A 72089-nucleotide genomic window follows, 5' to 3' on the forward strand; every position below is an offset into this window, starting at 1 on the left:
AGATTTGGCTCAGATTCTAAGCCCTTTTTAATTCTCTTACTCTCATTTCCATTTGTTCAATATTTCATTCATTCATGAAATATTTGTTGGGCTACAACTCTGTGCCATGTTCTCTTTTAGGCATTGGGGATGCAACAAGAAATAAAACAAATCCCTACCCTTGTGAAGCTTACGTGCTAGTAGTGGGAAGAAGTAGACAGGAAATAAACAGATCATTAAAATATGTAGTATGTTACTGAATGAATCCATTTAATATGAAATACAAAAACAAGCAAAATTAATCTTTGCTGTTAGAAGTCAGGATATTGGTTACTTTGGAGCAGGAAGGGGATAATGGCTAGAAGAGAGCATGAGGGGATTCCAGAGGTGTTGGTAATATTCTGTGTGGGTTTTTTTTTGTTTGTTTGTTTTGCTTTGTTGTTGTTTTATCTGGGTGCCAGTTTCATGGCTGTGTTCAGTTTGTGAAAATTTTGAGCTGGACACTTACATGAACTTTTCTGTATATATATTATATTTTAATATAAAGTAAAACATTAATGTAGAATATCAGATGGTGAAGTTGTATAGAGAAAAATAAAGCATGGCAGGCAGATTGGAAAGAGGGAGTTGGGGGACGGAGGGTTATAATTTTAAATAGGCTGCAATTTCCAGAGAAAGCCTCACTGAGTGTTTAAATTTTAAGAAAGATTTGTAGGAAGTGAGGAAGCCAAGCCTTGAGGTGGGTTTGAGGAACATTAAGAAGACCAGTGGCTGGAATAAAGAGAATGTGTAGGAGAGTGTAAGAGACAATATAGAAAGATAACAGGAGGCTGGACTGAATGGCACTTACAGGCCATTATAAGGGTTTGGCTTTTGCTAATAGTATGGGAAGAGATGGAAAGCTATTAGAGGGTTTTTAACAGAGGAGTGAAATGATCTGACTTATATTTTAAAAATATCTTCCCAGCTACTTTTGAGAAAAGACCCAAGAAAGGCCAAGTGTGGGAACAGGTTTAGGAGATTGTTACAATAATCCAGGTAAGAGAGGATGGGGACTTGGTTCAAGGTGGTATTAGTGAAAGTAATGAGGAGAAATTGGATTATGTACATATACTAGTATTTTAAGATAGAGCAAATAGGATTTGCTGAGAGATTAGATGATAAAGTAAAAGAAGGAGAGGGTCAGTGATGACCAAGGCTTTGCTGGAGCAACTGGAAGAATAGAGTCAACATTTATTCTGATCAGAAAGACCTAGAGTTTGGTTTGGGATGTGTTAAGTTAGAGATGCCAATGTCAGATATGTGAGGGACAATGTACAGTAGATGGTTGGATATGAAATTAGAGTTTAGGAGAGAGGTCCAGGCTTGAAACATAAATATGGGTGTTGTCAACCTATAGATGGCATTTCAAATTATGAGACTAGATGTACTCACCAATGGAGTCGTTATAGATGGAGACGAGTAGAGGTTCAAACACTGAGTCCTGGGACCCTCCAACATTTGTAGGTCAGGAAGGTGAAGAGAAATCAGGAGAGGGGAAAGAGAAGGAGTAGACATTTAAATGGAAGGGAAACTAGGAAAGCACCATGACCTGGAAACCAAATGAAGAAAATGTTTCAGGGAGGAAGTTGTGTGGTGACCTGTGTCAAAAGCTGCTGATGGTTGAGAATAGATCATTTCAGGGGAGGAACATGGACTACTTGTGGAATCTGAGAATAGATTACTGGACAGTTAACACAGAGGACAGTTTCTTTTTCAAAGGGGAGCAGTAGAAAAATGTGTATTAACTGAGAAAGTTACAGGGTTTTATTTTTCTTTTTTCCTTTTATTTAGATGGGATAAATAATAGTGTTTGAATGTTGATAATGAACAAATGGAGAGTGTAAAGTTGATGTTGGGGAGAGGGCGAAAATTACTCAGTAATGTCTTTCACTAGGCAGAGGGAATGGGGTTGATGCACAGGCAGAAGGATTTACTGTAAATAAGATTATGTAAAAGGTGGTTACACAGAGTATATGGGCACAGATGCAGAAAGGTGAGTAGTGTGGTGCTTGTGGAAATTCTTTTCTGCTTGCTTCTAATTTTCTTAGTGAAACGGGAGGCAAATTATCAGCTGAGTGTAAGGCTGGGATGGTGATGTGGAAGATTTGAGGAGAAAGAATGAAATAGCCACCTTGGAGAGTAGGTGAGAATAATTAAAGAAACATAACAGGGCCCTGGTTGGTGGTTCAGTTAGTTGGAGTGTCATCCTGTACACCAAAACATGCAGGTTCGATTCCTGATCAGGGCACATACCTAGGTTGCAGGTTTGATCCTCGGTTGGGGTGCATATGGGAGGCAACCAATCTCTCTCTCTCTCTCTCTCTCTCTCTTTCTCTCTCTCCCCCCCTCCCCCTCTCCCTTTATCTTTCTCTCTCTCTCTCCATTCCTCTTTCTCTAAAATCAACAGACATATCCTCTGGTAAAAATTAAAAAAGAAAGAAAGAAACATAACAGGCTTCCTGGGCAGTACTAAAGGCACTTTTGAGGTTTATGGTCATGAATTTAAAATGAAACCCCTCAGCATGATTGTGTATTTTTCTCCAGCCACATTCAGCTGCTCGTGTGTGGATAGAGAATAGGAGGAGAGTCGGGTTAACCAGATGTGGAGGTTTTGCCATGCAGGTATGACAAAGGAAGACAAATGCATGCTAGACAGTGATGAGAATAATCAATCATGGGATCTAAGCTGGGTTAGAAAGGATGAAGGATGCCAAGGGAAGAAAGGACAGTGAAAAGGTGGTAGGATTATTTGTTTTTTTATCCTGATGGCTGCCAAAAAATTTTTGGAGTTGGGTACTAAAGATAGTAGATGGAGGATAGAAGGTAATGTTTGGAGAGTTTCAATGCCTGAAATTGAGAGAATTTATTTTTACTTCCTGAACACATACATACTGTAAGAGCATGGAGAAAGTTAGGAGAGGCCAACCAGTATTTAAAAGATAAATATCAGATGATCTCACTGACATGTGGGATATAATGATCAACATAAGCTGATGAACAAAAATGGATCCAGAGACAAGGTGGCACTGAGCAGACCATCCAACTTCGGGGAGAAGGCAGGGGAGGGGAGGATTAGAGATCAACCAAAGGACTTGTATGCATGCATATTAGCATGACCAATGGACACAGACACTGGGGCGGTGGGGGCTTGCCCTCAGGGGTGTTAATTGGGGTAAAAAGGAGACATTAACACTTTAAACAATAAAAATAAATAAATAAAAATTAAAAATAATGAATTGCACCACAGCCTGTTAAAAACCTGTTAATTGAAAAAAATAAAAGTGGTTGTGGACAAGATACTCTTCAAATTTGTTTTAAGATTTCCTTCTGTGAATGAAAATTCGAATAATCAAACTATGATTAATGAGATCAGTAATCTATAATAATAACGTAACTGAGTTAGCCTTTTAATATTTGATAAGCATTTGAGTAATACCCCAAATCCAATCAAGGTGTCCTGGCTATAATTTTAGAGAAGCAAGACTTCTACACATACGACTAAAATTGAGAAAGCATAAACCTCATCAACCATAATGAGCTCTTTTAGAAGATAGTATTATTGGGGTGGGGATTACATGTCTATAATAATCACTGGGACATGGAAGAGGAAAGCAAGTGTTGGTCATGTGTCTCCAAGACAGAGTAGAACAGAGGGTCTTAACCAGCCAACATCAATCCACTTGGGAATATTTGTTCTTACAGATAATGTGTGTATATCAGGTAAAAGCCATGAAGGTTTTCCGGGCAGACCCTGGCATACTCCCTGTGCCACCTGCCCAGGTTTATCTGGTTCTCATAGTTTCCCTGCAGCCAGCCTCACCTGATGCCATTCCAGTCTCATAAGACCTGAGGGCTTTAGGAGTCTAGATTAACCTCTTCTCAATACAGGAATGCTCCCTGACTTCTTATCATTTCCTATGCCAGACCACCATCCATCATTCTTTTAAATAAACTTGTTCTACCCCTGAGTAAATTTTCTCTCCCAGCTGCAGTTCCAAGATTTTATTAGGAGAAAACTTTTCAGGCCTCTTTTAAGGTTTCTGAAGCCCAGATCCACTTACATCAGGCAAATATGTTCTCCTAACTTTATTTAGGGCGGAGGGGGAAGAAAGGAGACCAATACGACAGTTATTTTAATTTCTTTATTTATCAAGAATATCCAAAGGGAAAAAAAAAAAAACTCAGGAGTTACAAAAACAAGTTAAATGCAATATGGAAGCATACTAAATACAAATACATTTCACAAACACATAGGCAACAGAAACCTGTTTAAATTGCTTTTTGAAATTTGACTATTTAAAAACATAAGTGTAAAGGAAAGACATTCAGTCTGGTTCACATGGACTTACTGGCAGGTGGAGGACCCCTGCTTTCCAAAATCAGTGATGGAGTCCAGAGTCATGGCCTGTGAGGTCTCCATGGACACCGGTGGGGAGTACATGTCTATAATAACAGATGCTGTAATTATTATGTTTATAGAACAGTATACACACAGAGAAAGCCCAAGGAAGCTTGCAAACTAAGCCTTGTGCTTTTAGAGAGCTGGAGGAACTGAACCCAATTTAATCCTGTTTATTTGCTCCATGTAAGACTCCCCAAATGAGGCTACTTAGCAGCTTTCCATGAATGGTCATCAGATCACACGATTCTGTGGTGCAGATAATAGCTTCCCTATTTATAGGAGGAATGCAGATTGCTCTGAGGAATTCAGTGTTGTAGGGTAGGTTAAGTCTTGGATGGCAACCATTGTCCTAAATGTAACAGGTGAGAAGACGCTCTGGTTTCTTGCTTTAAACAAACTGGTATTCCTGCTCTCATTCCCATAGTGTCCGAGTGTTGGCAAACTCGATCAGGCGGTGCTGCCGGGGTTCTCCAAAGCACTTGGGCCGGGAGGTGCCTTTCAGACTGCACAAGTGGGGTTCCAAGGGAGCTTTTAAGTGGGATGTAGATAAATGCTCAGAATTCTAAACAAAGTGGAATGTTCTCCTTTCCAAGGAGAATAAGGACATTGTTTAGAAGAAATTCCATTTTCAGTACAACTTCCTCAGAGTTGCCTGTGCAGTACTATCTACATAATTTCCCTCTAATTGTCTGAAAATGAGATCTTATGTCAAGTTTTAAATCTTTGTTATTCCAAATACTTGTTAAGTATGGTATTGAGTGGGGTTAATAAGGACACAGGCCAAAAGAGACAGGAAAGACTGACTACCCACCAATAACCATGTTAACATTAAATTTCCACTTTTCCTCTCTTGAAATGTGAAACTTCCTTTTGTCCTCATCTCTAAATGGAAAGCCACTTCTGTTTTCAAGAAGGCTTAAGAGGAAATGCAAAAGCGAGGACCAACTGCACTGGTTCTCTTCCCACTCTTTTCCAGGGCAGGGTTTACCCTGAGGGCTCTGTGTCACACACAGCACAGCCTGTGGGGCCATTCACTGAGGTCAGACTTGGTCAGCTTGTTGTTGGCTATCTGAATCTTCTCATAACAAGACGTTTTCATTGGTCCTAAGAAGAGGGAAAATCACAGGAACCTGTCTCCTCCAGGCCAATGATCAGAACCACAGACTTTACAACTTATGAAATCGAAAGGTTAATGCATTCCTACCTGCTCACTGAGGAAACGGAGGCCCAGAAATAGGAAGAGCCAGGGCCAACGTCACTCTCCTAGCTAGTGGTGGATCAACGAGCATATCGATAGGCTGGGATATCTAAGTCTTGCTTTGGCTGCACTTGTCTCCCCATCCTTTGAAATACTATTTGCATGAACTTAGAATAACTGAAACAAATGAGCTGTTGGATCTTGAAAGCGTGTATGGAGACCCTTCTCTTCCCCTGGCTTCTGGCTGAGGCGCCCACTGCCCCTGGGGCAGACTGCTGACCCACTGGGAGCCAGGGGGCGGTCTCTAGGCTACAGCTAGTATGGGGCAGGGTGGGAAGTCTGGGTTATAGCAGTCCCTGCACCAGAAAGAACCCAAACTCCCCCACCTCTGAAATGGTAGGACTACTGAAAAATAATTACAAAAGCTTAATTTCTAGTCAAGAAAACAAAATATAAAAGAACAACAATAATATAATGATAATAACTGAAAAATGAAGTCAACTTGCCAAAAAAGCTTTACAGAAAAATAGCACCTTTGGTAAAAAGTTTTTTTAAAATTTGGTTGGGTCTCTAAGGGGCTGAAAGTCCACAAGTATCTGCATCATTTGGGTGCACCCTCCCATAAACTCCATCAAGTCTGAGGGACACTGGGTAATTAGCCAAATGGCTGTGTATCTAGAGGCAGTGGTTGGGGCCATGAGAAGCAAAGACGCTGGAGTCTTATGCCGACTGGAAAGGGCTGGAAGCAGAACGCGTTCTTCTCCACTGAGCTTCCCAAGTCTCTCCTCTAGGGGTAGTCTGCTAGGTTCTCTCTGGCACTGCTTGCCTCCCTGCAGCATGTTTATAGCTGTGGTAGACTCAGAAGTGGTTCCGATCTGGGTCCGCTCCTCTCCCAACCCTGATGCAGTTTCCTTACTTGCCCCCAGCCCCAAGCCCCATTTATACAGTTTCTCTTAAATCACTCCTAGAAACGAAGGCTATGGCCCTTCCCCTCCTAGCCAGCCACCCCCGTTTCCTTTATTGCAAAACAAATAGACGAAATAAAACTTGTTGCTATACAAGCAAATACTGGTGATTTGGCGATTGTAGCAGACACTTGTGTATACTGAATTCAGCGCTGAAGTGGAGGAGAAGGTGCCGGGCTCTAGACACCCTTCCCAGGTGCCTCCTCACTAGATCTCTTTGGTGCGCACTCTCTTAGTCTTTTCAGCTGTTTCCTTTGAGAAGCAAGAGAAAAAATAAATGTCATTTAAAAAAAATCAGTGGCATTTATCTCGTCCTCAGTACTTTAGCATTGACAGTTACATGCTTATGCTGAATTTTAGTTCTGGTTATTTGTCTGTCTCCTGCATGGATGGCAAACAACTTGAGGACAAGGAGCATGTTTTATTCACAATATGGTCATGTAGGGGCTGTCACGGAATTAAGAGCTGACCCTATTTGAATTCCTATGAAACAATCGGGTCAGACATTATGATGCCTGTCTTAAAGATGAAGAGAAGGCTACAAAATGTAAGTGCTACAAGATGTCCTGAGAGGTGTGAAGAGCGACAGGCCCTGGAGGCACAATACTTGGGCTTCAATCGTGGCTGTGCTATTTTCTGGGAGATTTGGGGCATACTACGAAGCTTTCCATGCCTCAATGTCTTCAACTACAAAATGAGGGTAATAAAGTACCATCTCTTACAGCAAGGATACATTTCTTCAAAGGAGACATTTTTCTTACAGCCAATAAACGCATGAGGAGACATTCAATGTCAATCATTAGGGAAATGCAAATCAAAAAATTACAATGAGATGCCACTACCCAGGGATGGCTAAAATAAAAAATAACGGACAATGACATATGTTGGCAAATTTGTGAAGAAATTGAAACAGCCTGGCACTCCTTCAAAAGATTAACAGGATTACCATATGATCTAGCAATTCCATTTCTAACTATATACACAAGAGAACTAAAACACAAAACTTTTATAAGAATGTTCATAACAGCATTATTCATCATAGCCAAAAAGCAAAAACCTAAATATACACCAGCCTATGAATGGATACACAATATGTGGTATATTCATATCATGGAATGTTATCTATACATGTAAAAGACTAAGTGACCAGCTGACCTGCCAACAGCTATGACGCACAATGACCACCAGGGGGCAGACGCTTAACGCAGGAGCTGCTGAGCGATAGCAACTTTGCAGAGTGCTCTCTTGCACTCCGAGACCTCAGGGGATGTCAGACTGCTGGTTTCAGCCCAAATCCTGCAGGCCATGCCGAAGGACCCCACTTGCCAGAGGGACCCCGCTCACTCTGCAGACGCCCTTTGAGCCCCGTTGCTGTCCCAGGTGCGGCATGCCGGGGAGGGGCCCCAGGAGGTGGCTCCAGGGCACGTCCGGCCAGCTAGCCCAGTCCCGCCCCTCTGTCCACCTTCTAATTAATTTCCTTTCAATCTGTGCACCAGGGTTCTTAGACATAAAAAAAGAATAAAGCATATATTTCAACAGTAATTGAAAAATCTTTAATAAAAAGAAAGAATGAAGCACTGATTCATGCTATAAGGATAAACCTTGAAAACATTATGCTAAATGAAAAAAGACAAATAGAAAACACTATGTTTTGTATAATTCCATTTACATATGTCCAGAACAGGAAAATCTATAGTTATAAAATAGGTTAATGATTGCCAGGGAAGAGCGAATGTAGAGTGACTTCTAATGGGTATGAGGTTTCTTTTGGGGCTGATGAAAATGTTCTGGATAGATAGTGATGGTGGCTGACAATCTTGTAAATATACTAAAAACCATTGGATTGCACACTTTAAAGGTGTGAATTTTGTATGTGAATTATATCTCAACAAAAACTTTAATAGGAAATAAAAACAACAGTGACTGGTATCTAACAGACACACTGTTGGTGCCCCGTCCATAGCCCTGGTCTTTAGCCTCTCAGTTCACTGACATGGCTTCTGACTGCCAGTTCCTGCACCTCTTTCCCTGGTTGGCAGGCCAGAAATGCCAGGTAATTTATGTTTGCTGGAGGGAACCTTGCCAGTGGCTGACAGGAGTTCTGGTAAGAATACCCTCAGGCATGGAAACTCTGCTCCCAGACTTCCTCACGAGGATTAAGCTCCACTTGCCTACAGTGATAACTGCTGGATACGCACTCTGTTGCTTCCTTCCCATCCAGAGCTCATTTCCCAATTTCCCTTCTGGTGTTGCCTGGGATTGCCTCCGAAATAAACTATTTGTATTTGAGTCCTTGCCTTAGCATCTGCTCCTGAGGGAACTCACATAGACAGAGACACTTAAAAATGAGAGCTATTCTAATTCACTCCCCACTCTCTACCCTGAACATCTCTCCATCCTAAATGCAAGGAATTCCTATGGACTTCTTTCTTTCTTTTATGGAGTTGTACTCCTCTGGAAACTCAAGACTGCTGAAATATGGAAAAACAGAAGATGGGAGATTCTGCATTGGCTCAAAAAACTGGCATGAGGTTTCTACACTATTAGTGATAATGACAAAATGCATATAAAATTAATAAATATGAACAACTACTATTAATATTAACAATTCTTTATTTTCAAGTCAAATATTTCATCTCAATAGTTTAGCAGTTCTTATGACATTTATATTCCTTAAAAACTTCTGTAAGAGAGAGAGGGCTTGAATGACCAGACCCAGTCTACAGACAGGTGGTCTAAGGTGCAATATCCTTTGTTAAGACTATGGTAAACGAGTGGAAGACAGGCCTGGGAGTCCAGCATACCCATGTTTTCTCCCTAGGTCCTTAGCAAAATATGTCAGTGGATCACAATTCTGCTAAGAACCCTTTACCCAAGAAGGCCTTCAACTTGACATAGAACCTGAACAGAATTCTTATCATCTCAAGTCTCCAGGAAGCAGAACCTCAAAGTTTCCTGTGTTTGTCATCACAGGCTGTTTTCTAGGCAGCTCAACATTTAACTTAAATCCTTACTGTTGCAGTCCAAATCCACTAATTTCATGCTCACTGAGAGCCAACTATATACCAAGCCCTGTGCTAATACAGGGCTGCAATGATGAGCAAGCTATGGAGCCTGGCCTTCAAGAATCTATGGTCTTCGGGTCTGGGCACTGGTTGTGACAGAAAACAGTTAACTTATTTAGCCCATGCTCATTTGCAAACCACTTGCAAATCACCAACTGGCTGAATCTTACTTATTAAGCAATTTGCCAAGTTGTAATCTATATCTGCTAGGACCTGCGGGACCCTGCAAGGACCCCATCAGGGACCTGTATCAGTTTGATACTATAGATGTATCATTCAGGACCTACTGTATTAAACAGAGTACACCTTCTTGGTCTCCCGGGACATTAGGCTACATCTGAGTGGTGGAAGGGCCTGGTGGTGGCAGAGATACCCGAATCAGCACAGAGGCTGCAACTCACCTGGTGCTTTTGGAGCTCTTGGACATATCTGGTCATCTCCTCCTCTGTCTGGGTCTGGGCCCTCTTCTGATTCTTTCCTGCAAGAAGAACCAAGGCTCAGAGGTGGCTGAGGGAAGCCAGTTTGGCGTCCAACAGGTATCTACTTTCTAGGTTCTTAATTTCATCTCCCATTTAATCAGTAGAAGAGATGAATTATCCACATTCCTCTGACACCTTCAAATTAACACACTGCAAATAAAGCAACCTACCGCCACCCTTCTCTGGCCTCTGTCCCTAGTGACTTTAACTGCTCCAGTCCATCCATCCCAGGAGCTGGCCTTGCAGAAAGAACTACGGAGAAAATCTGGACCCTGACTCAGGAATTCTTCTGGGGCATTGATTCTCTACCTTTCACAGGCCCTGGAGAACATTTCAAATACAAATGCTTAGACTGCACCTCCAGAGACTCTGATTTAATTGTCATGAGGCAGGGCCTGGGCACAGGATTCTCTAAAGCTCTCAAGGTGGTTCTGATGTGCAGCCAGGGTTGATCCCACCACACCTACAGTGTCTACCAAACTTTCACAGTGAAAAAAAAAAAATCACAGAATACATCTTTAGTACACAGGTTTCCAAGCTGCTCTTTTGTGGATTCTGATTCAGTAGGTTTGGGATGGAGCCCAGGAATCTGTACCTTTATCGAGAATAGCACTGTTGTTAGGAAATACTGCTTCACCCCGCTTCCAGACTTCAGCATCAAGCTGCCCCCCATGGCAACTTCCCTCGGCTCTGGCTCCAGCTGGCTTCTAGTCTCAGTGCCCCTTCCTTTCTACGCCATTGGGATTTAGGATCTAACTTTCAGGTATTGACCTGAAAATGCCTTAGATGCCATCTCTACAATGTCCTCTCAGGTCCATGGCCTGCACACCAAGATGTGCTAAGGCCCCGGGGCACGACAATGGAGAGCGCTCTTTATACATAACCACATAGGGCTCTGAACATGGGCCATCAGAGGACAAACAGCCTCGTTGCTGTGGAAATGGGCATGGTCCCAGCGGTTCTCAACCTGTGGGTCGTGACCCACAGGTTGAGAACCGCTAGCAGGGTCACCTAAGACCATCGGAAAACACAGATATTTACGATTCATAACAGTAGCAAAATTACAGTTATGAAGTAGCAACGAAAATAATTTTATGGTTGGGGGTCATCCCAACATGAGGAACTGTATTAAAAGGTCGCGGCATTCGAAAGGTTGAGAACCACTGATCTAGAAGAAGCTCTGCCTGGGTCCGTGACCTTTGTCTACAATTATCAGATTACCTGACCTTGAACATGATCCTAGGACCAGCCTACTTTTTCTTGTCTCAGTTTGCTTTTTTTTTTTTTTAAATATGTTTTTATTGATTTCAGAGAGGAAGGGAAAGGAAGAGAATGATAGAAACATCAATGATGAGGGAGAATCATTGATGGGCTGCCTCCTGCACACCCCCCTTTAGGGATTGAGCCCACATCCTGGACATGTGCCCTCACCTGGAATAGAACCATGACCTCCTGGTTCATAGATCAACGATCAACCACTGAACCAAATCGGCCGGGCTCAGTTGGCTTTTTAAGATATAATTTTAAGTTCACTCCATCTGGTGTAAATTTTGGGCTTGATTCCTTCCAACTGATCTTTCTTCCCAGAGCATATGTGACCTGGCTTCACCCTTGTCTGTCTTGCCTCCACTCTGACTGGTGCCTAGTTTTTCCCAGGGCTTGGCTTTAATCTTTGGCATCATTGTAGTCCAAGATCCTAATGGGACCCTAGTGGTTTTGCACTGGCCTCCCAAACTCTCTCTGACATCTCTATATCCCCAACTCACCCTGCCCATGTCTCAAGTACCTCAACTTTTTTATTTTAAAGAAATATCTAATTCTGTTAGTTCACAGAAGGTCTACATTCTTCCTTTTTCTGCTGAGAATGGGTGGTGAGGAGGAATCATTTTATCTTCCAAACACCCAAATCTTTTACATATAGGATTTTCTAAGCTATCATAAGGATTAAGTGGGTTAATATGTAAAGTGCCTGGAACATTGTTCTCACTAAATAAGTGTTTGCTTTCATTATTATTATCACCATTCCAACCTCTTTTGTTCCAAGCCTCTGGAGTGATTTTCAAACTTTCTGAGTCTGGGATAAGTGCTTTGTCCTTAATGCTGCCTTCTGGGAGCTCCAATATGACAAGTTTGAGTCTGTCACTTGCTGCCCAGGTTCCTTGCTCCCAGCTACCACCGTCCTCTTTTCCATCATCCCCACCCTGACTTCTCTCATGGTGATTTCATGAAGGGAGCTCTGCCCTGTTGTTCCTTCTTCTGCCTGAGCCACAGCTTACCGTCACAGGTCATGGCTGTGCAGACCCAGTTTCCACAGGCACAGACGCAGCGGTTACAGTCCACCTCGGTCTCAGCTCCATCGGCGTACATTTCATCCTCCAGGGCACACTCTGTTGGGACCCAAAATAAGGGACAATAGTTTAGGCTGAAGGTGGAACACAGAGTCCTGACTATAGTCTGTGCACCTTACCCTTTCCCCGGACAAGACCTGCCTGTCCCTCAGAGGCACTATATCTGAGCAAAAGTTACCATCAGCCAAAGGTTTTGGACCTGAACATCACTATAGAGATGATGGGCTGGAGCCCACCGAGAATCATGGAAGGGAATTTTCTTAGCAAGCTCTGGAGAGGGCCATCAATTTTAGTCCCTCAAAATGCTCCCACTCCCCCTCACTCCCTGTTTCTTAGGTGAAGCATACTCTTCTCTGGAGGGTTGAAGGACGGATTGAGGCACTTGAGGAACTCTTGGAAGCTGAGTTTCCAGTCAGCATTTTCATCAGACAGCTCAATGAGAGCATCAACACAGAGTCCTCTGAAACAAAACACAGGAGAAATGTGTCAGCCACACCTCAGCTTCACTCCTGAAGAAAGAAAATAAGTGTTAGGACCACACACACCTGGGGCCTCGGAGGAGGCCAAGAAGGTGACTGTTAATTGATAAAGTTTCTCTCTACACTGACCTCCCACAACCATCAACCATCCTGACTCCTGTAAGCACCCAATCTTCAGTCTGTTACACCGAATGTCAGATCACTCAAATGTTCCTCCCCAGACAACTAAAACTTCCTGTATTGTTTTGTCCAGTTTGGATTGACAAATGTTTCACTACCTGCACACCTTCCACCAGTAATTGCCTTTCCCTATGGTGTAAGTCTCAAGTCGACCAAACAAGGAAAATCAAAACAGAAGTGAGAAAAATCTATACTAATAAAAGGGTAATATGCTAATTAGACCAGGAGACCTTCAGGGAGACCTTCTGGACATCCTTCCAGACAAAGCCACGGTGGTGGGGCCGAGGCAAAGGCAGTTAGGGGCGATCAAGCCAGGAGGGGAGGGCAGTTGGGGGCGAGCAGGCCGGCCAGCAGACTGGTTAGGGGCAATCAGGCAGGCAGGCAGGTGAGCGGTTAGGAGCCAGCGGTCCTGGATTGTGAGAGGGATGTCCGACTGCCACAGAGATTGGGCCCAAACTGGCAGTCAGACATCCCCCGAGGGATCCCAGATTGGAGAGGATGCAGGCTGAACTGAGGGACACCCGCCCCCCCATGCATGAATTTCATGCACCGGACCACTAGTAGACAATATGAAAGCAATGTGTGATTTGAAAGAATGTGGAGTTCAAGCAAGCGTCACCATTCTAGAACAAGACCTTCCAGAAGTTTCACAGAATCTCAGCTCTCTTACTCTCCCTGTGGCCTGGATTTGAGCCCTGGCTCAATCACTTACTGCCCAAATGGCCTTGAGCTAGTTATTCAACCTTTCTGTGCCTGTTTTCTCATCTGTAAAATGGAGACAGGATTCCTCCTTCACTGAGATGGTATGAGGATCAAACGTTGAACTTGTAAAATATTGCCTAATTTCAGTTTATCAAAATATGAAGACTTTTCAGATATTATACTTAGACCATGGACTATTAAGAAGGAATCTTTCTAGAGTCTGGGCTTTCATGCTTGTACTTCTTTTGAACAAAGTGGTGCTTACACTATTCTTAATTCTTACCAATGTACTGGAACTACACCAGAGGTTTCTTAGGGATTCATTTTTATTACTATTTGCTTTGGAATGATACCAGAAAAGGAGAGGGATGTACTCACATTTGTAACCATTAGAGTTCTCTACATGAAATAGCACCGATTATCATAAAAATCAGATCTAAGCTACAGTTAAATAATGCATTAAAGTAATTCCTTCAGAAAATTAACCATTAAAACATTACCCACAACACTCAGAAACAACTTTGTTCTGATGCAACCTTGATCATTTACTTAAAATTACATGCTCCTATTCCTTGCAAGTTCTAGCCAAAAACAATAACCGTTTGATCAGATACTAGTGGTGCTCAGTATATTAGTTTATAATGTTCACAGATTAGACCTGGACAGAATTCCTATTTAGCTTTTTATTTCTCATTAACACTGGTGGCTCCTTTGTAGTAGGAAGGAGTTCAGATCCCTTCTCCTATCCAGCCTTCCTCTCATGGACCCCTCCCTGTGGCTCTCACTCCACTCACCTAAGCAGCTTGTTGTTCTCCTGGTCTGCATAGGTGGTGATGTTGATGGCGGTTTCATTCTGCTCCACAAATTTCAGGAACTCACTGGAGTCCAAGCGAGAGTCACCATTATCAAAATTCTAGAAAGGGGATGAAGACATCTTTCATGAACAGTTTGTAGAACCCAGTTCCAGCATTCCCCCACTGGGCTGGACCCACCTCTGGTTTATATTGTTCTTGACATGTTCCAACCAACCCTGCCCTGGCTTAGCCTCAGAGAGATACAGCACCAAAGGCTCAGATCCCTGGGCACCCAGAGAAGGTGTCTGAGCCTCGAGATGAGAGAGTGAAAGTGCCTGGGCAGAGGCCGCTGAGGGCCTTTCAAACCCAGACCCTGCCTGGGAGGGCAGCCTGAGCATGGCCTGCGGAACCCAGAAAGCCTAGGGGGCTTCAGGGACTCTGCAGACAACCTTGATGGCAGTCCTGAGTTCAGGCCAGCCACCACACCACATCCTTAAACCCTAAGAAACATGGGATAACAACACTGTGAGCCAGAATTTCTGTGGCAGAGCCAGGAAGTGTATTTCTAACACACTACTTGGGAACAATGACACAGATGGCACTCAGAGCTCACAGGACCATTTTTTAATGCTTGATTTCCAGCTTCCCTGGCCTGCTTAGTGCTTAACTTTCACACTAGTACCCTTCATCAGTGAGGAGTCAGACGCAAAGGGCTTGCATTGAGAACCTGCAGGCAGAGGTGGTGCAAAGCCTTGCCCTGTGTGTGGGCCCCACTACAGACATGAGCACAGGTCCTCAGCTGTCCAGGCTGTCCTTATGGCCCAGCTGACATCCCATGAGCACAGGGTGAGGGTGTATTGAGCTCAGGCATTGTCCCCAATTTGTCAAGATGCTAGACCAAGACCTTATACTCAGGCCCTAGCTACAGGAAGAGGTTGTCAGTTTCAAAGGCTTGGTTTAAATTCCAAGCTGGACACTTGTTTTCCTAAATAGTTCCAATGGAAAAAATTTTGTCTTTCAAAATTCTTCCCTTAGCTTGCCACTTACTGCTGCCCTGGGAGTAATCAGCACCCTCATGTTACCTTCAAGGTGGATTCCCAGATGATGTAAGGAATTCTGGAAGAAAAGTCTGTCCAGGTTTCTAGGTAGAAGGTAAAGACACAGCTACCAACTGTCCTTCCATAATTGTCACAGTTGCGTGTATTCCACTCTAAGGCTGTAAACCTCTCCAGGGTATGTATGACAGCATTGTATGAGACAACTATGACGGCCCTTGTTTATTACCTGTTCATCATTCTTGTCCTAATTCCTAAGAGGTCTCAGATGTTCTGTAGTCACCATATGTTCACCTGAGGAACCTTCCCTAAGTGTTCACCTTGTGAGGTCTTGATTAATTAACATAAAGAAATAAAGTAAGGTTGGTCAGGTGCCATTCTTAGCAGCCTAGGACTTTCTTGAGTCCAAATGCTGCAAGAGCTGGACAGACCGGAGCAGCTTTTACAGACCCAACCCCATCAGGGCCTGAGTACAGGCTGAGTGTGGGGAGAAGAACAGTCCAGCAATGGCTGTGGACCCAGAGGGCACTAGGGGCACCCGGAGCCTGGCAACTACAGCCCAGGCAGCTCTCAAAGGGCAGTGCTGAGTGCACTCCCTGCACATTCAGTGGGACCAGAGTCCAGGCCTGAAGCTGAGGGAGGGGCCAACCTGCCTGCACTCATCTCATGAGGACCCAACTAGCCTACTCCAGGCCAGGTCTGAATGTGGCAGCCACAGGAAAACAGAGGTTTGAAACCAGCCCTGAAACAGCCTGGAATGCTGAAATCCCTAGGGGGCCTGCAGGGGTAAGGGGGAGGTCGGGTCAAGACTTGGACCAAGAACCTACCTAATTCACTGGGTCTCTGTTCAACCAATCAGTTACAAAGGCACAGTACTTCTTTACACCAGCATTTCCCAGATCTACACTCGAGATAACAGCCCTTTTCTTCTATGTAACCATAGGGTTGTGCAAGGCAGGAAAGTGTGCTCTGAGACCCACGTTTGGGCTTACTGCAAGTTTGGAGATTGTTGAAAGGAGATGGGCTCGGCCAGGCACTCAGTCATGTACAGCAGCTGGGCTGATGGGAAATGTAATACTGGGGTAAGGGAGATCGGAAGGCTGGATCCAGTTTCAGCCTGGCCACAAGGAGTCTGCCACCCAGAGTCCGGGTGGTATGTGTGACATGGCCATGAAAGCCTCTTTCTTTACTTCTTTTCACGCTTTCACCTAAGAAAGAGTGACTGAATCCCCAGTTGAGGTGAGAGCCTGATTTTGGTCTTTTCTGCATTCTGATTAGATTTGCTTTTCAACTAATTTTTTCTATAAGGAATGCCAGCTGGGCTAAGGGTGATTCGTTGGTTCAGAAACAGTCTCTGTGAGACATCAGATCGCTTAGAAACAAGCAGCTGTTTGCCTAGTGGGCGGGAGTTTCCCTTTGAAGACTCCACATACTAGTACAGGTCTCAGATAATCATCAAAAAGCAGATGCTGAAGTACAGATAAAGAGCTTCCCAAGGGCTCCACTGTGTGGGAGAGGTTGAGACAGAGGACACAGTGAGAAGGGCTGTGCTTTAACATCCAGGTGTGATCTCAAACACTTGGAATCCAGAAAGATATACTTGTTCTGCCATAGAAGAGAGAACTTGCTATCTAAAGACAATAACACAAGCAGACTCTTAAATGACCAGATATCCTATTTCAAGCCAACACAGTACATAGGGTCCAGAATGTCAGTTAGAAAGAGGAATCCATAGACGGGGCTGGTGCTGACCACATTTGGTGACCGCAGAGCTGGCAAGAAGTTCCTCGTGTGTCTGAGGTTGCTCCTGAGTCCTGCCTGGTTAGGTTCTGGGATAGGATGCCCTGAGGCATGTGAGGGCATGTTGTCTGGGGATGAGCATTCCAGGGCATCTGCCCAGAGATGTGTGTCTGTAAGTGAAGGGGCTTTTGTGTGTATGTGGGTAACTGAGTGCATGTGTCTGTGGGTAGGATGTGTCTCTGTGTAGCGTGTGCATCTCTGTAAGTGGGGTGTTTGTTGCTGTGCGCACATGCACTTGCTTTTGCATGTAGTTCGTTTATCTCTAACAGGGACATACATTTATGTGCGTCTGTGTTCTTGTCCATCAGCTGGAAGAGCACCCTTAAGTGCTTCTTCCAACAACTATCTCAAGCTCCCAGAAAGATCTCCTTGACATGGTGGCCTTGCTCATTGCTAAGTACTATTTCTACCCTCATTTCCCTTTTTGAAGTAGCATCTCTCCTGTTCCCAATGGGAATAATCTTTCTCTTAAAAGAGTAGCAATATCTAGGTTCATGAAGGATCCTGGAGCCATGAAATGCCAATCCATCGACTCTTCTCAGATGAGAGTTGCTCTATGGGCCATGGGTAGTCAGTTAATGACTTAGAGAAATATCAAACCAGCTGGGAAAGAGGCTGAGGAGGCCTGGGTCTGACTGAGATCAGAACGTATTTTGGTATTGGCAGCCAGTTCTATAAGGTGTCATACGGGACGGGGGCATGGAGCGATAGTTTTCATACATAAGCTTTCCGACACCTTTGTTGGTTTAACTGCACTAACAGAGCAACACATATATGTTAGATCATAAAGACTGTGCTACTGGACTCCCTCTGATCAAGCTGGTCAGAAGGCAACTGTTGCTGCTGCATGGAATGACCTATGGTGAGGAAACACTCAAGGACTCTCTGCTGGTTTGTATTTCCTCGTGGTCTGGCCATGGGCGACCAGTCTTTGACTCCAACTTTGGATTACCTTGAAATACTTGTCCAGGATTTCACTGTAGTTGCTGCCTTTAGAGAACCAGCCATCTGGAATGATCTCTGCTTCCAGCCACTGGATGATGCGGTGCCGGAGCTCATCACGGTTGGACTGATAGCAAACGACTGCAGGAAAGTGGGGAGGTCAACTGACAGTGAGGACCCCAATGTCACCCAACACCCACTATGTGAGTGCATCATCTCACTGCAGTCCCACAGCAAGTAGGGAAACAGGATGACCACGCACATGCTACAGAGGAGTCAACCCTGGGCACATACTGGAAAGTGTCGAACCCAGGATTCGCTTCTCTAAAAAATTTATGAAGATCAAGAATATTGAAACAGAAAGCCTAAGTTGCATAGGTGAGGGGGAAAAAAGTAGAGCAGCAAAATAAAGGACATTTTCATTAACTTTAGGAAGCTGAGGGGGTGGGAGAAATCAATCAATCAACAGAACAGCTCTCTTGGCCCAAAGATAAGGTAAAAATAATAAACGAATAAAGGAGAGCATTGCATTTCTTTATGGCACTGGATTTCTGATTCTCTCTGTATAGCTTTTCCTTCTCTCACCAACTGGGTCTATCAAAACTTTTACACTGCCTGCATTATACTTTATTATACACAACAGAAAAAGAAGCAAACAAAGGGCCACACTGAAGCCAGGCTCTGGACAGCTGTGTAAGCCACATGGGAACAACAGGTGGGGCTGAGAGTTGGGTGGATGGGGAAGCAGGGAAGGGAAAAGACTTGGCAAAAGGGAATTCCTGGAAGATAATACATGTTAGGATGTGTAAGAGGCACTGAGCCAGTGAATGAAAATCTGTGCACCTCTCCCCACTCTGCCACTTTTTAGCTGTGGGATTCAGGGAAATTCACCTGGCCTCTCTGAGCCTCAATCTCCTCATCTGTAAGGTAATTACAATAAAATCTACCTCACAAGGTTATTGTGAAGATTTAAGGAAACCTATATGCTAAAGGGGTCTGTATTTATAAATGACGATGAAATTTTACTTTTTATTCATAGAAAATCACAGAAGAAATCTTACTGGCATTACAGATTACCCCTCCCCCAACCCCCACCTTTCTTAAAAAGTTGTGCCTCTGATTCTGCTCATCCCCTGACAACAAGATATCTTGTAGATCACTAAAGGAAGGACTCAGTGACTTCCTCGTCCTTACGGTCAATCACTACTCAGCAAAAATGCAAAACGCAGTCAACATTCTGACCCAACCCGGTGCTTCAAATGACAAACACACAAAAAAATGCAGTTTTGCAGCTTTTCTGAGTGATGCTGAAGAGCGACCAGCTGTGGGTCACAGGGCTGACACAGAGCTCTGGAGGTCTTCAGCAGGGATTGTAGAACATGAAATTTCCATCATGAAAAGAGTTTCCTCCCTACGATGTACACTGCATGGATGGACCTTGAGAACATTATGTTGAGTGAAATAAGTCAGTCAGAAAAAGCTAAGGACCATATGATTTCACTTGTATGTGGGATATAAAACTGAAACTCCTGAACACAAACAATGGTGTGGTAGTTGCCAGAGGGAGGGTGCTTGGGGGTCAAGGAGGTCCCAATATATGGTGACAGGAGAAGATCTGACTTTGGGTGGTGAGCACACAGTGCAATATACAGATATTGTAACATAGAAACCCACACCTGAAACCTGTATGTCCATGTTGACTAATGTCACCCCAATAAATTTAATAAAAAAATTTTAAAAAAGATGCACACTGTGGAAAAACAGGCACTCACCTGGGCTGGCAGATGGACTTACAAATTTCTTTTCTGAAAGACAAAAGAAGTCAAGAAAAAATAAAATTTCTATGTTTACTAGGATTAAAATGGCCCCACATTAAGTGGCCACTTGTAACCTTTTCATCATTTTGTCTTTAGTCCTGTCTCCTTTCCTTCTCCCAAGACCCAAGTTTGGGGATCTTTTCTTTCCTGCTTTGTTTGACATTTTGGGGCCACTGAGTTCCCTCCTGATCTCACACCTTGTCCTGCTAGATTGAGGGATGGGGGAGGTCACTGGGACTTTGAGAACTCATATGGAATCACTGTGGAAACAGCGTGGAGACCAACATGTGGGAAACGGCTTCTTGTTTCTTCAGGGAAGTTCGAGGCTGAGACAGGTTAGGCAGAGCAATGGTTAGGCAGGGGGGGAATGTCTAATTAGCAACAAGCATGGGACCCCTTCCCTTTTATCCTTATGATAATGGTTTGAGTATAGATAAAATAGAGGAAACATAATAACACCAGGGCTGAGAGGTACCCAAATTTTAAAAGCATGGGAAAAGTGAAATTTACCTGCTTTTAAAAAAGATACAGAATTCATTTAAACACTTCCTTATCGTTATTGATTACTGATGTGGTTGCCTATCCACTATTCAGCTGCAGACAGAGCTGGAAGCCCCCTGGGGGTCTGACACAGGAAAGCCTGGGCAGAATTCTGGGCCATCCAGGAGGAACCCAGCAGGCTCATGGGTGCCAAGAGGCTAGGCCTCCAAGAACCTGGGTGCTTGCCACGGCTTTGGGTGCCGTGGTCAGGGTGGATAGGACTCCGGGTATCCCTGCTATACTGCTCTGCCTTCCTGGCTCCCCATGGCTGCAGTGAGGGCACGCCTTACCTTTGCAGTGTCCATCGTAGTCAACCTGGATTTTGGATCCTGTGAGGCAGGCATCTCGATGCAGCTCACAGTGGTTGAGGTAGGTCTTGCCGTTGCTGCCACACACAGGCCTCTTGTGAGGTTTGCATTGCTGAAACAGAGCTGGATGTTGGTGCAATCAAGGGTGCCGCACACACACAGAGCATGCACACACGAGCACACAGAGCCATCTCCTGAGGACTCCCCACCAGCGCGATGGCCTCAGCAGCGGGAGCCTCAGCCTTGGCATCTGTGACCATACCCCACTTAGTGTTGGAGGCACCTTATCACCTTGCAACCCCATATGACTGTGTGCTGATCCTGGGTCAGGGTCCTCTCTGCTATTCAGTGAAGAGACAGACTGCCCCCCCTCCCTGCCACACCCCTCCCTACCAAACGAGCCAAAAGGGCATTTTATTAGAAGTCAGGAGTTTGGAATTTTCATCACTTCGTCATTTTGTAGTAAGTTACTCAATGTCTTTGGCTGATCTAAGATCCTTTAAACTTCCAGCATTCTATGACACAAAACAGCCAGAGCTGAGAGCTGGAAATGTGGAGACTGAAAGGCAGGTAAACTCCGCACCTCTTCAACTCTTCTGGGGCTGAACCTTAGGGATCTTTGCTCTCTTGCTTTGTTTGTGCTGTGGGGCCATTTTGTTTTCCTCCCAATCTTACAATGCTTGTTGTGAGGCTGGGGGTTGGGGTGCCTGGATCTTTGTGAAGTATTACAGAGAATCATTGTGAATAAGGAAGTGGACTAAAGTTCACTTGGCAACTCGGCCCTACTTTGGCTATTTAAAGTGCCATGGTCACAGGCAAAATCAGTTTCTTAAGACTGTTGTGATTTCTGAAAGGAGAGAGGGGGAAGCAAGTTCAGCTCAGACGTAATAAAGGCACCAAAGCAAGAAAGAGCAGATGCAGTGAAAAGAAACACAGGACACTGGAACTGGGAGGTAGGCCAGACTTTCCAATTTACAGACAAGAATACCAAAGCCAAAAAGACAAATTGCACTTAACCAATACTTAATTACTGAGTTCTTCCATGTGCCAGCACCAGCCTTGCCAGCACTGCTCCAGCCCAGGCCACCTATGAGTCCTTAAGATTGTTTCTTAAAGAACAAGAGCTCCTTTCTTGCATGCCCCCATTCTTCTAAGAACATGTATTGGTTAATATAATATTGTACATTATATGCCAACATTACACTAAGGAATGGAGATATAAAGGCATAGTCCCTGACCTCAAATACAGTCTCTGTCTTCATGGTATCCTGTGGCACTAGCTTGCTCAAAATCACACAATTGTATGTGGCCGAGCTGAGACTAGATGCCAGGTTGCTGAACCTTTAGTCTGGGCATAAGCCACCACACAGTGGCCAGCGCACCTCCAGTGAGGCCCTGCCAGGTCTCCAGCATATCTGTTTTCCTAATTTCTAAACTGGAGGACTTCCTTTCTGGAGCAATGGGTCAGGATCCGTCTTCCGGGGACTAAATTGGGTGTATTTATTTGCACAAAGACAGATGCACTTCAGGCTTGGGTTGATTTGACAGAAAGGGGGAAAAGGGCACACATTCAGGGTTGTTTGCCTGAAGAGTGAGAACTGATCAGAATCCTGCTTATGAAAGAAGTATTTCTAGAAAGCTCACTTTGCTTTTTATGGTTTATTCAAAACCAAAGCAAATCTGAAAAACCTGCATTCAGTCTATTTTTTAAAATTTGCATATCCTAGTGGAAATCAATCCTACAGAAATAAAGGCAGCAGCATGTAGGGCTATTTGCACAAGGGTGTTGTTGTTTTGTGGGAAGTGTCCATCTATAGGGAAATGATTGTGTAAACCTGGTGCTTTTATACCACTAAAGATCATGCATCTGTTAAAAAGTGAGTTACAACTATACATCCTGACCTGCAGGGCTTTCCATGATACATGCATGAGTACAAAATGCAAATTGTGTATATACATATCTATAACTATATGTTATGATTCCATTTTTGTATAAAATAGAAGGAATCTTTCTACATGTTTATAGTAGCAAAGGCAAAAAAAAAAAAAAGTGAAACAAATATATGCCAATCTGTTAACCTGGACTTTGGATTAACTCAGACTGGTTAACTCAGACTAATGGGATTTGAAGGTTATTCGGAAGATTAATTTTATGTTTGCATAAATACCTGTACTTATTTGACTTACATAAAGCAATTATTCATTTTGTAATTTAAAAATCTTATAAAGCTAAACTTAAAAAAAAAATCCCTGTGTTTACATCTGATTTTTAACTCCTGGGATGAAAATTCCACTCTTTTCATATAGACCAGGTGTGCTTTCATAAAGATGATGGCATTGTTGGCACTGCTGTGCCGACTGGCAGCTCCAACGAGGCAGCCATACTGTCCTCTGGCTCCTGACCTCAGGACTTACCTCAATGCAGAGGCAGGTGGGCTCTCCCTTCTCTGTGACTGCACATTCCCGGCCAGCTCCGCAAAACACATTGGCACAGATCTTGGATTTGCTCCTTAGTTCTTCCTAAAACACAAAATCATAAAAGAACACCATGTCACTGAAACGAGCCCATGATGGGATGAACCGATGGTGGTGATTATAGTTCAAGCCCAGGGCTTGGTCTGGAGTCACGGGTTGAAGGGTCCTGATTAGCCACAAGCTGTCCCCAGCAGCCAGCACCAGCCTTGCCAGCACTGCTCCAGCCCAGGCCACCTATGAGTCCTTAAGATTGTTTCTTAAAGAACAAGAGCTCCTTTCTTGCATGCTCCCATTCTTCTAAGAACATTTATTGGTTAATATAATATTATCCATTATATGCCAACACTACACTAAGGAATGGAGATATAAAGGCATAGTCCCTGACCTCAAGATGCTCTGTGACTCTCTGAGGAAATACAGATCAAGAGATTTTTAGAAAATGATATGGAAGCACCAGGGAGCTAGAGGAGAGATGGAGGGCAAGAATCAAATGAGACACTCTGAAATAGGAGGCCTTCACTGATTTCTAAAGGATGAGAAGAATAGACGAGGCAGAAATGAAAACTTTTAAAAAATATTTTTATTGATTTCAGAGAGAGGAAGGGAGAAGATATAGATAGAAACATCAATGATGGGAGAGAATCATTGGTCAGCTGCCCCCTGCACGCCCCCTACTGGAGATCGAGCGGGCAACCTGGGCATGTGCCTTTGACTGGAATGGAACCTGGGACCCTTCAGTCTGCAGGCCGACACTCTATCCATTGAGCCAAACCAGCTAGGGCATAAATGGAAACATTTGAGAGCAATATGGCTATCTGAAAGACCAAAATCTCACTGAGTAGTGTTCAAAGCAAAAGAAGAATAGCCAAGCTATTGAAACATGGATCTGCTGTTATTTTATTTGGTCTAATTCAGCCCCTGTCCACGTCTGCCTCTGGCTTCAAGACCAAGAGGGCCAAACCATCTGATAAGCAGTAGAACTAGCCTCAAAACCCTTATGGTCAGATATTCCTGTATAGACATATGCACTAGAACTGAAAAGGCAGGGAACGGCTCCAAATCTATGCCTCTGAAAATGTGGGTGTTTGTAGTTATTCATCTGTCAGTGACACACTCCTCTCATGTTAATTGGCGACTAAAAGCCAGCCCCACCTCATTTGCCACTCAGGCCAGCAGTAGTAGTGGTTGAATGAAGGAGAATGGGATTCCTCCAGCCACTCTTCCTGACGGGCTGCACAGGCAATCTCACCACAGGCCCCTGGCCTGCCCACTAGGATGGCATTGGCTGTGATAAAACCAACAAAGATGGCAGGAGTTGTGATGGGGTCATGCGACAGGCAGTAGTAAGGGTGGGATGGAACCTGAGATTCTGCCCTTCAGGCTATGTCTACTGTGTCATGCAGAGATCTCACACTCACAGACTCACTTCTAACAGTAAATTCTTATAGCTGGTGTTTTATATCCAAGAATAGGTCACAGAAAGCAAAAAACAAAGTAGATATTGAGAGCTGAGGGGCTGTGTCCAATACAGCTGGTCTGCTGCCACCCGGAGGCTGCTTTGCAAACTTCAGGTTATTGTTTTCTCTCCTGAGCCAGCCTGCGTGTCATACAAGGCTCCCATTGGTCTGGAAACCTTTGCCATGTTCACATCTCATTGGTTCACGGGCTGTTGCCACACCCATTCTTTTTTGGATGTTGCTAAGGCGAATTCAATAAAGCTGGCAGACAGGGAAGAAAAGAAGAAGTAATTCCCAGAAGGCTGGGAGGACTAGCTGTTGTTTCCTAAACCAGGAATAGCGATAAAATCAAACATATTCTCCAGGCAGAGCAGCCCTCTTGGAAACTGTGCCTGGGAATAGAAAGCAGCTCTAAACAAGAAGAGGAAAGGCTATCGCTGAGCAGTGTAAAAAAAAAAAAATCTCAGATAAGACTATTTTCTCCTTTCCCTTTCAGGAAACAATCAGCTAACATATAATCCTCTGTGTGTGTGTCACACGAGGTACAGACACACTAATGCATAAAAAGCATGCTCAGACATATGCCTACACTTAAAGGCACACCAACACACAGCTCCATGGCAGACACCCACAACCGTTAGCAATTATTAGCTGTGTTGTAACTAGTCACTTTAATACTCTGAGCCTCAGTTTTTTCCTCTCTATAACAGGGATAAATACCAATCCTGCCTGTGAAGATGAAATGAAATAACATATTTGGAAGTGCATCACAAACTGTAAAACGAAGTGCCTATGTAAAGTGTTATTAATGTTAATGCTTATAGAGTTTACTGCAGAATAATAGCCTGTGGCATTTATGGAGCCTTTTTTATCTTATGTTGTTGTTTTTAGTGAGTACTAAAAAAAAAAAAAGCTTTTAGTTATAGATTTAATTCAACCCAAGTCATTTAACAGACATAGATCTCGAAAATCCAGGTAAAGAAACAAATACTTCTTATTTAAAATATAGACTAATACTTGAATAATACAATTAAAATTTACAAAGTGTTTACACACATAAGATTTCATCTTTGTGAACAGCCCTGCAAGAACATGTATGTTATTAACCCCATTTTATAGACAAGAAAACTAAAGATCAGAAAGGTCAAGTAACTTCCCCAGGGCCCCAAAGCGAAAAATGAGAGGAATTAGGATTCTAATCCACATCCACAGACAAGAGATGATTAAGCTCCCATTTATAAACAGCTGGTACCCTGCTATGAGATTTTTGTTATACATTATCTTAGTTAAGCTCTCTGACAATGCCATAAGTTTGACACCATAATCATCCCTATTTTACAGATGAGGGGTCTGAGCCTTATAGGTTAAATAACTAGAAAGTGGCATATTCTACCCAACCTAAAAGAAAAGTTCTTTTACATTTATTTTCATACCCAGAAGATTTAAGGTTAAGGAAATTATAAGGAGGGTGTGATTTGCATAATTAGTAAATGTCAGGAGAAAGTGCTTAACGCTGAGTCAGAGTTAGATTTGAATCCCTATGTTCCACTTCTGCTCCTCAGTTGCCCTGGTCGTGCCTCTGCACAGTGATAACACTGATCCCTGTGAGGGCTGTGTGAGATTAAACTACATGTACCACATGCAGCAGAGAGCCTGCCACACAACTGAAAGTGGCCATCATGACAGTGCAAAGCTGATGCTCAGGCAATTTTCCTTCAGAGATGCTGTTACCACTTTGGGCTGTCACATCCCCACCCAGCCTCCCTTACACTGGAATGACAAAACTGAGAGCAGGAGGACCAACTAAATGGAAAAATCAAAGGGCCTACCAACCCTGTTGCCCTGTTTGAAGACCACAGAGAAATGCAGGTGGCGCATCTATCAATAGGTGGCAATCTCTCTCTTTGTCTCACAGAGCCAAGAGCCGCAATGCAGAGTGCAGCCTTGGCTCCTGCAGCTCCTCCCAGCTCTTCGCTGCCAGATGTGGTGAGGAGGTGGGAGATTGGGGTTCATGCCCTGCAGGCACAGGCAGCAGGAACCAAGAACTGGGGGGAAAATGTCTTACCTGAAGCCCTCATGGTCCTCCCCAACTCCCCCCATTCACAGGCATGCTTTCATGCAGAAATCAACAATAAAGACAAGCCCTTCCCAAGCCCTATCTTCTCTGGGAGCAGGGTTGTCGCGAGCATTTCCAAAGCTTCTAGAAAGTTCCTTAGGGTGGTAGGTGGTTTTACCCATCTGCTGATTGACTGATTCTAAGTGAGGGAGAACACTTGAGATGTTCATGGCAGGAACACGCTCATGGGTAGAGAGGAGCGTGGCGAGGAAGGGAGAGATGGGGTAGGGCGGCAGGTCTCGCCAGCTGACCTGGTGGGCAGTGAGGACCTTGGGAAGTTTGGAATGGGGCCAGTGACATGATGATGTGGTGTTTTGGAATACTGTGTCTGGTCCCTTCCAACTTGGGAATTCTGAATCCAAGTGCGGGGCAGCCTGGATGGAGAGAGGTTGGGGGCAGGGGAACCAGCCAGGTATAAAGCAGAGCTCTTATGGGGGTGACAATGGACTAGGGCCCGATGCTAATATTCATTAGAGCACCTACACCAGAGTGAGGCTCTTTACAGATGTCTCTGTCCTCGCAACGTCTGTGCAGGTTTCCATATAACAGATGGGAAGGAAAGTAAGATTCAGAAAAGCTCTGTGATGTACAGAGACCATATGACTAATGAGAGCTGAGTCAGGCTTAGGACACAGGTCAGCCTGATCCCAGAGCCTTGATATTCTTTTACCAAGAGCAGTCAAGGGAGTGAGCCTTGGAGACAGGGGACAGCTCCAAGGGCAGGCACAGGGAGAGGTCACGGATATACACACCCGTCGGTCTGAATACACTTGTGAGAGTATAATTGATTAGGGAAAGGGGGCGTATTCTGGAAGTGTAGACACCCTGATATATTGATAAAAGTAAATAAATACTTGTTTCCAATTCCTCCCATTCACAGGCATGCGAAACATCAAATCTCTAGCTTTATCCATCCGCATCATCTCCCAGACTGGCTCTATGTTGTTTTCATTAAGTGTTGCAAGCCATGCCCTGGGGATTTGGTCCCATGGTTAAGTTTCACAAGGCAGACTTCTCTTGGTAAAGGCTGACAGGAAAATTGCTGACTTTTACAGGGAAAAACCTCCCCTCTGAGCAACTGTCAGCCACTGCATGGGAATAAATGATACTTTTATATTTGTACCGTAATATTGATTAGTCTGTAATTTTTACTATCATTTTTTATTCTCAAAACCTTCGAGGATAGGCAGGCAGGGGTTATCTCTTTGGCTGTTCCAGATGTAACATCCTATGATGAAGAAGAAATCAAGACTTGTGGACAGCTATATGTGATTGGTCCAAGACCTCATGGGGCTCCACGTGAGGCCTCCAGACTTTAATCCAGCTCTTTCCACTACACCACTTTGCATCTTTACAAATCAAAGCTAGAATGGATCCACGGTCTGAAAAAACAGGAATTATTTTTGCAACTGAAAAAGCAAGTTATTTGTTAAACCACCACTAGAGGTGCTAGTGTGTCTGAGTCTCTGGGCCCATTAGCAGTAAGTCTGAACATGAAATACACTTTGAATGTTTAAAAAAGTCTTCTGAAGTAAAACAATTTCTGGAAGAACAATGTGTTTTGGTAAGGGAGGGAGCATATAAGCAAAGGCATACAACTACATCTTAATATACCATCAATCACGGACGTGAACTGGGTCAGCTCTGTGCCTTCCATCCTTTTCCTCCTTCTTAACTTTTCTTTTTGAAAAAAATAAAAACAGCCCTTACATATGCCAAGGTGGAATTTTGGCTCCACTTGCCATTATTCTGTGACAGAGCGGCTTTGTTGACGTGAGAAAGGCTCTCCTTGCTTTGCCAGAATTAGTCATGGAAACTTCACAGGAACACCAGGGCCCCTCAGGTTCGCACAGCATCATGGAGTTGGGGACAAAGGAACTCACAGAACTGGGGAGAACAGGAGAGTGTGGTGGGGGTAGGGTGGGATGCTGGCTGCCCCCGGGAGGCCCTTCTGGAATGGAACCTAGTAGCACAGACCTGAGAAAGCCAAGGAGAAAGCAAAACCACTTTAGGACCTTACAGTCTACCTGGAGCACCATGGGGCCTTGCTCAAGTTCTCTAATTCCTTTCCCTGAAAAGAATGTGTTGGCGCATGCTACATATTCCAGGTAAAGAGGAAGGAGTGGTGATTTCTAGCAGATGTCCTGATGCACTTGGCAGCAGGCACTGCATTTGCAGGGACTTGTCCCCCTATGTGTTAACAACCCATCCCTCAATCTCGAGTTTATGCACAGAGCCAGATCCAGGTTTTGTGGGGTCTGAAGCTTACAAAATTTGAGGGGCTCTCCTTAAGAAAAAGAATGCTTGCCCTAGCCCTAGCTGGTTTGGCTCAGTGGATTGAGCATTGGTCTGTGGACTGAAGGGTCCCAGGTTTAATTCCTGGTCAGGTACATGCCCAGGTTGCAGGCTCGATCCCTATTAGGGGGCATGCCGGAGGCAGCCAATCAATGATTCTCTCTCATCATTGATGTTTCTATCTCTTTCTCCCTCTCCCTTCCTCTCTGAAATCAATAAAAATATATTTAAAAAACAAAAAACCAGAAAAAAGCAAAAGAATGCTTAATGATGACTGCAAAATTGGGCACAGGGCTGTGGGTGGGCCTTGTAAGTAACAGGTCTGAAACTGAAGCTTAATTAGCATCATGGTAAATCGGACTGTCCACTTAACCTACATTTTCTTCCTAAACGAGAAAGCTCTGCACCTGTAGTCTATTAGTCAGAGCCTTGTTTAATATTTTATGCACATATAGCTTATCTCAAGTAGACTAAGTGCTTGCACATTTTGGCTTCCCACAGACCCACCACATTGTCTGCCTCAGAGAATGCTTAATGAACGTTTCCTACATTAAATGTCATTTGGGGTCCATTCAGATTAGTGTCAGTGTCAGTGGCCAGTGACAATGGCATTTGGGATGTTTGAAGGTGTGGGTTTTATGACATCAAAATAAGCGATGCATTACCTTAGAGGATTTGCTTTAAGGTAAAAATATCTATTATGGACTTGTCACTCAAGAATTATCAAATTCTCCTTTCTGTTGATGTCTGCATTCAGCCTCTATTACAGCTTATGGGATAACATGCTCCTCACTCTTTTTATCATGTGATAATATATGATGTGCCTGAAAATTGCTATCAAATTTCAAATGGGACAAAGCTGCTTACCTTAACCATTGTCTTTATGACTTGACAGATTCTGTCACATTTTCTAAGTGTCTGCCTGAAGCACCTTGTCAGACTGAAGCACCTAAACTACCACCTCCACAGAGAAGCCCTTTCTCTGCAATCCCTCTCCTCCATAGATTAGGTCTTCCTTGAGGTGGCCCAGACCCAGCACAGCAACCTGGGTGCTTGGCTTCTCCATAGCGCTAAGTTCAGTTGTCTGTAATGGTCTTGTCCAGTCCTAGCAGAAGTATACAGCAGCATTTAGTAAGCACTTACAGAGTTAGAATTATGCTAGGCACTTCATACAGGACTGAAAACCATCTCACAAGGGTCTAGGACAGTGGTCGGCAAACTCATTAGTCAACAGCCAAATATCAACAGTACAATGATTGAAATTTCTTTTGAGAGCCAAATTTTTTAAACTTAAACTTCTTCTAACACCACTTCTTCAAAATAGACTTGCCCAGGCCGTGGTATTTTGTGGAAGAGCCACACTCAAGGGGCCAAAGAGCCGCAGTTTGCCGACCACGGGTCTAGGAGGTCGGAGGATGCATCCCTATTGGCAGGGAGAAGACTGTGGCTCTGGATCGTCTCCAGCACCTGAGGAGGGTGTTTCTGCTCTCATGCCTTCAAATCCTGGTCTCAGTGATGAGCTAGGGTGTTTCCCCAGGAGTGCCATGCTGTTTCCTCAACTCAGGCACATCCAGCAAATCCACTCTTACTGAACGGTTCCCCAAGATCTGTCTATTGTCCTAAGAGTTATCCCTGGGAGTGCCCAAGATATTCCACTAGTCTCCCTAAAGACTGCTTTTTGCGAGTCCCCCAGTTTCGCAAATTCACCCCCTAGTTTTTCCAGAACACCTGGTTGGTGGCGTGGGGGTGGAGAGGGCGGGGGCTTTTAGGTCAGACCACTTTCTGTCCTGAATTAGCCTGTTAGGTCTGAGCATAGTATTCATTTTCCATTCTCCAGCTGTCTGCCTAAGATTTGCCCACTATGAAGGACAAAGTAGGGCTAGAGAGAGTCCTCCAGTCTTCAGGAAAGGACAAGGCAGGTAATTTAACCCATCAGAAAGCATGCTTATGGTGAGTGCCTATAACAACAAAACAAGAATAATAAGTCTGTGACCAGCATGGTGCAAGCTCTATGGCATACACTTGAAAGGAGTGGTCTCCGCCTTGGCAAAAGTTCCTAACCTCGGCAGGGCGATGGCACTAACAGGCCAACGCAGTCCTGAGGGGATGGGGCTGACTCCAGGAGGTGGACGAAATGGGACTTGAGCTGAGCCCCGACGAATGGTAGGATTGGGATGGAAAGAAACCCTGTAGGTTTTGAGCAGGAGGGTTTTAAGAATAGTTTGGCAGGCGTACATGGGAAGAAATGGGCAAGGAGGAATTAATTGGAGGCACAAGGAAATCAGCTAGAAAGAGCCTGGGGATGAGAATCTCATGTAGGGCGTGGCAGAGAAGGAAGGAATCCAAGAGAAATTTCTAAAAACAAGATCTGGTAACCTACCAGATAGAAGTGGGGAAGGAGAGAATGGGGGAATCTGCCAAGATCTTTGGCTTCCAGGGCCTGGAAGGTTGTTGCTATATCTCAGAGATGGAGCCCTGGGAAGGGCCACGTGGGGGAGAGGCAAGCAATGATGCATCAGTAATGGGCATACGTCTCCGGGGATGTAAAACATTCCACTGACAGTTGAAAATAAAGGACTAGAGATACACATCTGGACATCATCCGTGTCAGAGTGAGAAATGCAGCCAAGAGAACAAATGAGCTCAGGAGGAAAGGGTGGGAATGGAGGGATGAGGGCACCTGAGGAGAGGAAGGGACAGGATGTGCACAGAGAGGAGCAAGGAGAGCAGACTGCCACCAGCCCTCTTGGGGTCTCCTCTGGGCAGATGCAACACCTGGCCAGGTTACAGGGCTTGGCAAACAGCGTGCAGGTTGGAATTCAGCCTCCCTCGCCTTCTCATGTAGTGAACAGCCTGCATATCCATATGAGGGCTCTGAAGGTGAAGCAGCCAAGAAAGCAGAGTAGGCACATTCAGAAAACTGGGAGCAAAACCAGGAAATCTAGAAAGCTCCAAGAAATGTATGATGAATGCCATTATATGAGAAATGATTTAGCAAACGTTGGGATGAGACCCTTCCTCCTCCCCACAAAAAGCCTTTAAACTGCTTAAACCGGAACCAGTAACTCAGAGGACAGACCAGACAGAGGCAGTGAGATTCCATGTAAAGAGAACTAACTGGTGCAGAAGCCTAGAGACAGGCCCTGACATATAACTGCCTGTAACACACTGTGTGGCTTAGGGCAAGATGCTTGACCTCTCTGGTCCTCAGTTTCCCCATCCATAAAAAAAGGGGGGGGGTTGTAGATGATGTCAAGGTCCTTTAAACTGTTAGGATTCTCTTAACTAGAAAGCACAGGAATTTACCATTTCAGATGTTCTTGAATATCAAACTTCATTTTCCCAAGGAAGCTAACCCAAATGCCCAAACTAAAGAGACTGTTTACATATAGAGCCCCGTGAGGGTATTTCAGGGGTTTTGCTGAGTTTGGGTTGAGGAATTAAAACTGGCTTTCATAGTCAAAGAATTTTCATAAGAAATGCCTTTTCATTCCCTCCTGGATCGTGGCAGAGGAAATCAGGGAGCAGTAATGGGACCCCAATTGAGTGGCCTTATTTGACTAACCAGTTAACTGCTTGGAACCCTCTACTCCCCTGGAATGCCATTAATAACCTTTTTATTCTACTTGTGTTTGCCTTGCAAGAAAAAAGGAAAGAGAAGAAGGGAGAGAATGGTTAAAGGAAATTCACATGAGATTCACAGTTCTTCATTCCTGCCAAGAACCTGTCACTGAAGTATGTCTGGGACTGCCAGGGCTCACATTTACTCAGCATTCATGATCTAATTATTTCCACATGTAGTTCAAGGAGAATGGTTGATTAAAAGTAAAAAAAGAGAGAGAGAGAGAGAGAGAGAGAGAGAGAGAAACCCTCACACCTAAATCCCAATACCCTCAACTAAAGGAGGGAGACAGCTCCGGGGCAGCTGTGGGAGAGTGTCCCCTGCAGTGCCTGCCACATCTGGACCAACATTCCTACAAGCCAACCTTCCATTTACCCAAGCTTCCCCAGCTCAGAAACAGATAGGATTCACATTCATGGGCCTCTGAATAGAATGTAATATTTACGCCCCTGCTTCTGTGGGAAGCAGCTGAGATATGGATATAGCCTAAGAGCTAGAGTTCTCTCCACCCTTTTGTCCCAGGGGTCAACTGAATTTAGGTGGCCCCTAGGTAGTTCCTGATACACATACCTACTAGGGAATAAACCCACTGATTTATTAACATTGAGTACTTTGAGTACCTTCTCTAATTGGGGAATAGTCCCCCCACCTCTGTGGCTCCTTTCCATTATCCCAATTTGTGCATGGCTCCCCCTAAACCTGAAGGCTAAGCTACCGCTTCTCCAAGGTGACTCACATGAGCTGGCACTTATTCAAATGCCTGACTGACACTGTCACCCACTGGCATCTTCTTGGCCACATTTAACAAGGTCTTTGGCATGAAGCTCAGAGTCTTCTCTCCCCTGGGTAACTTCATTGTTAACATGGCCTTGAGATCCTTGGCCTCTTTACCTCCAGGAACTCTCTGGCTACATGGAGCTTCAGCTGTGCATATGGGTAGAGCAGGTAGCCACGGCATATTTAAGTCACAAGCAGACTAAAATAAAAGACATAGGACTCTTGAGGTTCTATATTTTGAAATGGGAACTCATTACCCTTTGAAAATGTCAGCACCAGTAGGTATTGTTAGATGCTCCTTTAACCTTCAGATGGGAGGAGAATGTCCTATGAGACCAGCTAAAAAGATGTCACCACCTGGAAAGTCTGATTTTTTTTGTCTGGATTGCACAAATTCTTCCTGTCCTTCAAGGCTTTGCTCAAGTTACACCACTCCATCCTCTGTGACCTTTCCTTTTGGTTGATATGAATTCCTTCTTGCTTCCTTGAATTCTCACTCAACTTTGTCTGAACTCATTTTAATCACTTTTTAAAATTTTAATTGATTGTATAGATTTTGTCTTCCCAGCTGAACTCTAAGTTCCTAGAGGACAGGATTATATTTTAGAGTTCTTTCATAGGTCCCAGCATAGCACCCTGTGGCATTCATCAACCTTTGTTGAAAGCATGAAAGGGCTACTGAATCACACGGCCCTGAGGCCTTGAAGGGGGGGCTGAAAGACATCCTGTGCCAACTCCTCTTCTGGGGCTGCCCCCTTCCAGGACCAGTCTTTTGGGGGAAATACCCTACAGACCCCACCCTTCTCCACCGGGCCATAAATATTCAGCTGGAAAATTCACTAACTAGAGGTTGTCTTAGACCCATAGAAAGACATTGGTGTGTGTATGTGTGTGTGTGTGCGCGTGCGCACACGTTTGTAAAGTGGACAGGAGAGCAGTGGGGGTACTGAAATGGCTTCCAGTCATTTCTTTTGTCCATCAGCAATGCAACACCTAGCTGACCAGCTGAGGGAATGAGAAATTGGTGGAGGGAAAGGGGGTAGAAGATGAGGTAATGTGGGAATGTGAAAATTGGGTGACACTTCGGAGTGTAGGGGCTGGCCTAGACAGGGAGAAGTGGAAATAAAGAACCAAGTGAGAGGAGGCCAAGAGAAATCATGAAATGGGCTTGTTATCCAAGGCAGCTGCTTTGTGTTAACTCTTCCCAGGAACCCCACCCCTACACTGTCCTATGAGGTAGAAGGGAGGCCAGTTGGTCAGTCTCCCTAGACCAGAAAAACAAGCTTCTTTCTTCCCTTGTTCTACCCCTCCCCACCCCTAGAATGTCTCAGGGTCTCCAACCCTCCCCTCTGGCTCATCCTTGCAGTGGATTGCCAGGGAAGGGTGAGGCTTTAGTTGTGTCCAAGTGGTTTATTTCCTCTGGGGCTGGACACCTCAAAAGGAACTGTGATGTCCCACCAAGAGCTAAGATAATTTGACAGATGAAGGGGTCAAGATGGTTGGGTGAGGCTAGCATGGAGGTCAGGGGAGATTGGAACACAATGGAGCAGAGAGACCCAGAGACCCAGCACAGCCGAGCAGCGTGAGTCTCCACTCTAAAAACAGGGACAAAGCCCTGGGAACCTTTGGGGCCAGTGTGGCTGCAAAGCAGCCGTCAAGTTTCTAACAACTTGGCAATTATTTCCCAGCCTGAGGAATGCAGAAGGGGTTAAAACCCAGCAAGAACTCCAGCCTAAATGAAGTCTCCATATGTGTGTCTCGGTATGGTTCTAGGAGAAGCAGACAGATGCAATTAGAAGTTCTCAGACACTGTGTTGCCATGGCAACTGCTGGCCCGGAGAAAAGTGGGGAAAACCAGGAGTCCGAGGAATACAGTTTTCCAAAGAAATGCCAGAGGCAGGTGGTGTTCATCACCCTCAGGCTCCACAGGGAGGGCTTGTGCCTCCAGCAACTCTTAAGGACCCTCCCAATTTCCCCGCATCCCCCCACCCCACGCCACCCCCACCCCCGCAGATACACATCCAGAACAATTCCAAATGCAAATGAAGGGCTCCCTTCAGATGAAGGAGTGTGTACCTGTGATGTTGCTCTCTGGGTGGCCTCTGGTCCCAGGGGCTTTCTAAATCTGAGTCTGAGGATCAGTGAAGGAAACTACAAGCTTATTTTACATGTCACCATGGGACCCAGTTTCTCCAGGATGGGGGATGCTAGATGGGTGCTGCAGGGCAAACAGGGGTTTGTGAGCTTGAGCAGAAGATCTGAACATATATTTTATCAGCCAGACTGGGACTTTTTCCATACTAAAGGGGGACCTTTTAAATAGGCAAACTGTGACACATGGTCACCTTAATTATTAGGCTGCCCAAGGGAAAAGTGATTATTTTTATTTTATAGAGTAGGAATTCTAACCTGGTGTCTATGAGCTCCCAGAAACATAGTGATAGATTTTGGAACTCGATTTTTCTAGGGAATAAGCTAGGAAAGATGAGAAATCCAATGAAAGTGCTACTCTGAGCATGGACTGCCTCTTGCAGCCTTTATCTCCATTGATTCAACTACCCCATGAGGATATGTATGCACGGGGTTCTGCTGCTGGGAAGCTGGGGAACCTGGGCAGATTTTGAACCTGCTTCAAAATCTTGGTCATTACAAATCCTTCCAACTGCTTCTCTAAAGAAAGAATCATTCATTTCATGCATTGTTGACAAAGGGAGCTGGTTCTCTATGAGTTTAAGGCAATAATGTGGACAATAGAGTGGGATGATTTCACAGCGGAGAGTGCTACTAAATCTCCCCTGAAGAAGGGGGCTTCCGGGAGTGCATTCTTGCACATTCCTGAACAACTGAACCCAAAACAGTGGCTCAGTGATCCTGTGGTCACAAAACCTGTGGAAAGGTCAGACTCTCCCAGGGAACCAGCAGAAATGACTGCATTTTAGGCATCATGTAGCCAGCCTAGAAATTATGAACATGTGGTTCAGCCACAAGCTCAGTTACAAAATTGTAGGATGTTTAAAGGGTAAGGCCCACCCAGGGTGCATCCCTAGTATTTTCTCAGGGCCTCTGGGAGTCACAGCCATTTAATAGGAATTCCTGCCAGTTACTTGGCAACCACGGTTGGTGGTGGTCTTCTACTCTCAATCCTGGTTGGCAGTCATGGGCCCACCTGACTTATTTACCTGCCCTTAAACCTGGAAAGTGGGGCACATATCTCTGAGCTTAATGTGGAGCTTCCCCAAGATTGGGGGTTGGCAATGAGGGGCTCCTTACAGTCTGTAATCATCAACAAACACCATTGCTCTCTGCTGGGCATGCATGTCAGGAAGTTCTGACACTGACTTGTAGATCCTCTGGATGTTAAGAATCCATTTTTGAGGAATGTTAACCTTTCGGGACAAATTAAGAACCACATAAAATCAGTCCCTTTGAAAAAAAAGCAATACTCCAAACACAAATCAATTTGCATTTCCTTATCATTGCCCGAAGTGGAATTGGACAAAACCTATTTCCAAGCAAGTAAGCAATATATGGGACAATCAAGCAACAAAATACCAAACATCATGCTGAATGCCAGGCTCAGGGAGAAATAAAGCACAGTGCACACTCCCAAGCTGCTGACAGTTCAGATGGGGAAATGGGACATAAATACATAGAATTCCAAATAACAGGACTCAATCTAATAAAAGATAACTCAAGACAATGTGTGGTTAAATGCAATGTATGGTGAAGCGACAAGTGTCTAGAGCAGTTATTTTCAACCTTTTTTCATCTTATGGCACCCATAAACTAATTACTAAAATTCTATGGCACACCAAAATATATATATTTGCCAATCCGACAAAAAATATGTATAATTTGGATTCATTCACACTAGATGGCTACTGTTGTCATTTTTAAATTTGACAATCTAAGGGAAGAAAGGTCGGTGCCCCTGAGTAAATAGTTAGGTATTTCATGTTTTAAACACTCTTATGGCACACAGGTTGAAAATCGCTGGTCTAGAGCAGCACTGTCCAGTAGGAATATATCAGTCTATAGATAATTTAAAATTTTCTAGTAGTCACATTTTAAAAAGTCAAAAGAAACAGATAAATTACTTTAGTAATTTATTTTAAGCATAGCCAAAATATTACCATTTCAGTATGTAATCGATATTATTAATGAGACAGTTTACACATTTTTTCATAATAAGTCTTTGAAATTGGCATGTATTTTACATTTACAGCATGTCTTTTTTTTTTTTAAAAAATATATTTTATTGATATTTTACAGAGAGGAAGGGAGAGGGACAGAGAGCCAGAAACATCGATGAGAGAGAAACATCGATCAGCTGCCTCCTGCACACCCCCCACTGGGGATGTGCCCGCAACCACAGTACATGCCCCTGACCGGAATCGAACCCGGGACCCCTGAGTCCGCAGGCTGACGCTCTATCCACTGAGCCAAACCGGTTTCGGCTATAGCATGTCTTAATGGGACCAACTACCTTTCAAGAGCTCAACAGCCACTTGTGGCTAGTGGCTTTTCCCACAGAGTAGCACAGCTCTAAACAGCAAGTTTAACTAGTTTTGAGAAATCACTGAGAGCTGAAGAGGAGAATTTTTAGGTAGAAAGAGTAAGACGTTAACTTGGAATATTTTAGAAGTTGTGTATATAATTGAAGTCAACAGATATTATCTGAACACATGAGTGAGGCACCATCTGGGCTGTATCTGGGACCAGGATACACAGTCCTCTGAAAACGGACAGATGTCATGCGCACTTAAGCCTAATTCTGGCTCTGCTTTCAATGCTCGTGGACACTGTAAGGAATGTCTCCTCTGGTCTCCTTTAAGAAAGGCAAAATGTTTGCCACCTCTTGTCATTAAGACTCTATATGGCTTCTCTCATCAAACAATGAGAAGGGGTTAATTAGACTACATATTTGAAGCCTTGTCTTAACTATTAAAATATATATATTTTTTCCTTTGCACAAAAGTTCATGGACAAATTTGGCAGATACTCTCTGTTGCTGCCAGCCACACACACAGACACACACACTTTTAGTGTCTTGAGATGAAAGTCAATGAAAACATGCACATTCTATTCTTCTTGAGACATTCCTGCCTTGCATTCTTTCCTTGGAGCAGTTGGGAAGTCACAGCTTGGGGGAAGAAGCTGTAAAACCAACTTGTGCTGGCCAATCAGGCCTTAGCTGGCAGGAGGCCCCCCAATGAGAGGCTGCCAGGTATTCTGCTCCACTGTAGCATAACTCCTTATTTTTGCAGAGATAAAAACCTGTGAGACCCTCAAACTATACCAACAATGCACAATGACCTCCTTTTCTGTCCTTTCCCCCGAGGACTGTATTAGAAACCCTACACAAAAACCTACCAGCTTAGTGGTGAGTAGTCTGTAATGGATTATGTTATCATTCAGGGTGAAAACACTCCCAAGTATTATGTATCAGTATAGTTCTCAGGGCTCTATTCTTTACTTTAAACTGACTAAACACTGGAGAAATGCCACATAGTTAGCTGGTTTGGGTTACCCGGACTCCACTAAGAAATGGAGCTACAGGATACATAAGTCAGAAAACTTGGTCTGTGAGTCAACTGTAAGAGAGAGGGCTGCAGGCAAGTGGGAGCCCGGCTCCCTGGGACTCCACCCACTGCTGATCACTGTGTAAATCCAGCGACATTGTTTACCCATACTGGGACATCACGGTTGCCATTCAAATGAAATAGGAGACAGAGCAGAAAGGATCCCCAAAGGTAAAGGTCTCAGCAAATGGTAAGGTCAGAAGACAAAGTGACCAGAAACTTTGGGGCAAAGATTCACCAACTACAGAATTTAATGCTTTATTTTATGTTCTTTGGGATATGAGCTTATTCTGGAAATAATGGTCAGTGAAATCATAATGGCTGATCATGGAAGGAAAGAATAAAAATATTTACTATTCTGCTAGCCTCTGCTTAAATTTCTACGTCACCTGGAGCTGAGAGAATCAAAATCTAGGTGGCAGACTAAGCTAACTCAGCACTAATATCATGTCAAGGTTAAGTAAAGTGCTGATGGGCAAGTGCTGTTAACTATCTTCCCAGGTGCACATATACTTGCAGAATCCAACGCAGGGATGATTGGAGTACAGAGATTATAGGCAGGATATTATACATTTTTTCATCACATAGGAAACATTTGGATTCATTAATTGACCCATTTGGCCAGTGAATTATTTTAACAAATATTTACTGAGCACCTACTATATGCTAAGCTCATTTCTAGGTGACAGGGATTCACTGCTAAACCAGACAGAGAAGGACTCTGTCATGAAGGAGTACATATCATAAAGGGAGAACAGTGAATAAACACAAATAATAAGATCATTTCAGATTGTGATGAACATTTAGAAGATAAGTTTGCCAGCACATGTTTGACAGAGACATCTGGGTGAAAGGGCAACACTGACATTGAGTGGTTAGGAAACCTCTCTTGAGCTTAGACCTGAAGAATGAAATGAGCAATTCAGATAGAGGAAAAAAAAAAGGCCATGTTCTGAAGCAAGATGGAATTTATTATGTTTCTGGAACAGAAAACTTGTGGCTGCAACACAGGGTCCAGCAGGGAGAGCCGTGAGAGGTAAACTGGGAAGAGTAGGCCCCAGGCTGGAGCATGCAAGGCCTGGTAGGCACTGATGAACACTGATGAAAAAATTGTATTTTATTCTCAAATACACAGGGACCACTGGCGGGTTTTACACAGGAGAGTGAGGTGACTAGGCGTACTCTTTAAAAAGAGTACTACTTGGGCTGTTTGGTAGAGAAGTAGATGGAGAGAGGTAAGGAGGAAAAAGGGGAGAGAAGCTAGGATGCTATTGCAAGGCTTGGACTAGAGTGGTGTAATGGAGAACAAGAAAAGTCAATAAAGACATGATATATTCTGAGAGTTGAGAATGAATAATTAAGAAGATTCCTGAGTATAAGTTGAAAACAAAACAAAACAAAAAATCCAGCTAGTTCTAGGCAACGTATGGTCATAGCCATGCCAGTGGTCCAGTATGGAGTCATTCCCTTAAGGATCTACAACTGGACTAGCCCTGGGGTCCAGGTAAGTGCCATACCTTCTTGATGAAATGGGATCAGTTTAGGCAAGTGAGTTCACTCACCTAAAGCCCATTAAGACCTGGGGTCAAATGTAAATAGTCTCTGCTTATGGATATATATTCAGAACTGACCCATGTTTCCAAACTGCTCCATGGAATACTAGCCTTGACATATTTATGGTATTTTTTGAAATGGTGTTCTGTGATGGAATGTCTGGAAAACACTGCTTATACTACTATCCTCCTAGAGAGGAAAATACCTAATGCATGAACACTGTAAAGCTCTGAAAAGTCCTGCAACTAAAAATCCATTTAACCCAACACATATACTGATATCATTCATACAGCTTGAGAAATGCGGATCTAAGTTCTGAATGTCTCTCTCTGTAGTTCTGCTGTCCCCTGGAATTAAAGCAAAAAGAAGAATAGCAACCACTATTAATTGAGTACTTACCTTGTCTAAGGTGCTTTAGGTCATTATCTCCCTTGCTACATACTATATACAGGTAATGCTTTAATTTACAACTTTAATGTTACTGTTTGTTCTTGTGAGTTTTAATTACAGACCATCTATTCACTTAGAAAAAGCAGACATACATCTTTTCTGATCGTATATATTAGTAGTGTTCACTCATAGTATTTCCTCATGAAGCTCTAAGATAAAGACCAGAAACTCTTACTTTATCACCTCATCTTCATTTACTGTACTTACCCTATGACAATTAATAGTAACAATTTCCCACCCCCACCACTGCCTCTCTTCTCTTCCCCCAGTCCTCCTCATCACTATTTTCCTTCTTCCTATTTACTCCATTCATTTCTCAACAAGAACCATTTTCGGTGGTTCACAGGCTTTGAACTCCCCTGGACTTAGAATCCCTAATTTTTGTTTCTCCCTCAAAAAAATGTCATGACTTTCTGAATATGGCTGTTGTCACATCTAAACCCACCAATAGGTAACCTAGAGCCCACAATAACCCTCAGCTATCTGGACACACACACACACACACACACACACACACACATTCATCAACCTGGGCAAAGCGAACACTTTTTCCTGGAGTTAAACAACAGATCCCTGGGGAATTAGGAGGTCTTCATGTTCCAGGACACTGTAATATGAGTGATTATGGTCACTAAATGACAATGCTATTTACACTAGGCAAAATAATGATAGCATTTCCTAGAAAAATAACCCAATCACCAACTGAAATGTAGCCACTGAGGAGGAACCCAGCTTGCTCACTAATCCATCAGCAATTCACTGAAGCAACTTAAGCAGGAAATGAACAGCCTTCTATTTGATCAAATGTGTAAAGAAAATTTAGAGGGGAAATCCATTTAACTAAGCTGTAAAATGGCCAATACCATGGGGTTAATAATCCTCAAGCATTGGTTGTTCTTATAGGATTTTATATCATCTTCATGGTTCCTTTATTTTTGTCTTAAAAAAAAAAAAAAGAGTGCCTAAATAGGTCATGTAACAAACACCCACAAAAATAAGTTTTATAGTTTCTTATTATCATCCAAGTTGTATTATACATGTTCTTCTATAGGAAACAAGGAAAAACACAAGAATTCTTTTCCAATTGTATCTCCCAGAGATAAAGCTGTTAACTTGGTAACTGCCCTTTAAACAACATGGCCCACAAGTACCTTAGGAAATTTTATTAAGAAAAGAAGTCTGTAGTGAGTACTGAATTTATTATACCCAACATTTAGCAAAGACTTGAATGTCTGGCCTCGACTCAAAACACTTCCCAATCTCTTTCTCCCTCCTAGTCTCGTCCCTCAAGAAAGGAAATTGAGAAACCCTAAAAGAACTCACACCTGAAGAGGGAGTCCTTGTGCTGGGGTTTTCTTTGATCATTAGCCAGCCCTTGGTGCCATGAAGAAAATTACTCTTCTGTTGAACATGACGCAGGCAGCAATTAATGCATAAAGTGAGAGTATTAACCCTAAAATAAGTAGCTAAATCAGGAAGTCTGCTTCTCTGTGTGTGGCTGTTGGCAAGGCCAAGGCCACACAGGATAAGAGAGGAAAGAAAAGAAAAATGCCAAGGATGGAAGACAAGAGGAAGGGCATGGGAACAAAACAGAAATGGACATACTCCTGAAAGATGTTAGAACTCTAAGGAGAAGCCAAGTGACTTTTCTGCTTCTGATGTACTCCTATGCCTGGGCCCAATTAATTGTAATCTGTACTAATAAAAGGGTAATATGCTAATTAGACTGGGAGACCTTCCAGGAGACCTTCCGGACGTTCTTCTGGACAAAGCCATGGTGGCGGGGCCGAGGTAGAGGCGGTTAGAGGCCAGGAGGGGAGGGCAGTTGTGGGTGATCAGGCCAGGATGGGACGGCAGTTGTGAGTGATCAGGCTGGTGGGGGGCGGGGTCGTTGTGGGTAAGCAGACCAGCAGAGGGGCTTTTTGTTGGGGGCAAGCAGGACGTCAGTGGGGGTCAGTTAGAGGTGATCAGGACAGCGGTGGGGGGGGGCAGTTGGGGGCGAGGAAGCCGGCAGAGTGGTTAGGGGCAATCAGGCAGGCAGGTGAGCGGTTTGGAGCCAGCAGTCCCGGATTGCGAGAGGGATGTCAGACTGCCGGTTTAGGCCCAATCCCTGTAAACCGGCAGTAGGACATCCTTCGAGGGGTCACAGATTGAAGAGGGTGCGGGCCAGGCTGAGGGACACCCCCCACCCCCGTGCACCGGGCCACTAGTATCATAATAACATATAGCGAAAACCCAAGGATGGGGATGCCCTTGGAGACAAAAAGCTGAGTGTTCTGAGCATTTGTAAATTCTGCCTCCATCCCAAAGGCACGTTTTTGTGAGCTGGACTGGGCCCTCCTGATAGGGACCCTAAGAGTGAAGGGAATGCAAGTATGTGTGAATTTGCTCAGTTCAACAGCTTTTAGCTGCTTTAATAGAAATTTTACACATACCAAGTTCACACTTAAGTTTAGATGAGCCTGGAGACAGTCACCAGAAATTTTTCTGAACTGTTTTTTTGAGTTCTTCATCTTTTTTTTTTTTTTTTTTTTTTTTTGGTTGCAAATGTTATGCCACAAACTTGGGTCCTTCTCCATAACTGCAAATTGGTTTAGTTGGTCTGATGCTAACAGAGAAGCTAGTGGGACTTGCTAGCCCTGGGTTTTGAGAGGAAAAGTATACCTCTGGTTTTTGGAATGAGGTAGGAAATGAATGAATGAAAGAATGAATAAATAACATACATTAAGTTAATGTTCATTAGCAAGTAAACCTCACAACCACAAAAAAATAAGCACTCCTCATCATTATTTTCTATATGCCCAGGCTCAGAAAGGAATCAGGACAGCATAACGCCAGTCAAACACTGAACTAAGCAGTCAAATTAAGGGAAATTTAATAATATATATACTTCTCTCCATTAGTTCCCATAGAAACTTGTTTTTGTGAGGGGAGTGCATTTGAGCTATAGGCAGATAGTCATGTTCTCCAAGTAGTGAAATTTAAGTCAATTAAGGAGTGAAATTTATGTTTGTGTCTGTGCATGTAATCTACCTTGGAGCACAGCCAATTTTAATTCAATTCTGACACTGTACCAAGCAACATTGGGCGGGCCCCTACTTAGGACCAACAGTCTGCACAATTTAGCATACTGGGATTATCTAGTGGGATTCGGGAACTGGAATGCAGTTAAGGTAGCAAGCATTTAGGCAGGATGAAAACATCTGCTCGGGCCTCTGTTTCCTTACTGCCTTCACCCCAGTAAGTCACTTAATTTAACCCATGAGGTAAAGGCCGAAGAGCAGTGTTCTCAGCTGTAAACAAAAGCCCTGGACTGATTTAGAGAGAAGGGCATGGGGACTAGAGGAGCAACTTCATCAATACCCGCCCAGAAAACCCAGGATCCCGGGCAGGTAACATGGTGGGAAAGCAATAAGGGCTCCAGAAATTAAAATTAGGGGTCAGGCAACATTTTAAAAAGAAAGTGTGAACATTTTAAAAGGTCAGAAGAAAGTCATATAAAAGCTGAAGATGCAAACTTTGGAATTTTGTGTTGTCTTCTTTAAAAAAAAAATTCCTTGCTCAACCCCAAGGGGACCAACAGCATTTGAACTTCCTGGGCACGAGGACTGTCTGGTGCCACATGCTGTACTGTTTATATTACACTCAATGTAGGCGGGAGGCAGTAAGGGACACAAAATGCCTCCTGCTTTTACTCATTCTCTTTTTCCATGCCTGCACCAGTTTCTCTTTCAAACTGCCCCTCCCAGACAAGAGTTAATCAAATATCCTAACTATATTAAGTAGGATATTTTGATAATTCAACCTAAATTGTCTGCCTGCTTTTGTATGTGTAGGACTGCAGAGCTGGGTTTTAGAGCTCCCCTACTCTAACCCCCATGTTTTGCAGATGAGGGGTCCAGTGACTTGCCCAAGTTCACACTTCCCATGGAAGGCAGGAGGCTCATCAGCTGGGTGCCGCGGTCTCCCTGAGTCACGCACTCCAGCCCATCTCTGCCCGGCCAATCAATGGAGGCTTGTCTGAGGCCAGCTCGCATCAGGGCTCTCTGTAAACTCAGGCCCAGCTTCAGGCAGCACTGCTGGTATCTTCCCAACTCTGAACCTCTCCAGACCATGGAATCCTGACAGTCTCATAAATTTACTGACCTGCTTCTTATACGTGGGGTCAGGCCAGTCCCCAAGACAAGTTTAAGGTTAAGAAAACTGGGGAAACGAGGGAAGAGAGGAACCCAAGTCAGCGCCGCAGAGCTGTGCAGATCGTGCCGAGAAGGCTCAGTGCCAAGCAGACACTGTCTAGACGTTCACTAGCCTCTCCAGGAGGGTGCGGGGAGGAGGGGGAACAAGGCCAGAAAGCCTGCTTGCTTTTTGTTCAGCTAATGCAACACATGACACAACCTCTGACAGGCTCCGGGCTGGGAGTTCACTGCCTAAGACATTTTTTCTTCCGGGCTGGAATTCCGCTGTGGGCTGAGGGAATTTGTGCTAATCCAGCAATCAGAGAGAAGCTGGGAATACTTTTCTTAATTCCTGGGGAATCACAGTTCCCAAACTAGATTGAGTTGGGCAACAGCTAAAAGTAGCACATTGGTGGGTACAAAAAAAAAAAAAAAAAAAAGCAGATTTTTAAAAAAATATATTTTTATTGATGTCAGAGAAGAAGGGAGAAGGAGTGACAGATAGAAACATCAGAATCAGATGAGAGAGAATCCTTGATCGGCTGCTTCCTGCTCGCCTGCCACTAGGGATTGAGCCCACAACCTTGGCACGTGCCCTGACTGGGAATTGAACCATGACCTCCTGGTTCATAGCTCGATGCTCAACCACCGAGCCACGCCGGCTGGGCAAAAGCAGATTTTTAAATTTCAACGTGTATCACCTTAATGAATCCAGGAGGAAAATTGGCAAAAAATACAAAACTGCTTTTGATGGAGGCCTGGAATGAAAATTTTGTAAGACTGAATTATGTCAATTTATAAAATGTACAGATGGAGAAATGGCCCAGCATAGTCCAAAAAGCATCATATAGCTGAGAAAAAATGTTGAGTTTGGGAGTTTTGCACATCAGTTAGAAAAAAAGTGTCTCTTCTTCTAGTTGGGCACACAAGCCCTGTGCCAGGGTGAACAGCCTGGTAAGCAGAGTGCAGGATGGAGTCGGCCTCATTTGCCCCCTGAGGCAGCTGCACTGGTGCAGCAGACGGTCTGAACAACCCCACTTAGCAACTCAGCTGAGTCTTAGACATGTCTTGCAATTTGGTCCTCTTCAATGTGGAGGAGTTGTGAATATATCGGAAGGACAAAGGGACTGCCTTAAAACATCACCTGAGCCCCTGACCATTATGCTACAAGGGCTCTGATGGAATAACTACACTTTGTGGGGGTCAGAGAAGCAGCTGCCTGAACCAAGTCGGTACTAGACTATGCCCGTGTCTGTGTGGCCAGAATGACCAGCCTGAAGTGTCGATCGAGGCGCTTAGCTGACATAATGGAAGAGGATGTACAGTGTGTGTGTGCGTGTGTGTGCGTGTGCGTGTGTGTGTTTGAGTCCCTGTTACCTAGAAAAACCGTTTTGGTTTGCTTTCAAAGTCACTTTCAGAAGTTAAGACACAGAGGGTCAAGAACAGGGCATTTGCCGTGCGAGTCCAAGTACCCTGGCTTTACTATGTATTGGGTAGCTGATTTTGAGTCACTAATGGAATCCGCTGAGTCACAGTTTCTTCCTGGATAAAATTAAGATGATAATCACTTCATTATCAGGTTGTGAGAATTTAATTAGGTAAGGCTTTTCCCTCTCCTCCAACTGTTGTCCTGCTAACCAGCACTCGGCTTGTGGGGCGCCCCCTCTTGGAGGACTTCCCGGAAGACTGGCTGCTGCCGGGTCCTAGCACTTACCACACTAGGTCGATCTGAGCCTGACCCTGACGGCCGCCCCCAAGGACTGCAAGCACCTTGGGAACAGGGTCTTCGTCCTCGTCACCAGCACTAACTCAGTGCCTGGCAGAGCACAGGCTTGTGATGCTTTTTACTTTCCTTTCTAGAGTTACTTTAAAAAGTTGACTTTGTTCCAGAAGTGTGAAGCACATAATGCATCAATACTCGTACTGCTTTCTCTCTGGATTAAATGTGAGCCTGGTGCCTGAGATGTTCTGATAGCTCCTAATGCAGCCCACACACCCCAGGGTGACCTCTCTGTAATGGTGGAGGAGGAAGATGAGATAGAGAAGGAGAAGTGAGAAGGAAGTGGGGAAACATGAACAGGAGAGCAGACAGCCACACAGGCAGCAATGGAGACCCGGCTCTGGGGCCGGGAATGGGTGGTCACGTGAGGCTGCAGTCAGGGCTGGCCGCCAGATACAGCAGTGCCCGACTCAAGGTTTGTGTGCAAAGCACCCGAGGCGTTGCCGTGGCTCCCAAAGGGACAAATCCGGCCTGCTCCAGGAATACTTCCTACCCTGTCTTGAGAGGAGGTTATTTATTTTTCAAACAATGAAAGCAAAAGGTTCTATTCCTTTGCCTGATCAAATTTTTCCAAACCCCAAATTTAGGATTTGTGGCCCAATAATAGATATACTAAGGGGACTACAGAAAGAAAATGTGCAAATGAGCATTCCACAAAAAATCCAAGATATCTCATGGCTTCCTCCATATTTAAAGAGGGACATAAAAGAGAGAAAAGCCAAATGTGGAAAAATTCCCGACTGGTTTGATTATCTCTCTTCTGTGCTTTTTCTCACTCTGCTTCCCTCTCCAAGTCTCTCCCTCGTTCTCTGTCTCTAGGAAGAACCTATGCTGGCTTGCACCGATCACTGCTGTGCACGGGAGGTGCTCAATGAGGACTTTATTCTTCCCTTGGAGTAATGATAGGGCTCTGGCTTCACAGAGGAAACACTATCTAGGAATGTGAAGGCAAGATTGGCTCATAGAAGCAAGGGTTCTGATATGAATTCTGGGCGTTAAAGCATCCACTGAAAAAAATACCCTAGTTGCATTTTTAAAAGAAGGTGATCGCTAATCTCTAGAGAGAGTAAAAGAGGCAAGAGGAGTTCTGCAAGCCATGAGCACAGGCATGTGTGCACGTGCGCACAAACACACACATACACATACACACACACACACACACACACACACACCATGGCTTTGGAGCTCTTCCAATAGATAGGGATGCTACAAGAATGATAATAATAGCTAACGCTTACTGCACTCTATGTGCCAAACTACTTTCCTAATTGCTTTACATGTAATAAATAGCTTGTTTAATTTTCACAAGCAACCTATGGGTGAAATACTCTGTGGTAAGCCCATTTTATAGATGAGGGAATAGGCCCAGAGAGGCTAACTAACTTCCCCAAGAGCACAGGGCTATAAGGGCAGTGCTTTAAATTTGGATAATCCAGCTTTAAGGCCTGAGTGTCAAACCATTATGCATACTTTCCCTCAAGGATAAATCATAAACAGAGTAACAACCTGAGCCAGCACACAGGTCAGACAAATACAGACAATACCAAATAAATGCTAATGTGTAACTTGAGAATTCTCTTGCTGAAATCACGACAAAGTCAACAATATTGTCAGGCCTATTAGGGAATGGTGAGAGGCACTTCATCTCTTGCAGATGTTTGGTGTTGAGTAAAAGCCATGAGTAGAGGAAACCTTTTCCATTATTGAATTGGATAGATAGGCAGGGAGATAGCCATTATTCCCATTTCACAGATGGGGAAAGTGAAGTCATGGAGATTAAGTAACTCACACAAGGTCTCACAGCCAGATGACACCAGAATTGTAACCTGCTCCACTACCCCTTGCTCTTAACTGAGGCTGCAGTGAGGCATCAGGTGGCTTTAGAAAGGTAACATCAGCCAGAAAGAAGTAGAGCAGGCTTCCTAAGTCAAGGACTCTTTCATTATTTTATAATGTCCTGCTTAAAAATGAGAAGGTTCTGTAACAGGGTCCATGTCAAAGATAAAAGTTGGAAACACCCAGATATGAGACTGAGAGAAGAAAATGAAGGAAGGAACTCAGTGGAAAGCTGAGGTGACATGAACATGGGCAATCAGAGAAGAGCACCAGCACTCCAGGGACAGACACAATTTCAGATGAAGTTCCACACACAAAAACTGCCACCTACTGGACAGACTGGCCAAGTGGTCAGTGGAGCCTCTCCAATTCTGAGAAGGCGTCCATCCACTGCCGCCTTTCGTTTTCCGAACCAGCAGTAGGCGGTGAGGAAGGGTATGGCAATTTCTTCAAAGCACCATCGAGTTGGCCCCTTGACAGCCAGGTCCATTCGAGCTGCACAGTAGGTATGGCGGTAGCAGCTCCTTCAGAACAGGGACCTATGTGGTGTGCCTTCCAGTCCCACACTACTCTTCATAGCAGCATTGGTGCAAAGTAACTAGCATTAAGGGCTGGCACTTTCGTGGGACATTAATAAATTACACTCATTTACTGTGGTTGGAGGATAGAAGGAAAGACTGTGAGGAAAAAGACAAACTTCGCTTCAGACACAGGGTTTTAAATCTTGAACACAGTAACAAGTAAAGACAAGGAGGCATTTTCCCTACATCAATTCAAGCCAATATCCCAGGACGCACACATATATAAATCTGGGCCTGCAACACGTCATGGCTTTTGACATGTGTCACATGACTTGTTTTGACAACAGTTTAGTTGGTCACAAATAGTACCCAGGATTATTTAGGGGACATTTTGACATTATTTAAGTTTGACATTCAAACTTAACCCTGGGAATAGCTCATAGGTGATGGCTTCTAAATGAGCATATAAAATGTCTGTGAAGAGATTACATGGAAATCCTCCAACCACAGCAGAAAATGCTGATTTATAGAATCCATTTTGTACTCCAACTACCCAAAGAGCTTTCTATTAGCAGGTTATTGCCAGGCGGCTGCTAATGCAGGAGCTGTTATCTATGACAGCAGCAGCTCTTAGAGCCCCTGCGAAAGCCACGCTTTACCCCATCAGAACAGCCAAGGAAGTTATCATTATCATATTTTTGTTGATGGCTAACATTAGAGGGTTTGCCTTACTTTAAGGTGTTCGAATCAAAATCATTTAAAGAACTTAGAAGCTTGGGCCAAGAACAAAGTGCTGTTTTATTAACATTTTCATCCATTTGCTACTCTGGTCCTAAACACCTATTACCCCAGGTCACATAGTCCCAAACTCTGCCTTCTAAGTACCTTCATTTTGGCTAAAGATATAGCAAGGCTGTCAAATTGGATTGACTTTTCTAGCAGGGATGGCAAATATATGTGTACAGATGCAGATGTGAACAAAACCAACTCCATCTCTGTGTCCCGAATTTCATTTCAGTTTTAAGTTTCATACTGTGACCTTTGAACAACATCATGATCTTTACCAAGCATATTAAATCTTTCTAGTTGATGATTAAGTGTTCCTTAAAAATGTAGCCATGAATATTTTTGTCAGTAACAGCCAGAATGGCATGACATTCAAGATAAATATAAAACTGATAATAGTATGGATTATAAACAATCATCTATCACAAGACCACAAGGAGGTAGGGCCCCTGGTGTCCCTTGTCTTATTTAGTGGGGAATAATCTGCAGATTGCTGGATCGTCTTTTCCACTCCGACCCAATCTTTCCATAAGTAAATTACCCTTTAATAAATGTGGTCATAATCTATGGTGTTGCCTGCTTCATTTTTTGGTCTGAAGATACTTTCTCATTGTGGTGGCCATTACACCTTTTCTCTCACATACAGGTTAACTGATGTGAGATAAAACTTGCTAATGGCTACTTAGATTAGTGCTGAGAAAGACTTTCAAACTTCCTCTAGGCTCATAAGGACAGAGTTCTATGATTGATTAACAATGTCTGTCAGGGGAAAGGGAGAGGGTAGTAGTGACATGCATGTCATGTTTGTGCTATCTCTGCAGGCCATTTATCTCATAGTATTAAGAGGTACTTATTTTTATTGCCTACAGTGTCTGGTAGGCACATCACATACATCTGCTGATTGATTTTGATAATTTCTCTGAAAGGAAGGATGAAGAACTGGTTTATCTGTAGGTGGTGGAATTATGGGTAATTTCATTCTTTGCTCTAGTTTTTTCTATATTCTCTAAGCTTTTATGAACATAGTAGAGGCCCGGTGCATGAATTCATGCACGGGTGGGGTGCGGCCAGCCAGCCCCAATAGGAGTTGGGGGGCAATTGAGGGCGGGGCCAGCCAGGGGGAGGGGCTGTGGGTGGTTGGCCAGCTGACCCTGCCCCCTGGTAGAACTCCCGGTCGAGGAGGCAATTTGCATTTGCATATTAGCCATTTATTACATAGAATGTTATTTTCCTACTAGAGGCCCGGTGCACAAAATTTGTGCACTGGGGGGGTGAACCTCAGCCCAACTTGCACCCTCTCCAATCTGGGACCCTACAGGGATTGGGCCTAAACCGGTAGTCAGACATCCCTCTCACAATCCAGGACTGCTGGCTCCCAACTGCTCGCCTGCATGTCAGCCTGATCACCCCCTAACCACTCCCCTGCCAGCCTGATCGATGCCTAATGTCTCCCCTGCTAGCCAGATTGCCCCCAACTGCCCTCCCCTGCCAGCCCAATCATCCCCAACTGCCCTCCCCTGCCAGCCTGGTCGCCCCCAAATGCCCTCACCTTGCAGGCCTGGTCACCCTAACTGCCCTCTCCTGCAGGCCCGGTCCCCCCCAACTGCCCTCCCCTGCTGGCCCAGTCACACCTAACTGCCCTTCTCTGCCGGCCCGGTCCCCCCCAGCTGCCCTCCCCTGTAGGCCTGATCCCCCCCAACTGCCCTCCCCTGCAGGCCCGGTCCCCCTAACTGCCCTCCCCTGCAGGCCTGGTCCCCCCAACTGCCCTCCCCTGCAGGCCTGGTCCCCCCAACTGTCCTCCCCTGCCAGCCCGGTGACCCTTAACTGTCCTCCCCTGCTGGCCCAGTTGCCCCTAACTGCCCTCCCCTGCTGGCCTGGTCGCCCCTAACTGCCCTGCCCTGCCAGCCTGGTCACCCCTAACTGCCCTGCCCTGCCGGCCTGGTCCCTCCCAACTGCCCTCCCTGCTGGCCTGATCGTCCACAGCTGCTCTCCCCTGCCGGCCATGTTGTGTCCACATGGGGGCAGCCATCTTTGACCACATGAGGTGGCCATCTTGTGTGTTGGAGTGATGGTCAATTTGCATATTACCTCTTTATCATATAGGATTTTGTCAGAAAATAACACATTGACTTTTATTTAAATAAAACAGCATATATTAGGAGGGTAAATGCCTCTTGAAAAAGGAGAGAGGTCACATGAATCTTCACGCCCTAGTTGGTTTGGCTCGGTGGATAGAGCATCAGCCTGGGGACTGAAGGTCCCGGGTTCAATTCTGGTCAAGGGCACATGCCCGGTTGCGGGCTAGATCCCCAGCAGGGGGTGTGCAGGGGATAGCCGATCAATGGTTCTCTCTCATCATTGATGTTTCTATCTCTCTTTCTCTCCCTTGTTCTCTGAAATCAATAAAAATATGTTTTAAAAAAAAAGAATCTTCATGATGGAGTTCAAGAATTTTCTAACACTTCTCCGTAAATTTTTACATAGTTGTGAGGATAACGCATTGGTGAGGGGTGTACTGCTTTTTAAATGAAATCATAATCATTTGCCAGAGCCTTAAAAATTTTTGTAAATGTAACTTTTAGTGGCACATATTGTTGTTAACTCTTAAATTGCATGTGTAATAGGTTTTAAGTTCTTAGCTATCATAAACGCTGTGACAGGCATCTTATATAGCATCCTTTTAAAAGTAATAATGACCAGGACAAAGTAGTCAAATCTAATTGTTTTAGTTTCTTTCTTTGATTTAGTTTCTCAGTATAGATTATATTGAGTTTTGAAATATCCCCCTGCAAAGCAATAAAGTCAGCTCCCCCAAAGCTGATTCAAAGTTTGCTAAAATGAATTCATGTTAATGAAGACTATATTAACTGAATTTACTATATGTCTTATAGCTAACAAGAAAAACAACTTTATAGTGCAAGCAGTTAAGTACATATTAAAATGCTTACAATAACATCCAAATTGCAAGTCTCATTATCAATAAGATTAATTTACCTTTTCATTAATTATTAAAGGTTTATAACATGAATTAAACAAATGTTGCTAGGGCCAGACATCAAGAGACTGGACTAATTAAACCATAATAATCCTTGAGTAATGAAATGTAACCTTGATCATATCTACTCACTTTTTTCACTGTAACTGTTTCTATACACCTGGACTCCCTCAGTCTTGGTTGGGTGGTGGCTACATGGGTGTATCCATATGTAAAAGTTCATTAAGCTATACATTACAAATTTGTGCATTGTACTAATGTAAAAGAACTCTAAAAAGCAAGAGAAGCCTTATGTTGATGTAAAGAAGCAAAAATAATACTACTCGCAAAGATATTTGTACACCATCTAGTTATAATTTTGTCAGAAAATAACAGTGCATAAATTCATGCACCTTGAAGGAACTGTGGGCCGAGAGGCTGCAGTGGGCACAGGGGCGGGTCTCGGCCCATCCTCCGCCCTCCTTCCTGGTCCCTCCCACCATGGCCCCCCCACCCTGGCCCCCTGTCTGCCAGCAGCCCCGTTCCCACCGCTGGCGCTCCCACATGCTGATGGCGCCAGCCCCACTCGCACACACTGAAGGCGCGGAGCGATTGGGGCAAGTGCCAGCAGTGGGTGCAAGCGGGGCTGGTGCCGTCAGTGAGTGCAAGTGGGGCTGCTGCCCTGATCACCCCTCAGGAGCAGGGGGAGGTGGAGAAGCCCTCAGGGGCGATTAGGGCCAGCACCGGGTGCCAGAAGCGGATGCGAGCAGCGGCTCCAATGCCGGCAGTAGGTGAGAGCAGGGCTGGCGCCAGCAGTGGGTGCGAGAGGTGGCTGCCAGCCCTGATCGCACCTCAGGAGCAGGGGGAGGTGGAGAAGCCCTGAGGGGCAACTGGGGCTGGCAGCCACTGCTTGCACCTGCTGATGGCGCCAAGCGATCGGGGCCGGTTCCGGGTGCCAGCAGCGGGTGTGAGCGGGGCTGGCGCTGGCAGCAGGTGCGAGTGCCTGGCGGGACCGCAGCACGCAGGAGCAAAGAGTTTTCAGTAACCACCAGAGTCTCACCCCAATGACAGCGACCGGCACCCCGCCTTGGTCTGGTGCCCCTGCTCACCTGCTCCACCATCCCGCCGCGGCTGACACCTGCCATGTTCCGTGCTCTGCTGCCTGCTGCCGACACTCGCCATGCTCCCCACGCGCCCCCTGGTGGTCAGCGCATGTCATAGTGATTGGTTGTTCCATTGTTCCACTGTTTGTTCTATTTGCATTTTAGGGTTTTATATATAGAGATATGTTGGATCTGCCACTTTAAAGCATCTGGCCCACCATTAGGTTATAAGTAACCTGAGAGCAGAGACCAAGTCTTCTACTTCATCCATGACTCTGTGTGTAAGGTTTGCTCTGCCTGCAGAGGGAATACTGACTGATTGATGGCTAGTGAAGGGAAGGCCCATGCTGTTAATGACTCACCCCCAGAGAAAGGACCCAGCATCAGTCACAGATGTCAGAATACAGCACTTTAGAGAAAAGTATGCATTTGACCTGCAGGACATTAATCACCTGACTTACAAAATGAACCTACCTAAGTGTAGTAAGTATTTTTTCACTCCTGTAATATCTGGTGTTGTTAAGCTAACACCTTTTGTGGCTGCTAGAAATTTTATGTCCAAATGTCCAATTTTTTGAAGAGGGCTGGGAAAAAGCCATGGTGACATTTCCAATTCTCCATGTGTAACCCCTGGTATTTACAGGCCATCCTTTACTTTCTCCATTCTCCTGGAAACACACATTTTTCTGCCTCACTGACTTTATTTCCTTCTTCAAGACACTGCATCCACTGCGGCCCATGCCTCCCAATCTTCACCTCACAGCTCCTCCCCAACTCATTCCTCTAAGCCTGGGATCCAACTCCAGCTTTCCAGCACCCAATCCAGAGAATTCTATGGGAATTGTAGCATGTTGCCTTTCTAAAGACATTTTCAATGGCCAGGGCTTCAATGTGCAGGTCACTCGCCCATCTGTTTTGGCTGTTCAGCAGAGTCCCTGCTGTTTTAACATCCCAGTTTCCAACAACGGTCTTTGAAATCACTGCAAGTAGTTTATTTGCCAAAGGATTAACAAACAAGAGATTATTTTAGTGGTTAATGTACAAGATGGATATTAAAATCCTAGTTTTGCTACAGCTCCAAAAAGTCAGAGGATGTGGGTTAGACTCTAAGCCTGCCTGAACCCACCATTAGAATAATCCTAAAGAATATGGAGGAGTTCCCACATCAGCCAATAAAACTGAGACTCATGGACATATGTGCTGGCACCTGGGTCCTCAACCTTTCCCAGCCTTTCAGTCAACTGCAGTCATTCTCAGTGGGACTGAGAAAGTTAAGGCAGAGCGAGCAGGCCCACACAGCCCCCTCCTAACAGAATCTAGAAGATTGTTAGTTGTGCAGTTGTTAGTTGAAGCACTCCCTCGGCTGTTGCCACCCCCATTCTTCACCCATATGTGATGCTAATATATGCTCATCCAGAGATGTGCCCCACCCCCACCCCCCTTTCAAGCACAGACTCTCAAGAGGGCCTGGGTGGGAGCTCAGGTGGCTGGGGCAGAATGTTGATGGAGGCTGCCAGAAGGAACACATTGGTGGTACTGAATGAAGACAAAGATAATGCAAGAAAGAGGAAGCAAGCAACCCTAAGGTGCCAAGCAAGTATCAATTTCCTTAATGAGATTTGCTAATAGATTCTTGAATCTAACCAAACAGGATTTATAGCCTGGCATTAAGAATGATGACAACCACCTTTCCCCAAGCTTGGGACACCTCTACTATTCCAAAGGCTTGACTTCTTCAAATAGCAATGTAATTTGTCAGGCAATCATATTTATGTATTTATCTTCACTCCAGGGTATGTTTTTATTGATTTTGAGAGAGAGAGAGAAGCATTGATGTGAGAAACATCGATTAGTGTCTCCCATATGCACCCCAAACTGGGATTGAACCCTCAACCTAGATATGTGCCCCTACCAAGGATCGAACCCACAACCTTTTGGTGTACAAGACAAGGCTCCAACCAACTGAGCCAGAACATGGTAATCACATTTTTAAAAATTATGTTGAATTGAGTCTTTGTGCTTGTATTCAACCAAAAGGCACCAAGAAAACTTGAGTTTATTTTCTAAATTTCAGTTTTAAAAGGTTCAACAATATTTGTACAATTTGAACTCTAACGTCTGCTAAAGTGGAGTCATGTCAATGAAGACTGCAAATATCATCACTTGGCTTTGTTTATGTTGTTATAGCTAACAAAGAAAAAAATTTCTACTGCAAGCACTGTTAACTGCATGATAAAATGCTTAAAATAACATCCAAATTGCTAGAGTTAATTTACCTTTGTATTAATAATTAAGGTATATTAATAAAACATGGATTTAAAAATTGCTGAATGTTACTAAGACCAGACACCAAGAGACTGGATTGGGCCTAAGCCAGTTTGGCTATGTGGATAGAGCATCGGCCTTCGGACTGAAGGGTCCTAGGTTCAATTCCGGTCAAGGGCACATGCCTGGGTTATGGGCTTGATTCCCGGTATGGGCATGCAAGGGGGCAGCCAATCAATGATCCTCTCTCATCAATGATGTTTCTATCTCTCTCTCCCTCTCCCTTCCTCTCTGAAATCAATAAAAATAAATATATATAAAAAAGAGATTGGATTGGTTAAAAGATAATCCTAGATCAAACCTACTCCCCATTCCTCACATACCCTGAGTTCACAGCCTCCTTTGTACATCAACTTCCTCCGTTTTCATATCTCAGCCTTCTTGATTTTACCTTATTCCCCATGGATTTTCTCTGGGAATTCTGTGAGAGTGCTCTCTGCTCTTCTACCTGAAGCAGGAAATTGCTGCTGGGGGAACTTCCTATGAGAACTAAGCTTTTCCCAGCAATGCACTGGGGGGAAGGGGTGTAACACAGGCTGCCTAGAATAGATCCTGGACCCTGGGCCACACAGCCTTGTGGAAAGAAAACCCACAGTCTCCTCACACCTCATACTAACATTCCAGTTCACAGAGCGATTTCACACACTAGCTGGCAATTCTTAAACCTGCCATAAAACCAGGGATCCACCTCATCAATCAAAGGGCTGCGGCTGCCTTTTGAAGGCCCAGCAAGGGTGTTCCTTGGCCAGGCCTAAGTCAGCCAGTGAAGAGGGATCTTCCCTCAAATTCAAACCCTGGAAAGCAATGCACGAGAAGCTGACTTGGAGTTCAGGATGGATTCCAAAGATGGAAGGAGCTGTGTTCAGAGCCTTCTTCAGAACCAACTAGCTGTGTGACCTTGGGCAGGTTACCTGATCTCCCCAAATCTGTTTCTCCCTCTGTAAAACAGGATAACAAAACAGCCCTTACAAGGTTGGAGAAGTTTTAAAAGAAAGGATGCACGCAGCCCAACGTCTGCTGTACAAGTACACGGCAGTTATGAGGTCCTTATATAGGGTAGTGGTTAAGAGCATGGGGTGTGATACTAGAGTCTCTAGACTGTTTGGGTACAAATCCTACCCCTACCATTTTAGAGCACCGGATACATTGTGTAACCTCTAGAACTCAGTTTCCTCATCATTAAAATGGAGTTTTATTACAACACAGAGTAGATAGCCAATAAACATTAGCTATTTTTAAATTCTTTGTTAAAATAGCCTGCTTCTAGCTCAACCAAGACTGTAGTAGTGATTTAAATGAGAGTTCAATATAATGTGTGTGCGTGTGTATGTAAAGACCTTGCATGCTTTTATGATTTTTTTCTGGGCAGAGTCCAGTGGTGGTGTGAAGGGTGGGGCTAAACTGTAATATGAAGAAAAAAACTCGGAGAGGGAGAATAACCACCCACCAGGGAGCTATTCCTTTTGTAATGTACATTCCATTTCTTCTCCCTCATGCTTTTTAATTCCTTCCACATTTCCTGCCATAATTATCAAATGTTTGGTTTCTGACCTCACTTTTCTGGAGACTAGAGCCCAGGGAATTTAGAATTGTTTATTTTCTGTCCATAAACCTTTGAGTTAATGGAAGGGCTGGTGAGTGAAGGGTTTGTTGGTCTGTTTGTAGTGTCTCAGGAAGGTCACTGGAGTTGAAAAAAAACACACATTACCAAAAAAGTGCTGAAATACTTTGGAAAAACCGAGCTCTCCAAGAGCTGAGCAATGGATGGCTCACACTTGCGTAATGCTAGTTTAAGGGAAAACTTGAGATTTTAAAAGGCCGTTATACGGTCCTGACCTGACAATCACACAAAATCCGAGGACACTTTACAAAGGAAGAAAAAAAATCAGAGAATTATAAACTTACTTTATAAAAGAGAAAACATTTATTCCGCCCAAAAAGAAGAATCTCTTGGGGTTTTTGGGAGTTTCTGTTATCTCCCCCCGCCCCCCACCCCTCAATCCCCACAGGAGACAGACTAGAAAGGACAAATCCCCAAGTCTTCTCAAATTCCTCTTAAGTGAAGGAAAGAACTCAAGGCGCCTTTCTGAACTCGGCTGCTGCCCTGGTCGCCGCCTCCGTCCCAAACCACCCACCCGTCCTCTCTCCCCCTCCCCACGCTCCCTCCATATTCGCCTCGGTGGGGCTCCCGCTGCTGGCCCAAACTTCTCTTCCTGATTTTGAGGTTTAAGTTTCGGAGTAGCATTCCCGACCCGAGCGCCCCTCTCCCCACGTTCAGAAACTCCCAGTCCCACCCGGGAGAGCATCCCCAGGGTGCACCGCCCACCCCGCGCGCAGACCCCAGCGGCCCAGCGCCCGAGCGGGGACCCCTTCGCCTCTCACCTACCTCGGCGCGGACCCAGGAGACCGCCACCAGCGCGAGCGCGAGCCAGCGAGTCCACATCTGCGGAAGAGACAGAGCGAGATTGAAGGCACCGGGCCCGCGCCGACCCCGGAAACTTCCTCGGGTCCCGTAGGCTCGCCCGCTCCGCCCCGCCACCCTCGGTGGCCCCGCCAGGCCGGCCACTGCGCGCCGCGCCGGGCTCTCACCATGGTCCCGTCCCGGTCTCCGGAGGCGCTGGGCAGGGCGGCTGCAGCGAGCTCTAGGTGGGAGCTTTGCCGATTGCCAGCCTAGAAGGAAATCCGACCTGGGCTTGCCGCCCCTTAAGACCCCTCCTTCCCCGCCGCTGCCCCCCAGCTCCTCCCCATTCTCCTCCCCTTCTGCAGCGGCGGCCCCCACGGCTCCGGCTCCGCTCACCCCTCCCCGCCCCTGGCTCTCCGGAGCCGCGTGCGTCCTGGCGCCGCCCGAACCTCACCCCCCGCCCCGGGCCCCCCAGGACCTGGAGGCGGAGGCAGGGAGGGGGTGTCCTAGGGGACACTGCAACAAAAGCGGAGGGTGTGTGTGTGTAATGCGGGGGGGGGAAAGAAGGGCGAAACCCCACCCCCGGGAGGGGCCTGGCTCGCTGCAGCTCCGGCGGGCTGCCGGCTCAGGGTGCAGTGGTGCCCAGGTGGGCGGTCCTGCTGGGGAGGGGCGGGGGGGGTCCGGCCGGGGTGGGATGGGAACCTAAAGGAAAAGGCTCCCTGCAGCCCAGGGAGCCGCCGCCGCCTCCCACCGGTGAGAGAGAGACAGCTGAAGGTGCCCGGGGACACCCACAGCCCGGGGTCGCTGCAGCCAGGACTCCAGGAAGTGGGCGCAGGGCCCCGGAAGATCGGTCAGAGTGGGAAGGTTGCTTTGGGTTCAACTGGGTTTCCTAAGGGAAAAGTGACGGCAGCCCTGCTCTGCTGGAAAGATCCTAACTCCAGCGTTTGCTACCAGCTTCACCCCGTCTATCCTTTCCTCCAATCCAGGAACTGTGCCCCCCCCCCCCCCCGCGCCCTTCTGCCCACCCATCACATGTGCCTCTGTGTTCCTAATCCTGTCATCCCAGGGACCCTCCACATTCATGCTTTCCATCTCCACCAGCTTCCTTCCAGCGGCCTTCAAATTGTGCTGCCTCTTTGTATTGACTCCCCAAACTCCCAGCCGCGGTGTTCCTAAGAGAACAAATCCACTTGGCACCTTAGATTTGACATGCCCAAGGCTGAGCCCCACTTCCCACCAGCTCCGAGGCCTGCTCCTCTGCCTCTTTCAGAGTAGAGCCACGAAAATGCTCTCCACTTCCCAGACCTGGGTTGTCACCATATCCTGGCAACTTCCCTTTGACCTCTCTTGTGCATCTCTTCACCAGCTTTCGAATTTCCATTTCCCCTAGGCCGACATTCATCTGCTCTCTGGGCGTTCTGGAAACCACCTCTTGGTTGCCTGCCTTGCAGCTCCAGGCTCTCCTCCCCTAGTCTCCACCGCAACTCATTGTCATAATCTTACTACCTGATTTAAACACTTTCTCATGCATTTGCCCTGCTGGGAAACTTTCAGCATTCTTCCCATAACAAATCCTAACTGTCTACCTTACTTGTTAAGTCTTCTATTACTCGGCCCACCATCTAACCTTATTTCAGCTACTTAACCTACTCGCCATGCTCACATCTGGTCAGTCTTCTCATTGTCCTCCAAACCTGTCATGTTCACTCTACTACCATGGTTTGCTGAGTGCCTAATGTTGTGGTTTCAGAGGCTTCAAATGACACCCGTATTCCCCATGCGTGTTCACAAGCCATTGAAATAGCCACCAGAGTCAGACTGCTGGAGAGGAAAATGTCAGCTTTGTCACCGGTAAAAGCTGGAATGGTGACCATGGCTTTAGATTTGCAGGGACAATGGACCTGCTCATCCTTCACCCCAGAATTGAATAAAATAAAACATGTTGAGTGACTCCCTTAGTACCTGGCTGTCACACGCAAAGTTGGAAAATCTGCATGTATAAAATTGCGGAGCTGGAGCCACCCAGGGCTGATAGAGAGAGGTTTGGAGGTGCAGAAAGACCCATTTTGTGAAAATCTGATTGTGTAAAATTGCAGTTTTACAGTTTCTGGAAAGGCAGAAAATACAAGCTTCCTAGGGCAGGCTCGCTCCCCAAACCTCAGGGGTCAGAGTGACATATGGTTTCCAACTCACCAGTCAGATAACTCACTCCTGCTTCTTTGATATGGAAATAAAAGAAGTGGGAATAGCTGTCCCTCACCTCTATGCCAGGACCAAGGTCAGCTGTGATGCACAGGGTTTGCTTCGGCCCTCTAATAATTTACAATACTTTTCATCTCTTACACATGCACTGTAACTCCCCCCCCCCCTTCCACCCACGGAATCTGGCATGATCTTTTCTCTCTTCCTCCTTCTGTCTATTCAAATTCTGGCTCTTTTTTTGTTTGTTTTTTCAGGACTCAAGTAAAGTTTTATTGCTTCTCTAGCACCTTTTCTGACAATAACTTGACATAGTGAAAAGCACATGAGGGCCCTGCGTGGCTCAGTGGTTGAATGTCAACCTATGAACCAGGAGGTCACGGTTGGATTCCGGTCAGGGCACATGCCGGGATTGCAGGCTCGATTCCCAGTGTGGGGTGTGCAGAAGGCCGCGGATCAATGATTCTCTCTCATCATTGATGTTTCTGTCTTTCTCTCTTCCTCTCTGAAATTAATAAAAATGTATATTTTTAAAAAGCACATGAGGTTTGAAGCAAAACAAATCTGGCTTTTGATTTTATCACTTTAAATAATTTGAGAGTTCATAAAATTATTTAAACTCTCTCAAAATGGGTTTCTGCATCTGACAATTAGCAGAGATAATGCCTTGCAGTGGGCTGTGAAATTTAAGTATGGTATATTATAGAAGGTATCTGATGGGTGGTAGATCTCCATACATGGAAGCCATTACTATTTCATTGATCTGCATTGCAAATGAATTACAGTGGATACCATGTGCCAAGTACTACAGAGCCAATCAAACTGTCTTATTTATTTAATTATCACAGTAAACTGAAAAATATTTTTTATTGTTTCCATTTTCAAAATAAGGAAACTGAACCTCAGAAAAATGTGGATACTTTTCCAAGGTTAACAGTTGGTTATACAGCCTTACAACTTGGCATTTATTGCATACCATTCTGGTACAAACTTTAATACTGTTCACATAGTTGTTGTTCTTGATTCTCCAGCTAGATTTTTAAGTTGCTTAGGGTATAAACAATGTTTTTATATTTTTATTCTCTCTACATCTGGGGGGTACAATTGATGGATTTGACCACATTACAATTAAAGATACATGCTCAAACAAGGGCACCATAGTAAAAAAAAAAAAATGATTAGAAGGAGAGAATCAATATCTAAAACTAATAAGGAACTCATAAATATGATATACATATATGTGACTCTAGCAAATCAATAAGAAGAAGACAGAAAGCCCAATAGAAAAATGTTCCCCAAATGGCCAACAAGTAAAGATGCTCAAAGTATTTAAACTACACAAAAACCCTGTGAAATCGGTATTATCTTATCATTTCTATTTTACAGTTAAAGAAACTGAGATTTTAGAAATTTGTCTAAGATTATACAGTAAGTGGCAAATATTACTTTACACTCATCATGGTGGCAAAAATTAGACAATTGGACAATGCCAAATGTTAGTATGTAAGTAGTGCAGTGTTTCTGGTGTACTATAGTGATTAAGAACATTAGCTCAGGAGCCAGAGCCGGTTCAGATGTGCCTTGGGAGTAAATCTTGGCTTTACTTCTTATTGTGTAACCTTGGGCAAGTTACTTAAGCTCTTTGTGTCTCAGTTCCCTTGTTTTCAAAATGGGGATAAAAATAGTACTGATTCCATAGCATTATTGTGCAGATTAAATGGGTTAATATAAGTAAGTTACTTAGAACAGTGCCTGGAACATAAGCTCATAACTAATGTGTGCTAGTTAAGAAATAATTCAATAGAAGGATCTTGCAGATACTGATGATAATTCTGTGCTATAGAGTATGGTTAACTTTAACTCTACAATAAATGAAAAACAAGCAAACAACAATAACAACAAAACAAATTGCATGAGGGAGTTGACAGTTATACCAGTGAGGACTTTTTGGTTGTAGGTGATAGAGAAGCTAACTTAAATAAATGGATTATGCAGTTACATGGAATTTATTGGCTTGTACATTAACTGTATATATACAGTCAAGAGATCCATAGGTCTGGCTTCAGGAAAGACTTCATCCAGGGGCTCAAATAAGGTCACTAAGGATCCAATTTCATGCCATCTCTTGCCTTTATCTTTATCGATCTTATTTCATCCCTGGGTTCCACAGGGTGGCTCCTGGGAATTCTTGTCTATGCTCTCGGGATGGTAAACTGACTGCAGTGATGGGCTCATTGTGCCCTTGGACGACACCATCTTGGTGAGGGAGAGAGCCTGTTTCCAGAGCTGCTACATAACGCCTAGAACTCACTTTTCTAAAAGCCTAAATTGAGTTTCTTGATACCCCCATTTCCCTATGCTCGTCACCGGGAAAGAGGGAGGGTGGCGCAGGCGTGAGGGGTGGAATGGGAGGAAATCAGGCTAGCTAATGATGGGCAGGGAAAGCAGGGAGTGAATGCTGAGACTGGCCAATGTCCACTGCAGCAGCGAATCACCAACCTTCACTGTGAAACCAGTGCTCTCCAAAGGGGGGTGCAGGTCCCAGAGGGCATGGGAAAAATAATACATATTTTTACTTATTTCCAACCTAGAAATAAGAAATCGACTTTGCAAATGTGTAGATAGACTGTGGTGCCCATATTTCATCCATATGTCAGTCATGAGTTGCACCCCATTGCCAGGTACCATGAGGAGAGAGTGGGCGCTCTCCCACATAGAGGGGCTGACAGCAGCTAGTTCCCTTTAACACATTGTGATGTACAGAAGTGTACCCACTTAAATGGATTACATATCATACTATCTAGTTTAAACTAAACTAGGTTAAAAAAAACACTTCGGTTATGAAACCAAAAAATGAGGATAAAGCTTTTTTTTCTATTGATAAGAAAAGGGCAGAGCTGACATATTTCCTACTTCTGTAAAGCGCTCACCGTCTGCCACATTAGCAAGGTAAAAACAATGACTCAATCAGTCAACAAATTCAAAGGTAACAAAAAGCTGTTTGAAATATGGATTCACATTCATTATTATTAGTGATATCCTCATCCCAAGTATGCTTTTAGGTATCAGTTAAAAATACTTAGGATTTGCAAGAATTTTAGAAACCAGGCATGCAGAACATAAACCAGGTATGCAGAACTACTTTTTCTTTTTCTCGTTCTCTTTTTTTATTTTTTTATTTTGGTGATGCTTGAAAATGCACAATATTCAATTCAGTACTTTAGAAAATTGCACTCAATTTAGATTAAATGTTTAGAGACTTTCTTTTAGATTTCTTACTTAATGGCAAAAGACATACCTTTAGGGGAAACAATTGTCTTCCTGCTCTAATCAGGAATAGTAGAAGTAATACATAGAAAACAATATGATGACAAGCTAAAATGCATTCTTTGGTCAGAATACCCCATTGAAATTGGTATTAGTGTTTCCAGTGTTTCTCAACTTATTTTATTGGCTGGATTCTGTTTCAATAATGACATAAAGAGGTACTTTGTGAGCAACTAAGAAAAGCTATACTGGGAAATAATAAATTATGTCTTTAATGAAATATTTTCTGGAAGAACTGTGTAAGTGAAGCCACAGAGGAAAGGCTGCTTTGAATGGAGCAGAAGGATTCAGGGTAAGGTCCCACAGCCACCCTCACACGTGGAATCCTTGGCTGCCCATTCACAGGTGAGCCACTGGAGCAAAGACATTGAGGCCAGAGATGCACAGCATGGTACAAAAAGTCACTGATGTTGTTAATTTTATAAGTTAACAAAATATTTGTAACACTTAGTAATGGTATGGAAAGCGACCTAGGACAGAGGCTACTGAAGTCAAACTTAGTATTTGTTTGACATAAAGACAGTTCCAAATTTGTTGACTTTTTATGTGATAACAAGTAGAATGCTACTTATCAGTTCTAAAAAATCCACACACAATTTACCACTTTAAGGAAAATTTGTGATGCTCGTAATGAGTGAGCATGTAATTGATTAAAAATACATGCGATGGTGCCGGCCAGTGTGGCTCCGTTGGTTGAGTGTCATCCCATGCACCCAAAGTTTGCCTGTTTGATTCCCAGTCAGGACACGTGCCGAGGTCGTGGGTTCAATCCCTGGTCAGGGTGTGGGTGGGAGGCAACTGATCAATATTATCACATTGATGTATGTGTGTGTGTTTTCCTCTCTCTCCCCATCTCCCTTCCTTTCTCTCGAAAATCAATAAAAACATATTTTATGTACTATGGAGGAAATATTTTAAAATTGGATATTTGGAAATGTTCATCATTAGGTGATTTTGTTGTCCAAAACAATAAAGGCGTGGTACCTAGAAAAACTCTCATATATACACATTGTAAAACATCAACAAAATTTTCTAACCTGTTTAAAAATTTTCCAATCAAGAGTGCCAATGATTTATTTACTCATTAGTGAAAAATATAAAAATGCAACAACTTTCAATTAATTTAAAGAACAAATAGTTTCTAGAGCAGATGGAAATTTACTAGCTAAATTTTGACCCAAACTTTTGCATGATTATTTCATACGACTAAATATGAGTGTTGTAATTTTGTGAATGAGTCAATGATGCACATCTTCCATCTAGATCTGCGTATGTTTGGAGTGTATTAGTCTGCTAGGGCTGCCAAAACAGAATACCACAGACTGGGTGGCTTACACACCAGCATTTTATTTTCTCATGGTTCTGGAAGCTGGAAGTCCAAGATCAAGGTGCTGGCAGGGTTGGTTTCTGGTGAGGTCTCTCTCCTTGGCTTCCAGATGGCCACCTCCTCTCTGTGTCCTCACACAGCCTTTTCTCTCTTTCTTTTCTTATAGGGACACAAGTCCAATCAAATTAAGACTCTATTCTTCTGACCGTATTTAACCTTATTTACTTCCTTAAAGACCCTATTTCTAAAAACAGCCTCATTGCGGGTTAGGGCTTCAACATGAATTTGGGAGAAACATAATTCAATCTATAACAGTGAGTTATCTGTTTTACTTCTGATAGTCATAAAACCAAGTATCAAAATAAACTAGACTTAGAATCAGATCTTCAACCCTCCCTCTCACAAAATGTTAAGCAAATGTTTTCTAAATGAAATAAAAACATCACTCTGGTTAACAAATAAAATAAAGTGTTTTTAAAATGTTACTTATTTTATACTGTTACTTTATATCTTGTATGTGTTTTATAATGTACATAATATATCAGCCCAGTTATTGTTGGAAGTATGTCACTATAAAGTTTGAAGCCCACCACTACAGAAGAGCAAATTTCACACTTAGGCAAAAACAAAACAAAACAAAACAAAAACCACTTCTAAAATTGAGTACAATATTTATTATTGTTAATCAAATTTATTGTGACATTTTGTTTAATCATTGAGAGCATCAGTGACAAGATGCTTTCATCAGCAACTTTGGGGAAATAAAAAGTATCTACTAAATATTCATGTGGTTATTGACTTACACAGAGCAACATATAATTTAAATGTATGCCTATGAGGCCCTATCTAAAGATGCTAGCTTCACACAATCTCCTCAAATTCTGTAAATCAGTTGTATAAATTTTCATATTATATTCACAGAACTATGATTTGTGATAATCAATCTACTATCACAAGCTTGTCAGGCCTATTAAATGGTATAAATAAAGGAATTTTATATCATGAAATCATCACGATATTCAGCCTATTCCTTTTGCAGCCAGCACTCTTTCACTCCATTTCTGTAACCATATCTACTCTCCCTCTAGAATATGACTCCTCTTTCACTCATCTGTGCGTTCTGCTCCACTCTAGAAGTAGCAATGAACTAGGGTAAGACAATCAGTGCATTTCATTCCTCTGGCCACATTTCAGGAGTAGCCATCGGACAGAAGTCAGGCCAATAGGGCAATGAGATCCAAGTCCAAGATTTTTTTGTTCTACCCATTAGAGAAACCCACCCTTTCTTCCACTGGCCTGGGTATAAGATAATTTAATAAGTCAGAGGCTGTAAGGGGCCTGAGATACTGCCAATTCTACAGAGCCAAGAGGTGGAGCTCAATAATATCATCAGAGCTTCAAACTGAGCTGAATCTGGTTAGCCCCAGACTTTTTAAAAAATTTATCTTTATTGTTGAAAGTATTACAGACGTTCCCCCTTTTTTTCCCATTGACCTTTCCACCCCGCACCCATCCCTCCCAGGCCTTCACCATACCATTGTTGGTGTTCATGGGCTATGCATATAAGTTCCCTAGTTAGCCCCGTTCTTTTTAGCTTTGTTGTCACTTGTTTTTGCTCAAGACTCTTAGGTTGCCCTTTTTTTTTTTTTTTTTTTTTTTTTTGGTCACAATTGAAAAAAATTCCAACTGATAATCAGGCCATCAATATAATTTCAGAGTGCTTAAAACAATAAAATAGTTAGCATAAATAAATGCAACAGTTCTTTAAGCCTAATATTTGTAAGAGCTATGAAACATCAAAGCTGGAAAGAGGAAATGATTTTCTCAAACACTTGCAGACGAGCAGATGTTCTGCCCATTGCACCAGGCTGCCTCCTCCATTTCCCAGCCTGCTTCAGACTTGGGGATGTGTATTATTTAAAGACACCTTTAATGCACGCGATTGAACTGGACTCACACTACCCTAAGGCAAGAGGGGACTTATTGGCTGGTGAGGGTATGTGGGCTTGAAGGAAGAGCTGCAGGAACTAAGGTCTCAGGAATCTGAATGGGACGGTATGTAGTCGGCCAAAAAATATGCTCCCTCCATCCCTGCCAAGATTCACTCACATCTTAATCTCTGGAACATGCAAATGTTACCTTATATGCGAAAGAGCGAATATTGTCCCACATGGCAAAGATGAGTCAGCTAAGGATCTTGAGAGGAGCAGCCTATCCTGGATTATCCAGGTGAGCCCTCGATGTAATCATGTGCATCCTTATAAGAGAGGCAGAGGGGTATTAGACATAGAGGAGAAGAGAAACATGCAGAGAAGTCAACATGAAGATGGATGCAGAGATTGGAATGCTGCAGCCACAAGCCAAGGGACTCCAGGGAATACTGGCAGCCACCAGAGCAGGAAGAATCAGGGAACAGATCCTCCCCCCAGCACTGCCTTACTGACATCTTGATTTCAGTCTTCTGGCCTGCAGAACTGGGAGAGAATAGATTTCTGTTGTTCTAAGTCACCAAGATCATGGTAATATTTTTTTAATCCTCTCTCAAGAATATTTTCCCCCCATTGATTTCCAGAGAGAGTGGAAGGGAGGGAGGAGGGGGAGAGAGACACAGAGGCTTGTTGCCTCCCTCACGAACTCTTACCAGGGCTGGAGAACATACAACCCAGGTACATGCTCTTGACTGGAAATCAAACCCGCGGCCCTTTTGTCCGTGGATCAATGCTCTAACCACTGAGCACTGTCCAGGGCAAGATGCTTATAACTTTTTATGGCAGGCCCAATGGCTTCATGACGTTAATTGGCAGCATCAGGTTGTTGATGGATTGGGGCTCCCCTAAGATGACCCCTGGGGACAGAGGTTTTCATGGCCAGAGCCAAGGCTCAAGAGAGTCTTTCTTCATTCTGTGGCTATTTCACCTTCCCTCTCCCTCTCCCTGTTTTAGTCTCCCTCCCTCCAGGACCCTCCCTTTGTCTTCTTTCTCTCTTCTTCTCTCCAGACTCCCACCTTGGGAGAAGACGCAGGATGCTGACACACCACATGGGCTTTGCAGAAAGCAGGTGATGCTTTTCCCTTTGCTGAAGAGAAAATGCCTTCCCCTGCCTAGCTTTGGTGGAACACTGTTATCAGCATAATCACTGGCATTATCATAAACCTCAGTGACGAGATTCTCCCAGGGGCTGGGCTACTCCCCGGGAGAAAAGCAGGCAATTCTGAGCAATGACAGGGCTTCTTTCAGACCCTCAGCTATTATTTTTAATGCAGCAGCAAAACTTAAAAATGGAAGTGAATAAATACAGCTGGTTAAAGGAACTGACCTGCACAGGAAAGTCATGCAGTAGAAGAATTTGGCTCATTAAGAATGTGTGAACATGGCAGGAAATGCTCATTTTTACTGGCTTTTCACAGTAAATAGAAATGCTGCCATTCACCTGCTGGATACCACTCAGAGGGAGCCTGTCAGAGGTGCCACCTGGAAGCCCCTCCAGCTGGCTCTGCCCTTGATGTCTTCTCTTTGCCCTCATTCAATTTGTAGTCGCTTATGGCTACTTCCAAAGAAAGCTGACTCTTTCAAGTTATGGCTTTAAATAGCTGTAATGGATGTGTGAGGGAGGGAGTTGTAATATCTCTGCAAAAAAAGAGACTTATAGGTGTTTTTTTTGTGTTGTTTTTTTTTTAATGTGAGGAAGTGGTGCTATTCCAATATGAATTTTCATTTATATGGACCAGACTGACTCTGTGTTGGTGGTCTCCAACACCATTTTCAGGTTCCACAATTAGCTAGGAGGATTCACAGGACTGGGCACAGAGTTGAGCTCACAACAGTGATTTATTACAATGAGAGGTTACAAAGCAAAATCGGCAAAGGAAAAGGCACATGGGGCAAAGACCAGAGGAAACCAGGTACAAGCTTCTAAGAGTCACACAGGCTGCACTCAATTCTTCCAGCCACAAGCTGGGACATCTGGGAGATGATGTCCACCAGGGAAGCTCATTAGAGACTCAATGCTTAGGGTTTTTGTTGGGGCCTGCTCATGCAGGCACTCTCTGCCTAGTACATACCAGAATTTCAGATTCTTAGAAGGAAAGCAAGTGTTCAGCATAAGCCATACTGTTTGCATAGGTTAGGTACAGTTAGCCACTTTCATCATTTCTGGAAATGATGGGAACTCTTCTGGAATCTAAGTTTTCTGATGCCAGCTGTGGACCAACATTGCAATCAGGGCTTTCTAAGGATGGCAATCTCAGGGCTGCTATGTTAACTCTTTCATCTCTGCAACTTACCGGTGGCCATGGCATTTCCTGCATTAAGGAAAACTTGAAGTTATAAAACAGAACTTAGTAAATATAAACTAGGAGATACACCATGAAGTCACCAATGTCTGTCATACTTCAAGCAGTACTTACATGCCATGTGCTTATCCTGTTAGTTTGGCCATTAATAATGGAACAAGGTATGGTTGGACATGACTGAGACCAAGAGTCACAGAGTCGGACCAATAAGGGGAGCTCCATAGAGGAGGTGAGTGTCAAACTGATCGAATCTACAGTATTGGGAAGAATAAATGCTAGATGGAGAAAGGGAAAGCGGGTGACTGGGGCTCAGACTAAGTGAGAACAATGTTGAGGTATTGTTCCAGGTCTCCATGAAGCCTGGTGTGCTCCTCAGCCTTGGAAGTCTATGGTCAAGATAGAGATGATGCCTCCTAGCTCACATTGTGCATCCTTGCAATGAACACATTACTCTCACTATTAGAGGTGTGTCTTTTCCAAGTAGCCTGAAAGAGCCCAGCTAACCACAGGGATTTGGCAACCAAAATGAGAATGGTTGTGCTAGAGGACATCCGAGGAAACTTGAAAGAGAATAGTTTAGGTCAATGACAGAAAGTAGCACCTTACACTGCAAAATGGAAGTTTCAGAACACATTCCACTTCCTCAAAACAATAACAACGAAAACATAAATAGGTTTAAGAAAAGCTTTAAAAATTATCTGCATGGTTGAGTCATAAGGAGTTCAATTTGTTGGGACTATTTCCTCGCCTATGAGACAAAAGCCAGGAAAGAGAGTGATGATCTCTTGTGACATAACTCTGGTGTCCTTGACAAATACAGGCAGTCCTCGGACTCGACGTACGTCGTTTCATGGTTACATCATCTCCCATTTATTTATATATATAAAAAAAAGGTCCGTCATTTCAATGTATGTTCATATGTGCTTTATGTTTTTTATTATTTATTTGCCACAAGTAAAGGTCAGGAATTGTTATCTTTCTTTTAAATTTTTTTTTACCGTTTCACTTCATTACTGCTGTGTATGTGCTCCATGTGAGTGACATAGGTGCTTATGTAGGTGGGTTCTGACTTACGGCAAAAATCACGTTACATCAGGACGTAACCTGAGGACCTACTGTACAGTCCAGGCAGGAGGAACCCAGGATGGTCTGGAGCAAGGGTTCCCTTTGATGAGGCTGCCAGCAGGGGCTGTGATGATGATAATAGACTCTAAGGATTTGAGCCCCAGAATCCCCAAATCAGACGAACAGTGAGCTGAAGCATCCTGATGGGCTCAGTGGGAGGCAATTATTCAACCTCTGCACACCAAGCTGGCTCAGGGGCATGAGTATAGTGTATTTATCAACTTGTCTGTGATTAAATATATCATGAGAGTCAAGATTTTGGGACTCTGCAAGGATGAGGCTAATCAGAAATGTGCTCCATGGGCACTGTTAGCCCAGGATGTCCTTGTGAAAGGCCCCTCAGACACGCAGTTAGTGTGGGGGGACACACCACCTGCCATCTGGCTAAGCACCTCAGAGACTCCCATTGACATGTCCTTGGTTGAGGCAGGACTGTGATTAGAAAGGGTGGTTTCATTTCACCGCCATCACCTTCTAAAGGAAAGGATAACCTCTC

The 72089-nt window shown here is 44.3% G+C and overlaps 1 protein-coding gene across 1 annotated transcript; it reads right to left on the bottom strand.

Annotated features, from left to right (window-relative positions):
* Positions 1-4169: 4169 nt before the first annotated feature.
* Positions 4170-59958, bottom strand: FSTL1 (follistatin like 1). The gene is made up of 12 exons (XM_080658166.1): positions 59803-59958; positions 59513-59593; positions 59310-59366; positions 23511-23615; positions 21078-21207; positions 20203-20235; positions 18441-18571; positions 14634-14752; positions 12826-12938; positions 12407-12517; positions 10053-10129; positions 4170-6838 (listed from the first exon to the last, which is right to left on the bottom strand). Exons 2-12 carry the CDS (start codon positions 59513-59515, stop codon positions 6794-6796), a joined length of 924 nt encoding a protein of 307 aa, XP_080514292.1. The 5' UTR covers positions 59516-59593; positions 59803-59958; the 3' UTR covers positions 4170-6793.
* Positions 59959-72089: the final 12131 nt, after the last annotated feature.

Source organism: Plecotus auritus (assembly GCF_963455305.1).
Source record: "Plecotus auritus genome assembly, chromosome: 2".
Classification (NCBI taxonomy): domain Eukaryota; kingdom Metazoa; phylum Chordata; class Mammalia; order Chiroptera; family Vespertilionidae; genus Plecotus; species Plecotus auritus.

Excerpts from the sequence above, each read along its gene's own strand:
- FSTL1 (XM_080658166.1), bottom strand. Across the intron at positions 20,236-21,077 it reads CTACGATGGACACTGCAAAG|AAAAGAAATTTGTAAGTCCA; the intron begins GTAAGGCGTGCC and ends TTTGTCTTTCAG. Across the intron at positions 12,939-14,633 it reads GAGAACAACAAGCTGCTTAG|AGGACTCTGTGTTGATGCTC; the intron begins GTGAGTGGAGTG and ends GTTTTGTTTCAG.